The following is a 72089-nucleotide window of genomic DNA, read 5'->3' on the forward strand; positions in this document are numbered from 1 at the left end:
ACCCCAAAGTTTGCCTAAAATTTTTATTTATGATGTGGAAATGAAAAGACACAACGTAACAAAGTTCTTAGGTGTTTTTTTTTGATAAAAAATCACATGAAAAACGCATATCAACTATTTTAGTACAAAAATTTCTAAAAATATTGGAATTTTATATAAAACCAGAACATATTTATGTAAAAAAAGTCTGATTCAACTTTACTACTCTTTAATTCATAGTTATCTAAATTATGTTAATGTTGCATGGGGAAGTACTGAAAAAAGTAAATTAAAATGCCTTTATCGTCGTCAGAAACATGCGTTCCGTTTAATAAACTTTGCGGATTGATATACTCATTCCAAACCACTTTTTATTGATATTAAAGTTCTTAATATTTATGAGTTTAATGTTTTTAATGTTTTGTGCTTTATCTATATCTGGAAAAATAATATATCTTTACCCGTTTTTATCTCTTTTGTTTGAAAACAATAAATTAATATACACTTAAAAACAATAACTTTATACCAAGTTTAATCAGTTTTGAATTGCATATCGTGCACCGTATCTTTGGAATAAAATTGTTTTGTCCAATTTCAACATGCATCTTACTTTTCCAATTTAAAAATATAAACTAAAAAATTTAATTATCTTAATGGATGATGTAGTCAGGTTTTTTTAATTGTAATTTCATATTTTCTTTATAACTTTTATTGTTAATTACGTTTTATTTTTCGTTGATTATGTTGATGTAGTTTATATACACATGCTTATAAAAGGTTCTGATGATAAGATCAGTACGATCTTCCTTCAGAAACCTTGTTTGTGTTTGTGAAAGTAATTTATTTACTACGACAACAAATAAAAACTAAACAAATCTGAAAAAAAAAAAAAAAAAAAAAAAATTTTGATAATTTAAAATTATGACGGAATAATCTAACTCAAGATTTTAAAATAATTAGTTTTACGGAAACCTGGTTGAAAAGCATGGAACTTAATTCTAATTATGAGCAAAGTAATTATGTGTCAACTCACCAACCGCGTAAAACTCATTTTGGCGGTGGTGTAAGTATCTTTGTTCACTAATCAATAAACTTTGTTTTGCGTAATGATCTCAATGTTAACGAAATAGTTTGCGAGTCGTTAAGCAGTGAAATAAATAATAAAGCGACCAAAAATATTATTATCAACTCTATTTATAGAAAACCAGCTGGTAATTTAATAATATTTCAAACTCATTTGAAAATTTTTTCAAGCAAAATTAACATTTCAAAGAAACAGGTGATTATAACTTAAACTTGTTAAATCATGCTTCAAATGTAAATGTTCAATTTTTTTTTTAGATAGACTTATTCAGCACGATATAATTCCCGCAATAATTAAGTTAACGAGAATAACTAAGACCTCGTCGACGTTAGTAGATAATATATTTACTAATAATTTTCATAATTGCTTCTTAAAAACGGGTATAATTCCAACCGACATAACTGATCAATAACCAATATTCTTAATTACAGATAATATCAACCGTTCTGTCTCTAAATCTACAATTTTTCACAACAAATCAATAAAAACTCTATATTTTCGAAATCTTTTATTTAAACAAACTGATTGCAATCTTATATTACAATCTCAAGATGCGAATAATGCGTATGAATTATTTTTGGCACAGTTTTGTAAACTCTATGATTTGGCATTTCCAGTACAAAAAAAAATTATAAATTCTATTTCACTTTTAAACCCTTGGATGACCGAAGGTTTGTATAAACCATCAATGAGAAAACAAAAACTTCATGAAAAGTATTTAAAACATAAAACATATAGAAATGAATTAAAATACAAAAAATATAAAAACATGTTTGTAAAAACAAAGAAACACGCAAAAAAAAAAATTATTATGCAAGGTTGTAGGAAATAACACGCGGAAACACACAAAAAACGTGGAATGTGATTAAGCAGATAGTTGCTAAAAATGAATGTTTAAAAAACAATTTGCCACAAAAACTCTTAGTCGACGGGGAAATGATTTAAAATAAAGAAGCCATAATTAAAAAGCTCAAAAATTTTTTTTTTTTGATATCCCATCGTTAGCTGATAAAATTCCAAAAAACACCTCAAACTTTGAATCATATATGAAATCAACCAATACATCTAGGAAAGAAGTAAAATCAAACATAAGTGAGTTGCCTTCAACTGTTAAAAAAATAATAAATGCGCTGGCATAGATAAAATTATTGAAATGTTGTTTAAGGAGTGCTTGACGATTTTGAACCGTTACTGTTTTACATTTTTAACTTTTCACTAAAATCTGTCTTACTATGTTTCTCAAAACTGTTAGAACGAATTATGTATGATAGACTTAATAGTTATTAAACTGAGAACAATTTAATGTATAATAAACAATTTGAGTTCAAAAAGAATCACTCAACGGATCATGCGGTAGTCGAGCTAATAAATTTCGTATCCAATGGGTTCATTAATGATTGCTATACATTAGGAGTTTTTATTGATTTGTCAAAAGTATTTAACATTGTTAACCATGATAATCTTATTAAAAAAACTAAAACTTAAAGGGTAAACAGATTCTATCTGTTGACCAGCCTCACACCCCTTCTTCATCTATTAGGCTGGCGCAGTTGCATTTTTAATACATTGTTTCCAGTTTAGGATGTTGAATGCTGGATCTTCTTGACTCAATGCATGGGTTTTGCTTGTGTCTCTGTTTTTATGACAAGGCAACTTATTCAATTATCTCCTTATGAGGGTACAGCTTTAAAACTCAGTTTTATGGTTCTGAGGCTGGCTGGTAGTCAGGTTTCCCGAACTCTGTGAAGCTCTCAGAGAGGTTGATTCCATCAACAGCTGAAAAATATCAAAGTATTAACAGTGCTATGTTGCGCATGAATGGTGTCCCTGTTTGTACTTTTGGTGGGCATTGCGAAGGCGACATTTGAAGCCCTTTGTTACGGCTAAGGGTTTATTAATAGTAATGTGGCAATTGCTTAGACTATTAAGCAGTGTTCTGAGCACTATCTATGCTTTGAGTCAAGTTCTTCAACAAAATTAAAAATAAAAAAGGTACCAAAAATCTATAAAACACAAAAAACCATCATCATCACCAAGTTCTCTAAACCTATCATTCACAAATATTCGCGTTCTCCGATGTAGCTTTTCTTCTGTTGAGTCTTACCTCTTACAAAGTTCATCTGACCTACTTGCTCTTTGTGAGACTAATTTGAGTTCAGCTGTCTCATCTTGCGATCTTAGTGTTGGTGGTTATCTTCTTTTAATTCGTAAAGACTACAATAATCACATTCTTGGCCTGGGCATTTACATTCCTAAGAATTCCCCCGTTTGTCGTGAAACTAGGTTTGAATCCACAGACTATTCTTTTATGTGCTTTTGTTTAGCACCGCTTCACTCTTGCCTTTCCTCTTTGTTCTATATCTCTCTCGTTTATTTCAAGATTGCACTCTCTTTGATGTTATTTCTGATCATATACACCAAGCCCTCTCTTTTTATCTATCAGCTAATATAGTAGTTGTAGGTGACTTTAATGCTCACCACTCTGAATGGCTTGCCTCTAGTGTCAGTATTTCTGCAGGCATTAAAGCCCACAACTTTCTTAATCCCTAACTCAAATAGTCAACTTTCCAACTCGCTATCCAGACAACCCGAATCATTTACCTTCTCTACTCGACTTATGTCTTGTTTCTGATCCTAGTCAGTGCTCAGTTTCTCCACATTCACCCTTAGGTGCTTCTGATCACAGTTTGATCTCTCTAAAACTAATATCTCATTCTTCTTCATCACCTGAATCCCTCTATCATCATACCTCTTACAGCTACCTTAAAGCTGACTGGGATTCTTTTCGTGACTATCTTCGTGATGGCCCTTTGGGTAGAAATCTGTTGTCTTCCTGTCAATAAATGTGCTTCTTACATAACTTCGTAGATACAGGCTGGCATGGAATCTTTTGTTACTCTCAACAATTCCAGCTTAAGCCTCACTTTCCTCCAAGGTTTTCCTCAGACTGTGCTGTTGCAATTGCCAATCAAAACCGTTACTTCCATATCTATTAGCATAACAATTCTCCTGAAAACAGACGTCTGTTAATCACTGCTGGAATTCATTGTAAAAAGGTTTTGTCCAACGCCCAAGCTAGCTATTCTCAGGTCATGAAATCTCGTTTCTCATCTAAAAAATTAGGCTCTCGTGGCTCCTGAAGAATCTATAATCCCAGTGAAAAATAAAACCGCGTCCCACATGGGTTCCGCGTGGGTTCCGTGTGGGATTGATGGGATTTACGTGGGACGGATTTTCCCATGTGGTATCCGTATGGAAATTTGTCACCTTGAACCCATGTGGGTAATCCCACATGGGTTACATGTGGGAACCATATGGTATTTACACACATGGGAAATCCCACGTGGGTTTCGTGTGGGATTTGCATGGGAATAATTTGAAAGTTGGAAACTAAAAAAAAAACTTTTAAATAAAAACTAAAAAAAGAATTTTTAAATCGACATTGCATTGCGTTACGTTTATATTGTGTGAAAATAATTTATATTAATATAGAGAATGGCAAGCAAGTATGTAAGTACCACGAATAATGTTTATCTTTCTTTTTAGAAATAAGATTAAGATTTGTGCAAATAGACGTATTATTAGGATAATATAATAGTTATTTGAATTTAGATTTTGAGTAAATTATTTGCAAACAATTAACTGATGCAAGTTGAAATGTTGTCAAAAACCAATCTTGTATGCATGGGACACTGCAGTGTCCCACAAAGAAATGCAGGTTTGAAAGTCAAAGAATTCCCAATTTTCTTTATTAAAAAAAGAAAAAAATAGGATCGAGTTGGGTTTCTGTAACTTTTTTTATGCTCCAAAACTTTTAACTTTAGATATAATAAGGTCCTTAAGACTTAAGGCACTTACGAACTACATTGAGGAACAAAAACAGGATATTTACAGAAACTTTTCAATTTTTAATTTGGAGTACCACAGTGTTATTGGGAATAAAGCCTCTGGGTCCAGTTTTCAGAGTAATATGATCTAAAGTAATGTTTAAATAAAATAATATGCTTTAAAATGCATATAGTTATACATATAACTCCTGATAGTTAACTATATGTATAACTAGTTATACATATAATTTGTTATAAAAACTTATTTTTAAAGGTTATGCTTGAACAAATTAGTACCAATTAACTCAAATTCAAAATTTAGTTAAAGTTCAAGTTAAAGTTCTTATTTATTCATTGTTTTTGTTAATTTTATATTTATTTGTTCAAATTTATCAGTTAGTACTATTTTTTACTACAGTAAGAATGTTTATCATTGTTGAATGTGATTTTATTAGTAACTCAATTTTATTTTCAACATATTTTGACACCCTTTATATTTTAAATGATGACAGCTTTACTTTTCTATTGATGTTAAATTTATTACGTTTCAATAACTCAGATTGAATCTTAACTGAATTATTGTAAGCTTTGTAGGGGTTTGTTGTATATCAAATGGTGTTGTTAATAAAGTAAAAATTATATATGTATATATATATATATATATATATATATTTTTATATATATATATATATATATATATATATATATATACATATATATATATATATATATATATATATATATATATATATATATATATATATATATATATATATATATATATATATATATATATATATATATATATATATATATATATATATATATATATATATATATATATACATATATATATATATATATATATATATATATATATATATATATATATATATATATATATATATATATATATATATATATATATATATATATATATATATATATATATATATATATATATTTTAAATGAGAAATAATGCAAATTGATTACTTATTTTACCTAAATCATAGGGTCATCTATGCATAATGATGTTAGATGATGACCCGTTTATTGAACAACTTCACCCTTTATCAAACTCAGTCAATTTTTTGCCATCTCCCATTGAAAATGTTGTCAGTTTTTGTTATCATATTATGATGGTATATCTGAATTGTTAATATAATATAAAAAAAATGCATATACCATCAATTTTTTTCTGGTTCAATTATACATTTAATCTCAACAGTACTAAAAGTAAAAAAAAACAAACATAAATTGTTCTTTAGATAAGCAAGCTAATTTCTGAATTTAGATTGTTTTTCCTATGATCCTCTACAGTTTTAAGCAACAAAAGTAAGAAGTTTTTAGACCACATTGTTGGTGTAAATACCTCTAATTTTATGTATAAAATTTTATGTATAACTAGTTATACCTATAGTTAACTATCAGGAGTTATATGTATAACTGCATGCATTTTAAAGCATTTAATTTAATTTATATATTACTTAAGATCATATTACTTTGAATACTGGACCCAGAGACCTTATTCCCAATAACACTGTGGTACTCCAGATTAAAAATTGAAAAGTTTCTGTAATTATTCTGTTTTTGTTCCTCAATGTACTTCGTAGGTCCCTTAAGTTTTATGAACCTTATTATATCTAAAGTTAAAAGTTTTGGAGCCTAAAAAAAGTTACAGAAACCTCCCTGTCTTCCCCCTATTTTAATAATTATTTTTAATAAAGAAAATTTGACTTTCAAACCAGCATTTCTTTGTGGGACACTGCAGTGTCCCATGCATGCATGCTTGGTTTTTGACAACATTAGAACTTGCATCAGTCAATTGTTTGCAGATAATATACTCAAGAACTATATTCAAATATCATATGAACATGTTAGAGAATGTTCATATGATATTTGAACATCACAAATTTAATAATATTGTTGTGATATGTTATATAAATAATACCATAATAGATTATGATTTGAAAATAAGATAGGATATGAAGGCAATGATCAAAGAATAAATTTATATAGAAATTTAGATGTTTGTTTATTAGTTTCAGAATATTATATTATGTGTAACCACGGCCTTCTATAATAACAGGCCTTGACATGGCGCAATAAAGTTGATAAACTGAAGGCCAATTCCTAATACTGTGTTTACATTTTCATCTTTTAACATTAGACGAAAGTTTGTGTTCACACTTTTTTAATAAATCTTTAAAATTTGATTGGTTTATAAATTAGATAGCGCAACTTCAAGACGATAACTTTGTAAGGTTCAAGGCGTTACATTGTAAGGTAATAATATTGTCAAACTAACGGTTAGCTTTTTTAATAATTAAAATACCTTTAAAATGCTGTGTATCTCTTTGCAAGTCGAACTATCTCAACTACAACAAAAATATCAATTTATACAACAACAACTACAATATCAATTACAACTTCAACAAAAGTATCAATACTCAACTACAACAAAAATATCAATTTATAAATTCCCGAAGAATCTAGAGGAGAGAAAAAGATGTAGTGAAGCTATCCCAAGAACTGGTTTTATTGCTACAGACTATACAGCAGTATTTCAACTTCATTGGCCAAATGAAGCACCTTTTGAAAGCAAATATGGGAAGCAACGACCTTTAAACCCACCATCTGTTTTTAAAAATATTCCGCCTAGTTGTTTAGCCACACCAGCAAGTAAAGTTAGAAAAACTGTAACTTCAAGCGGTTTTCGAAGCATTTTACCAGATGAGTTAAATGATTTTCTAAATGAGGATGAACTTATATTTGACGATATTCAATCTTTGTTAAGTGATAATAACGATGTTATTGTTTTCCAGCTTAATAAAAAAAGTTTACACATACAATCAAAAATGTACAAACTTGGTGTTCCATTATTTATTTTAGTAATTTTCAATGATTATTCACTTTTAGCTAACCATAATGGCACAACTTCTAATATTTCATCTTTAGCTGTAAACAAATTAAAGTTAATAAAAACAAAATCAGCTTTATTTGAAGCAGTTAGATTTTTAAAAAATAAAGAAAGTTCGCTTTCTGTTAAATATTCTATTCAAACACCTTAATGCTATGAGAAAAGTTAATGTTGGTGAAGTTTTATATACTTCAGATATTATATGTAGAGCATATGAGTATTTTGCTATGTGACGAAGTTTATATGACTGTTTGTGTATTGACTACAAGTTGCCAAGTATAAGGACATGATTGACTTCAAAAATAAGCTCAATGGAGGACCTAAGTTTCATAAATAGTATTTTTATGAATTTAAATCCATTGAAAAGAACTTCCATACTACTTATTGATGAGGTCTATGTCAAAGCTTCATTACTTTACCAAAGAGGTGCTTTGTTTGGTCAAGCAGTAAACTACCCTGAAAAGTTAGCTAAAACAATTTTATCATTTATGATTAAATGTCTTTTTGGAGGTCCAGAATTTATATGTAGAGCTCAACCTGTTGCAAATTGTTCTTCTGAATTTCGGTTTGCTCAATGTCAACAAATTGTTGATACGATAAATAATATTGAAAATAGTAAGACACTGGTAATAATTACTGATGGTAACCGTGTAAATCAAAGATTTTTTGGAATGTTTAAAACAGTTGATAGTAAAGCATGGTTAACAACATCAGGTATATATTTATTGTATGATTATGTGCATCTCTTAAAATCTATATGAAACAATTGGTTGACAGAAAAGACTGGCGAACTTCAATTTTTGAACAATAAAGAACTGGCTTTGGCTAAGTGGAGTGATTTAGAAACTTTATATAAAACTGAATGCAATAGTCTTTTTAAACTCTCTAAACTTACAGCTAAATCAGTTTATCCAAAACCAATAGAGAGACAATCTGTAAAGTTTTGTTTGTCTGTTTTTTGCGAAGAAACAGTAGCTACATTAAGAACGCATCCAGAGATTGAAAATAAAGCATTTGAATGTACTGCTGTATTTATTGAAAAAATATATTTTTTCCGAATGTTGTTAATGTCAAAGCACCTGGTGCTGGCATTTGGTTTAGAAATGAATTATGCGGAGAAATCCACTCAGTTGGTGATCAACAGTTACAACTGCTAAGAGATATTGCTGAACTGTCAAATTTTATGAAACCTACAGGTAAGCGTGTAAAACAGCTTACGCTAGATACTAGCAATGCAATAGCGCATTCGTGTTATGGCTTCATTGATCTCGTAGAAACTTTGTTGAGTAATGGAGCAAAGTATGTCTTATTAGGTTGGTTTTCAACAGATCCACTTGAAAAAGCTTTTTCTAAGCTTCGACAGGGATCTGGAGGTACTTACTTTATAAACGCTAAATCTGTAATTGAAAAAATTAATATTCAACATACTAAATTGATATTACAACTTGACATTCCTGTTGATGGTATCAATGGTCATACTTGTGACATATGTTTTAGAGATATTTCTACTGATGAAAAAGAACTTCTGTATAATATACATGATCTTGAAAGCTCAGTTAATAAATCTACATTAGTGGCTATAGTTTACATAGCTAGCTATGTGCAAAAAAGCGAAATAAAAATTTATGATGATTCTACCAATTATTATTATAAATATGGAAGTTATCTGTATAGCTTAAACAGAGGCGGACTTGAAATTCTTTCTGATACTCTAGTCTAATGGTCAATATTTTGCTTTTTTTTTTCAAGGTGCTACTGACCCTTTATGCAGAACATTTTGTGTTACTCAGTTTCAGATCATTGCTGCTAAATATAAATTTAAAATCACAAAAAAACAATGCAGAGTATATTCTAATATTCTGCTAAAGAATTACTCTCTAATTACCACTCCCAAAATACTAAAGCTATCATAATTTATGTGAAAATTAGTTTTGTAATTTATTATGCTATTTACTTGTTATGTTTTTTATTTTCTCATTAGCCTATATGTCTCAATATGTTTGGATTTGTAAATATTTACCCTGTTGAGATATATTGATAAAACTTTTTTTTTGCTTGAATCAACTTTTGTTGGTGTTTTTTATTGTTGGTGATTTTTATTTTTACCATTTTTAGCAAGGAAAAATTAAAAATACAGTTATCTTTCTAATATATAGATATATACTTTGTTATAGTTCTGCTTGTTATTGATACTATTTAATATTACATAAATATTCTTAATGAAATTTGAAATACGAAAAATATGATTATCTTTTAACAACTTTTTGGCTTTCTTTTTATATTTCCGTCTTTACTAGAGATTATTATTAGAAAACATAGACTGCCATTACACCCTACCTAATATAAAAATATATCAATATAAGTAAAAGTGAAAGTTTAATCGGCTTTCAGTTTTTACGGCATTTTGCGCGATGTCAAGGCCTGTTATTATAGAAGGCCGTGTGTGTGACGAAAAAGTAAAGATACTTTTGTATTCAGTGGCTATTGCACCTAAGGTTTATATCATTGAAAAAGTAGGTTTTTACATTTTTGTTTTTGTTTTTTTGTTTAACTAATTATCCTAATTGATCACTTTTTTTCAGGATTCTCCTCATGGGTTCAAGCTCATTACGCATAATATGTGTTCAATTACCCATGATACGTTAGTCATTGTAAGTAATAAATTAGAAAATAATTATTTGTGAAATATTGTAGTCATTAATGACTTCAACCTGGCTAATAATTAAAATTGCTCTCTTTCTCTCTCTCTCTCTCTCTCTCTCTCTCTCTCTCTCTCTCTCTCTCTCTCTCTCTCTGTCTCTGTCTCTCTGTCTCTGTCTCTCTCTCTCTCTCTCTCTCTCTCTCTATATATATATATATATATATATATATATATATATATATATATATATATATATATATATATATATATATATATATATATATATATTTATATTTATATATATTTATATTTATATATATTTGTATTTTTTTTTTTTTTTTTTTAGAAAATGTTTGAAGAAAGTTAGAAGATACTAAAAACCTTGGTATTATGCAAGCCGAAGCGATTTAATTAATTCAATCGACAAAAAACGACGTGTAAATCGCAAAAGAAAAAATAATATTTTTAATATTCATTTTGGATGTATTGATTAATAGCATTTATTTTAAAATAAATTCATTTTGCAACACGTTTTTTAATTTTATAAAATTTCGTCATAATAGTTTAAGGTAAATCCCACAGGTTATAAGTGGAAAACATCACATGTAAAAGATCAAAAATGCTGCACATTTTGAATACCAAATGGGATAAAGTAGCAAATACCAGATTAAGTTAAGCCTCTCTGAAAGCTTTGATGATTTATTTTAAATAACTATTCAAGTAATTTTTAAATTAAAAGAATTTTAAAAATTATCATAAAAGCATTCGGACTTTCATTTGTCTAGTATTGACTACTTTTATACCATTTGGATTAAAATATGTGTCATTTAAGATCTATAACATGTAGTATTTTCCGCCTATATCCCATGTAGGATTTACCACATAAAACCCATGTGGGATTTACCATATGAAACCCACATGGGACAAAATAATAATCCCCATATGGGTTACATATGGTAAAAACCCACGCGTATCCCATATGGGATTTACCATATGGAATCCATGTGGGATTTACCATATGAAACCCACATGGGACAAAATAATAATCCCCACATGGGTTACATATGGAAAAAATCCACGCGTATCCCATGTGCGCTTTTTCACTGGGATACCATTAATAATAAGGGTAAAACTTTAATACCACCTCTCTTGTATGGTTCAGACTTTGTCACCTCACCTAAAGACATAGCTGAATTGTTTGCTAAAAACTTTTCATCAATATCATCTCTGGATTCCACTAGTTGTGTTCTACCTGATATTGCCAACAAACAAGTTGATGCATTGCTTGACATTTGTATTACTCCAGCTTCTGTAAATAAAGTGAATTCCTGCCTAGACTCTTCTACAGCTTGTGGCCAGGACAACATACCTGTTATTGTCTTGCAGAAGTGTTCTCCGGAGCTGTCGTCTATACTCTCAAAACTATTTAACAAGTGCTTATTAAAGTTTTGTTTTCCAGCCTGCTGGAAAGCGGTATCTGTCATCCATATATTCAAATATTCTAGAAAGCAATCTGATTCGTCTAACTACTGTCTCATTAGTCTTCTTTGCATCATAAGCAAGGTTTTTGAATCTCTAATTAATAAACACTTAATTTCTCATTTTGTATCTAATAACTTTTGAATTCCATATTGACAGTCAATATGGAATTCGATCTTCTTGTTCTACAGATAATTTGCCAACAGTAAAAATTGATAGGTTTTATTGTGCATTCAATAAAGGTCGAAAAGTTAAGGCCATTGCTCTTGACATTTCAAAAGCTTTCGATGAAGTTTGGTATGCTGGTCTTCTCCATAAGCTTTCTTCTTATGGTTTATCTGGCAACATCTTTAAGATTATTGGATGCTTCCTTTCCAATCATAGCATAAAAGTTGTCCTCGATGGATGGCACTCTTCTTCTAACTCTGTTACTTCAGAGGTTGCTCAAGGTTCTATCCTTGGCCCTTTACTCTTTTTAATTTAAATTAACGATCTTCAAGATATTTTCACATCTAAGGTGGCACTGTTTGCTGATGATACTACCATTTATTCTTGCCATGATAAAAAACCAACATTCACTGATTGCTTGGAGGAGGCATTTGGGCTTGAAAAGGATCTCAGTTCTGCTAAAGCTTGGGGCTCACATTGTTATTTTAATAATTTAGATCTTCCAATATTTATGAACGGTGATGCTCTCAATGTGTCATTTACACTTCATCTCCTAGGATTAACTGATAACAGATTTTATTCTCTATCTCTATAGATCTCAATTTTGGTCTTGCTTGGAATACTGTTGCCATATCTGGGGTGGATCTTCTAATAATGCCGTTTCTACTTTAGACAAGGTGTAAAAACGCATTGTAAGCATAGTTAGACCTGCTCTTGCAGCCAACCTCCAATCATTATCACATCGTCGTAGTGTTGCTTCTCTTTCTCTTTTCTACAAATATTGTTATGGGCACTGCTCTTTAGAGCTAGCGTCTCTTGTGCCATCTTCTAAAGTTCTTTCTCGTGTTACTCGTCATTCAATCAAGTCTCATATTTTTTCTGTGACTCCGAAAAACTCTTATTCGTCTAGTTTTTTTCCTCGAACATCAGTTCTCTCGAATTCGCTTCCTTCATCTTGCTTTCCTGATTCAAATAGTTTGCAATCCTTTAAGTTGTCCGTCATTAGTTATCTTGGTTTGCAATCTTCATCTTTTTTCTTCCCGTAACTTCCAACTTTAATTAATGGTTGCTTGCAGCCTTGTTGGAAGCAAAGATGTTTGAGAAAAAAAAAAACAGAAAAGAAACTGTATGGAATACGAAACAATAACTTATTATGATTTAAAAATTACCTGTCAAACAAAAAACAATAAATAATATATACAGCAAATGAAAGAGAAAAACATATTATAACTTGCGGTGTTCCCCAAGGATCAATCCAAGACCCGCTACTATTCCTACTCTATATAAATGATTTATATTTAATATCTAAAATTTTTAATTTTATTTTATTGGCTTATTATTCCAATTTTTTTTATTCAAACAGTAATATAAAATATCTGTTTAGAATATCTAAGGAAGAATTGTTAAAAATAAGTGACTGGATTACAAATAATAAACTTTCAATAAATGTTAGAAAAACTTCAGGAAAAATTTATTTTATTGCACAAACCTAGAATGGGAGACCGCTCTTTGAAATTACCTAATCTATTCATGAACAAAACAGTTATTAAAAGAAAGCCAACGGTTAACTTTCTTGGAGAGAATATATATGAAAATATAGCATGGAAATATCATATTAAATTTATTGAAAACAAAATCTCCAAAAATTAGTCAATGTTATATAAAGTTAAACTATTTCTTAATATTGAGTCTTTAAAAATAATATTTTTTTCATTTAATCACAGTTATCTTTTCTATTGCAATATTACATCGGGAAGTATCAATTATGGAAAACTTAAAAAAATCAATAGCAAATATAATCATGGAAGTAGAGTTGTTTTTGGTCTCAACAGAACTGGTAATGGTGAATCTCTTGTAATGGAACTTAATGCACTCAATGTTTATAAACTTAACTTATACCAAGTTATGCTACAAATGTTTAATTCAAAACATGGTTTATCTCCTAATATTTTTCGCTCTTACCTCTTACCGAAATACTCCTAATATTTTTCGTTCTTACCTCTTACCTCTTACCAAAATTACTCAAAAATACCCCACAAAATTTTCAACAAATAACTTTGTTGCTCCAAGATCTTATTTAAAACTCAGTTCATTACCGTGGACCATTTATATGGAAAAGTTTTTTAAAAAATATTGTTAGAGGTAAACTCTTCTAAATTTCCCCCTAGAACAATTCAATAGAGTATCTAAACAATTTTTATTAGAAATTAACTTCGATCTTTTTTTTAATTAGTATCTAAACTAACAAAACTGAAAAAAAACATCATTAATCACTAATTTTTGTTTTGATTTGTTTGTTATTTTCTTGTTACAAAAATGAAAAATAAATAACTAAAAGTAAATATATACATCTAATTATACGATGTACTAATTGTAATATATTGTGTTTTACTATATGATTTTCAACCTGTAAATTTTTAACTTTTAATTTTTGATTTGTTTCATAAACTTAAGGCGAAAATGTAAACGGGGCTCGGCGATAAGACAATATGCGTCATGTTCTTGTTCCAGCCATTTATTATATATTTACAATCTTATTTATTGTAAATTTTAATAAACGACAAAGTAAAATTAAATAAATAAAATTATTTAGTTTTGAAGTAAAAAAACGCTTTAATGTGTGTTAAATGCGCAATCTTAACTAATTATATATGCACATTAATAGCTTAAGCGTCTTTCGGCCGGGTGAATAAAAAAAGCAATTGCTTTTACTCAGCGTTTTTGGAGGATTGCTCAGCTTTACGTGATTAAATATTTGATCAAAATTGCTCAAATTTTTATCCACATAAAGTAAAGCAATTTACTCCGAGTAGTTGCTCAGCTATTCGTGAATAAAAATTTGAGCAATATTGCTGAAGTTTTTCTCCATGTTAAGCTGACCATTCACCGAACGTAAGCAGTTGCTTCTAATTATTAATTCGTGTCGTATGAGCTAAACATTTCTACAGCTGTTTTGATATTTACTGAAGTTTTGAGCTTTTTTAATAACTCTCCCCCCTTTGTTGTTATAGTATATAATATCTTTATATATTTTATATATCAATAGAACTTTAAGGTTTCATTTTTTATTTTCAAAAATTGGAAAAGAATTAAAAACAAATATATAAATGTGCAAGCAAGAGGAATTGAACCCTAACTTTGTACTACGGAGACGGAGCGAGCAAACCACCACGGCCACAAAGGCACATTAATCTGAAACTTCAACACTAATTAATAAAACAATAAAAAGGAATCACTTTATAAATTGACAAGTATTTGCTTTAAATCAAAATTAAGGAGATTTTGCCGCAATGCAATTTTTAAATAAAAGTAAAAACTTTATAAAAGTAAAAATTTCTATAGAAGATTTTATTTTTATTTTAAAAAATCTAAAAAAATTAAAAAAGAAATGTGCGAGAGCATGGATTTGAACCGCAGTTCTTCAGTTCGGAAACGCTGCAAGCAAACCACTTCGGCCGTTAAAGCGTATTGTTCGATAAATTTTTTAACTAAGGACCGTTGAAATTGACTTTTCAAGACCCAAACTTAACTGATAGACCAATTTAGATCATATGCATGCATATATAACTTAACTGAATGACAACTTTAAGCCATATATGTATCCCGAATTTAACTGAAAGACGAATTTGGACTTTTAAACCGAATTTAACTGTAAGCCGAGTTTGTATTTTAAAAACGTTTTTAATAGAAAGTGAGTTTTTAAAAAAACCACAAAAGTATTAATATTAGATTAATTTTTCAAACTTAAAATTACGGTTTTTTTTTTTTTTTTGTGCCCCAATTGGGGCACGGTACTCTGTTACAAGGTCTTCTTAAAAAAACATAGGTCTAAACAGGTCTTCTTAAAAAAACCTTTTGGTCTTGTCACAGAGTGCCGTGGAAAAGCATTGAACTAGGAAACTCACGCATCCTTTTTTACCGAGTGCGCAAAATATCCCCAAAGCTCACTTTGAAATTCCTCAGATCTCTTGCTTCTAAATTACAAGCTAAAAAGATAATAAATTTAGTTTAAAATATATGAACAAATGTTAATGCTTGTAATTAACCATATTTCAAAACTTGACAAAACCCAAGTGACACAAAGTAATCTCAAATTTAATAAGTGATGAATAGATTTAGTGCTTAAAGAAGACTTTTTGGTCATTGACTCTGTAAGACATTTTTTTTAACAACTATTTCGTTCTTTTACAATTCATGTTCGTAGTATAAAAAACTTAAATACATTAAAAAATAAACAAATTATATATATGCGTGCAAAAAGAAATTTAAGGTATAAAGGTTTAACATTACAAATTTTCATAAAACAACAATGTTATAGTAAAAAAACGCGGGAAACTCACAGAAGACCAGATGGTCGTATCATCAAGAACCGCTGTGTAGCATTCATGTTTTTACTATATTAAGTTTTTGACAACGGTGTTAAAACAAAAGTTAAAAATATTAAAAATTGAGAGTAATATAAAATATATAGTATTAAGAACAAAAATAATCTCAAAGTTAAAATTAAAATAAAAATACAAAAATTAATTTAAAAGAACTCATCATTAAGACTTGTGTATGGGAGAGTGGGGAGAAGTGGGACACGTTTCATTAGGGTAAAATGGGACAAGTGTGAATAGAAGTAGGACAAATAAATTTAAAAGAACATTTTAACGCATGTTATTAAATAGAAACTGATAAAATCATAAAATCACCTTATCGACATAAAAATGTTCAAGAACTTTCACCAATTGAAATAATCAAATGGCGTTGGGAAGAATTGGGGGATAAATATTTCTTTTTTCTGTCCCACTTCACCCCAATGTAAACTCTTTTTAAGGTACATTTCAAAATTAGGCCTTCTAGCGCACGCAGAGAAACAAAACAATTTCTGCTAAATAGAAGGGAAGAAACTTAGTTGTTTACATTAAATAAAAACAGTATTTAGACACTGGTCTTAATTAGAAATTTCAGGCTGTCCCACTTCTCCCGCGATCCACTTCTCTCCTCTCTCCCCTACTCTAAAATATTCTTTTTATTTAAATTTTGAAAGCAATTTATATTTTTAACACGCATTATAATATTATATTTTGCGAAGATTTTATTCCAAATATGTGGAGCACAATATGTAATTATAAATTGTTGCTGCTTAGTTTTGCATAAAGGTTCAATTATGGTGATTTTTGTGCGCAAAGAGTGTTAAAAGTTAAGTTTTATTTCTTAGAGATCGTTAAAGTTGAAGTATATTGTTGAAATTTCCTTTTGTACATGAGACATAAAATTTTAAAAATGTTTAGCTCATACATTGTATAAATATTCATATTTTTAAAGTATGTTTCTGCTTTTTATAAAATGTTTCAAGTTTGCCTTTAGAAGTATTACTCTATGCGATAGTTGCGTATTTTAAGTAACTATGTATAAAACTGAAATATATTTGTTTCAAATGGTGTTTATTTATTATATCTCTTGATCGGTAAAGAATTCCAATACTTTTTAGTGTTTCATTGCCAATAAAGGCAACATGTTTATTCCAGGTAATTTATTACATGTTTATTTCAGGAAATTGTGTTACTTTTTCGCAACTAACTTTGGTGTATTCAAAAACCAGTGTAGGAAAAGAAATAGGAATTCTTTTTGTCTTATTTAAAAGATGGAGTTAGAAAAACTTTTATTTTTTAGAAATAATAGAAAGTTTGATTGCTTTAAACCATATTAATATTATTTCTAACACATCATTCATTTAAACAATGAGTTGAGGTATTCACTTTGGAACTGTTCAAACTGTGTTTTCAATCTTGTTTGATAGAAAGTATTGCAAAAGAAACGCTGGAAAATAGTGCGAAAGAGGCTCCTTGTTGTGTATTTGAATGGGTAATCTGCAGTACGATAGACTTGAAGACTTGATAGTATTGGCTCTTCTCTAATCATATCATCAAATGTATGGAAGAGGTTCAGAGCGTGAATCTCTTGTCTAAAACAAAACTGAGATTAGAGCCTCAATTATTTTTACCTCAGAATCAATATTTGTCTTTCTTGCCTGAATGACCTGGCTGCAGCAATCAATCAATGTGAAGATTGTTATCCGAATTCCAGACACATTTGAAGGAGCTCATATAGTTAAGAACACCTCTAATCTCAGTTTTTGTTTTAGGCGTGAGGTTAAAGCTCTGAACCTCCTCCATAGATTTAATGATTTGATTAGAGAAAAAGCAAATACTATCAAGTCTCTCGGTCTATCGTGCTCTAGATTGCCCGTGCAAATACACACTATAGAGCATCTTTTGCAATATTTCCCAGCGCTTCTCAATACTTTCGCAATACTTCTCTGCAGAGAAGATTGTATACACGGTTTGAAGAGTTCTGAAAAAAGTTTCAGCATCTGTAAAACATGAGGCAGCATTCTGTTCACACAAATTTAATGAACGATAACCACAGGGTGGTTAGATTAGACAATGGGTTCTTCTTTTGTAGGATTGCTTGAATCGCCTTGTATTATGCTGGCATGTTGGTTCCATTGTCATAGCTTTGACCAAGGCTCTTCTTTAAACAAGTTCTGTGTTGATTTAATCAGAAATTGTTGATATCAGTTTGGTAAATTTAAGATTTTTTCAGCATAAATGTATTATCACTGTCTACATATCGTACCAAAACGTGAAGCTTATATTGAGAATAAATTAATTAGACTTAATTATAACTATAATTAGTAGTGCTAATTAGAATTAATTAATCTTAATTAGCTATAATTAACAATTTATTGTAACTTTTTGAGTTTTATTGTGTTTCTAAGCATTTGTTGTTGTTAAATAATGGTTGAAATCATGTTTTCTTTTATTAAACAAACATTTTATTATTTTTGTATTATAATTTTGCATAACAATGTGCATGCCATGTATCAGAAGCTATCAACTGAGCAACGACTGAAGATCATTGTTATGATTAAAAAAGGCATTTCTTACGGAGATATTGCTGAGCATATAAAAATTAAACTGTCAACTGTTACCAGAACAGGCAGAAAATAGAAAGACACCGGTACAGTGGCAGACTTAGAGCGTGTTGGACGACCTCGTAAAACTACCGCAAAGCAGGATCGGCTTTTGGTTCGGGCGAGTTTGTCCAATTGTTTCGCTACGGCTTCAGATCTTGCAAGCTTCATGGAGAAAAATCTTGAAGTTCATCTGGCAGGAAGGACAGTTAGAAAACGCCTTCAGCAAGTTGGTTTGAACGGGAGAGTTGTTTCAAAAAAGCCTTTATTGCAACCTGATAACATCGCGAAAAGAAGAGCATTTGCGAAGATGCACAAAACCTGGACAGTCGCACAATGGAATAAAGTATTATGGAGTGATGAAAGTACATTTATTGTTTTCTGTGGAGCTAAAAGAGCTTATGTGAGAAGAAGAGTTGATGAACAATTTAGTCCTCTGTGTGTAGCTCCTACAGTAAAGCATGGAGGAGGCTCTCTTATGGTATGGGGTTAAATGTCAGGATCAGGTGTACGTCATTTATATCGGTGTACGGGCACGGTAAACCAGAATTAATATTTGTAAATATTAAAAACACAAATGAAACCATCAGCAAACAAACTATTTGGTAAAAACAAACCATTTTTCTTTCAACAGGACAATGCTCCTTGCCACAAAGCTAAGAAAGTAATGGAATATCTCAAACGTGCTCGTACCAATGTTATTGAATGGCCTCCACAAAGTCCTGACCTGAACCTCATTAAAAATTTGTGGGAGGAGCTCTTCAGAAATGTACAGAAAACCAAACCCAGCAATCTTTATGATTTGTGTCAACATTTTCAAGCTGCATGGCTAGCAATCCCTGTTGACACCATCCAAAAGCTGGTACAGTCTATGCCAAGACGTGTACAGACCGTGCTCGATGCGCATGGGGGGCATAAAAAATACTAGTCTTTTAGTCAGAATTTCTTATGTTTCATTAGTGGCGCTTATTACTGATAATGCAGAGTCATTTTTATTTCAATGTGGTGCTGTTATATATATATATATATATATATATATATATATATATATATATATATATATATATATATATATATATATATATATATATATATATATATATATATATATATATATATATATATATATATATATATATATATATATATATATATAAATCAAGTTAATGAATAATTAATGAGATATTTGCGCAGTGCAACTTTTAAGTAAAAGTAAAACTTTAAAAATTGATATATGTTTTAAAATTATATAATTTGAAATTTGCATCAGTTAGATATTTGCATACACTTTCTTTCATATTTTCTTAAACAAAAAGTGCAGCGCCTGTTTCTCGACATTTACTCGGGTGTGATGGCTGCCGCGGGTTCTGTGAAACCCACACTAATGAGTAACGGGAGCAGCGGCAGAAGCAGCACTACAAGCAGCAGCATTAAATTCAATATTAAAATATAACAGGATAGGATAAAATAAATTTTAAATAATTTTAAATAATATATATATTTTAAATAGAAAATCTGTATAAATATATTATCTGTTTAAATGCTAAATTAATTAAATTGACCTACATAAAAATTTTTTAATTGAATCAATCATAAAAAAAAAGAGCCAGATAAGTTTATGTTTGTTAACAAAATAACTTCGTGCAAGTATAGAAGGCTTTTGAACATTTTAAAAAACAAAACATTGTTAGTTTCCAAATTATTATTTTTTTTTGTGGGAGGAGGGGGGCTTTTTACGAGCTAGTTATTCGAACGCATTTTTTGTTATGCTTAGTTATGAATTAACATAAACTTTGTATTTATTATACTTATTGCTTATATACTTTCCGAGGTAATTGCGGTACATACAGGGGACAAAAATATGGTTGGATCATTTGTCACGCGACATTGACACCGTTTGGAATATTGATAGCAAGTCGCTAGCCAACTTCTTACTGGGAAACCAGACTTGAATCAAAAAATAAATTTTACCAACAAATAAATAACAATAATGGACACAGTTCTATAGCTTTGTTTTTCATATTTTGTATTTTGAAATCATTTTTTTTTTAATGCTTTTAATTATGCTTTAATTAAATGCTAGTGAGTAAGTTGATTAACATGATTAACATTGTTATATATCTTTTAAATCAAACATTAAACTTGATATCATAATGCAGATAATCATAATAACTCTACTATTATCACATGATATAACAATTAACTTGTCTATAGTATGAAACATTGAATAAAAAACAAATAATAAAACAAAGAAAGCATCTTACTTTGTACTAGTTCTTTCTTAAATCGTGAGTGTCTTGAGGAACTTTTAAACAAACATGACAATTTTAATATAAATTAGTCAGTTAAAAGTAGAAAATAGTTCTTAATAGAAAAACATTATTATATGTCAATCAATAAATAAATTAGAAATATTTTATATATATATATATATATATATATATATATATATATATATATATATATATATATATATATATATATATATATATAATATATATAATAAAATAGTTCATAGTTCAAAAACACTTACAAAATGAATCCACAAAATCTCTTTGGTTACTGGATCATATTTTAATCAACAAACTTTTACAAATATAAATAATAGATTTTGGGAGCCCAAAGAATTTTTCAATTTGAGGGCCCAATTCCCCCCCCTCCCTCTCCTCCTTAAAAAAAATTCTCTTTAAAATTTCTATTATATTTCTCATATATAAATGTGATTAAGTAGTCCAGCATTTGTTTCTTTCAATTTTTTTTGTCTTTTATTTTGCAAAGTCTTCAATCACATCATGGAAATCAAGATTATGTGTTGATAGACACTCAAAATGGCAGGGTTACATAGTTGACCATAAAAAAATTGGAATTCTAGCAAAAGTACGCAGTATCACTAAATTTTTGAATCACTAAATTTTTGAAGAGTTCCCCTCATTTCTGAAATTTTGTGTAACAAGTCGAATAGGGAAAGTGGTTTTTTTGCAAAGTTTGCAGAATGATATTGTTTTATGTGAAGCAATTTTTTTGTCAGTTTATTTTCAGTCACGTCACTCTTTAAAATTGCTTCGCACAGTTTTGATATTCCCACAAAAAAGATAATAAAGTAAAGATTTCTTGAATCGAGCAGTGAGTCTATCAATTACAGAGTCAAGAATGTAATAAAAAACCGCTCCGAAATGATGCTTCCTCTCCTGATTCTGTTTCGGTTGATTCCGTGATACGGTCATCACTTTCAATTTGCTCCCAAGCAAAACCGTTGCACTTCACTTTTTGATGGATTGGAAGTTTAAAAATGAGTTCTGAATCATCTGCAGCTAATTTAGTTTTTTTCAAAACTTTTGGCCATTTCTTCCAAAACAGATTTAAGGTGACTGTTCAATGCTTTAAAATTTTTCACCTTATATGAATAGTTGCCTTTTTTGCCTGAATGACCTAGTTTTAGCCATTATTCAATGTGAGGATTTTCATTAAAACTTCAGACATGAGAACACATTTGAAAGAGCTCAAACATTTCAGGGCACCTCTAATCTAGTTTTTGTTTTAGATGAATAAATACAAGCTCTGAACTTTTTCTAATTTATTAGAGAAAGGGCGAATTACTTCAAGTCTTTTAGTCCATCATGTTCCAGATTGCCGGTAAAAAATACACCATGGAGACTCATTCCATTTTTTCCCTGCGTTGTGGACTAGCGAAGAAGATTTTATACACGTTTTGAACAGTTCCAAAGAAAGTTTCAGCATCTGTACAGCTTGAGGCAGCATTCTGTTCAAACAAATTCAACTAATTACAACCACAGGTTGAGAATATAGACAATTGGTCCTTTATTTGTATGATTGCTTGAACACCCTTGTCATGTTGGCTCCATTGTCTTGGCCACGGTAGTTTTCAAAATAAATTTCTAAAGTTTCTTAAACTTCCAGAAATAATCCAGCAAAACAGATCCATTCTTTTTTGGACAATCTACAAAGACAGGGGCCCAAAGCATTTTTTGGTCTTTGAGATAGCTAACTTCCAGACATGGAGCAAACTCCAAACATTTATATGTTTATACTCATGCCAAATAAAGATGCTTTGCAAAAAATTGAGATGATTGGAGCTTGGGAACAAAAAAGCCCCAAAAATATAACCTGCCCCAAACGTGAGAGCAACAAGTTGATGAAATATTTTTTGCATTATTTTCAACTAGACTTATAATCATCAATTTTATATTTCATAATGAAATATTTTAGCGTTCAAAAACTATGACCATATAAAGTTTAAACTCCCCTTAATTTGAGGGGGTTACAAATTTTATATTGTCATAATTTTTGAACTCTGGGAGATAATACAATGAAACCTAAAATTTATCAATGAATATAAGTTTAGTTGAAAATAATACAAAAAATATTTCATCAACTTGTTGCTCTCACGTTTGAGGCAGGTTATATTTTGGGGGCTTTTTTGTTCCCAAGCTCCAATCATCGCATATTTTGCAAAGCATACTTATTTGACATAAGTATAAACATATAAATGTTTGAAGTTTGCTCCATGTCTAAAAGTTAGCTATTTCAAAGACCAAAAAATGCTTTGGGCGCCCCTGTACAAAGATAAAAACCGTTCTTCAATTGAAAATTTTCCAGGTTCTTCTTCATGTACACATCGAATGATAAACGTAGTATGTTCAGTAAGGCTTACATCAGGAGTGGCAATAACCATTAAGATTTTTTATCTCGTAACACAATTAATTTTAAGTAGAGTTAGACGTGGCCAATTGAACAATTTTTACTTAATCTAACAGAAGAACGGTGGTTTTGAACGGTGAGTCGGATCGTCTAAATTTTTCCAAATGATAGTTTTTTCTGGTAAAAGTCGGTTAAAAAAGTAATGTCAGTGGCGTCCCGAAGAGAATGGCATGGGGGAGGGGGTAAAATATGACTTTTTGCCGACTAGATTTACATTTTATTTGAAAAAAGACAATAAAAAATTAAAAAATTTAATAATGTTCTTGTTTTTAAATATTTGCCGACTGAAAGTCTACATTTGCCGAAAAGTTAGATATAGCCTGATATTTGTCGACCCTCCTACGCCCCCTCCTAAGGACGGCCCTGAGTAATATTTTTAGATTTTTTTGAGAAGATACTACCTGAAGTTTATCAGGCTGCTCATCCTGCCCTAGTGGGGTAAGTTGGATAGTTGTGTGGAGTAAGTTGAGCAATAAATAAGTTATTGCATTACAGTGACGACTATGAACTCTGCTATACAACCTGCATACGTCTTTGTTTTAAATTAAAAACAAATTTTAAATTTTTATAAAATAATTAAAATAAGTTTATAAAAATTAATAATTTTAATGCAAAAATTAACTAAAAAAAGGAAAATCAATACTTTTCTTAAAACACAGTTTTCCTTTTAATTTTTTTTAGAAAACGATACTTCATGAACAACTAAAATATGAAATATTTTTAGATAAAAAAATATTAGTCTTCGATGTTTATTTTACAAATAATGTATATATAGTTTTAACCAGGGTGTGAATCACGTTTTGAGTGACCGTTTTTTACACTTTGACACTGGATCCAGTTTTCTTCAGGTAGACTTTCAGAATAAGTTTTCCAACATGCAAGACAAGCTTTTTCAAGTTTTTTGTTTGTTGCTATATCAATATATTTTTTCCTGGGTTATCTGTTAAAGTAGCGTCTATCCTTTTTCTTTTTCCAAATAATTTTATTTTTCTTGGGACTGCTTTGGGGTAAGGTTACACAGTTTCTAGAGAAAAAGCATCTGGAGTTTTAGTAATAAGTAACATTGTTTGTTTGTTATTATTATCTTTAACAGATTGACAAGATGGTGTTAAATGTGTTTGAGAATTGCCTTCAAATAAAAAGTCTGATACAAAATTTGTTGGTTCTTTACGGTCTGTGCTAAATGATGGTAAAAAAGTGACATCAGTGAAGATGTATGCATTCTACGAGTAGATAGTAAAACTTTTCTAATGTCTGTGCAAGTCATAGTCGATGACAACGAACCTAAGATAACTTTTGGTATATCATAACTTTTCATGGTCTTTCTAGGGCTGTTCCGTAACCATGCACTTTGCGCACCTGATAAGAACTTCTAAAAAGATTCAAATAAGGATGTCAAGTGGCTGTAGTTTAAGGCTACAGTTTGGTAGGAAAGACATCATAACTATTCCATTCTCATTTGCTAAATTTACTGTTTCAAAATATAAATGGGAAAAGTGATTGCCCGAGATCAACAGAGTTTATACTTTTTTTAAAGTTTCATATGCCTAATAAAATGTTGCACAAATATTTTGAATTCAATATCTGTGACCCAGCCACATCCAATACCTACCCCAATACATTTGGGTGGACCATTGGTAATAAAATAATTTTTGTAATTTCAACGAGGCAGCAAAAACATCAGGGGCACTTTATTTCTTTTGGTAGGTACACAACACCTACCAAAAGAAATAAGTAAGGTATGAAAGCTTGGAATTTTTTTTGCGCATGCGTCTTTTACAAATATTCAAATATCCAAATTTGTATTTACCGTGTTAATATACCATATTATACATTTTATATTATATATATATTATTATATATTTAACCTATTATACAATTTTTATGAGGCTGTTAGTACTTAAAATAGTAATAATAACAAATAGTAATAATAACAAATAAAATAGTAACTTATATAGTTGAGCTGTTTTATGAAAAAAATCCAAGTGAAGTTTAAGTTTAGGTATTTACTACAATAGTTAGTAAAGAGAATTTTATTAGAGAGAATATTTTATTACATAAGTATTTAATAAAATACTTTTGTCTCTCCTTAATTATTGATTTCTAGAATCTGTCATTTTTTTATGATGTGCAATTTCATTACTTAGAAAAATTTTTCAAAAACTTTTTTTAAAAGATGACTAAAAAACTTCAACAAAAATTATTAGGAATCTGCAGAGTTTGTAGAAATTTGACAGCAAAAGACTATTTTACAACTTCCTGCCTAATAGAGTATTTGGTATTTTAAACTTGTTCTTTGAATCCTTCAAACAAAGAGCACGTTGCTGATTTCAATATTTAGCTAAACTCAAATTATGAATTTGTAATGATTGTAGAAGAATTATGCATCAACCATTCATGATCTAAGATTGTCAGCATTCGTTTCTCAGTTTATCTATTACATCAATTATTAAAGATATGCTAGAAATTTCTGATTTCTTCTGAATTCTTTTTAAGCAATCAAGTTGTTAAAATTACCAGACCCCCTACATTCCCCGTTCAGAACAAAATGTTTGTATATATTCATATTATGTGTTAAAGTTTTTCCTTTACATTTTAAGGTACTAACAAGAAATGCAATCTGCAGCATAATGTGTGAGTGTGTGTGTGTGTGTGTGTGTGTGTGTGTGTGTGTGTGTGTGTGTGTGTGTGTGTGTGTGTGTGTGTGTGTGTGTATGTTGTTATAATTACAGCTCTGTGTAAAAATAATTTAGTGTTTACACAAATACACGCACATCGCAGTTATATATCAATAGTGAATAAATAAATTATTAAAATCCACCCATATATAAAGTATACATAAATAAATAGTATTGAATGCAAAATGTACAATATTATCATTTTAAAATTAAACAAACAAATAACGCGTAAAACCAATTTTAAATTTTTAATATTTTTGATTTATATATTTTAATGACTACGTAATAGTTAAATAAAATTGTTTTAAAATAAAATTTTAAAAGCAAATATTAAAATGTTTTCAATTATATAAACAAATTTCACACCCTGTAAAAATCATTTGTAACATAACCAAAAAAAGTCTGTTGTTGCCCTTTTGAGGGGACAAAGTATATACCCTTGGGTACCTAAAACATTAAAAAGTTAAGTCTACTGACACCCAAGCTTAAAATTTCCCTTTGAATTTAATAAATAGAATTACTGCTTTCTTAAATATTTTACGATTGCATATGTTTCTCTCTCAAGTATATCAGTGAGCAATATTTTATTAAAACCTTGAAAAAAATACATGTTTGCTGAAATTCAATTTTCTAAAAGGATTTTAATAATTTCAACAAAATAAATTACAAAAGAAACACAAGGTACATAAACAATTTCACTCGGAGACAAAATTTTCCAAAGCTTTTCAACATAATACTTTTTTCTTTCAAATATTCTTCTTTGGTATTTTAATGACTTCTTGATGGCGGAAAGCCATCAATAAGTCATTAAAAAATGTCGATCATTTGATTTTTTGGATTTTTGTCTATATATCATTTAATATTGTTAACTTTTGTAATAGAATTTTCTTTAAATTTTTGAGCATTAGTTATTAATAAATCTATTAAGTCCCAGACGGCACAACTCGTTTAAAAGTTACGCGTGGTTTCTGTATTAAGTATATATTATATTAAGTTTTTAGTGATGGTTTTTCAGTTACAAAAATGGAGTATTAAATTATCAAAAGTTTTCGCAACTAATGTAAAACCATTACTAAAAGCACGCGATTTTTCAAATTTATTGCATTTTTATTATTCGAAAGGTTTTAGAGTGTGTAACAAGAACTTTCAGGAAAACATTAGTCGAGAAAACTTATATGTTAAATAAATTCAGTTTTTGTTAAGTATTTGCATGTATATATATATATATATATATATATATATATATATATATATATATATATATATATATATATATATATATACATATATATATATATATATATATATATATATATATATATATATGTATATATATATATATACATATATATATATATATATATATATATATATATATATATATATATATATATATATGTATATATATATATATATATATATATATATATACACACACACACACACATATATAAATATACACGTGTGTATATATATGTGTATATATATATATATATATATATATATATATATATATATATATACACACACATATATATACACATGTGTATCTATATACATACACACTTGTGTATCTATATAATTTATACAATGTATATTTTATATATGTATGTATAATACATATATAAATATGTATGTGTTTATTTATGTATTCATATGTATATATGTATGTATGTATAAGTCTATATAATATGTATGTATGTATATATATATATATATATATATATATATATATATATATATATATATATATATATAAATATATATATACACATATATACATACATACATACACTTATAAATAAATGTATATGTTATGTATACGTAATATGTACTCATATACACACATATGTGTGTGTATTTCGGCAAATGTATATTTGTGTGTATTTGTATCTGTATATGTGTGTGTATTTCTGCGATGAATATATAATACATTTTTTGTGTTAATAGTATTATTGTTTTTACTATTAGTATTGTTATTATTTATATATGTTTGAAAAATACTAGTGTTGTTCCTATATAAAGGTGTGTGTACTAAATGCTAAAGAATATCCTATTAATGATAATTATTTAACAAAAATGAAAAGAACAAGTTCAGCATAGTGGAAAGAATATATGAAAAAATATCGATCAGTTTTAGCTGGAAATTTATTTCCTGTATGTTTAAATTTGTCTTCGAGCTACGAGGCTGCACCAATATACTACCTTTGCTTCATCAAATAAACTTTCTATACCAATATTGACAGCAAATCTAGTAATACTTTGTTGCAAAATACTGTCCGTAAGTAACTTTACTTATCTGTAAATCAATTGTTTATATTTGAAAATTATTATGTAAATGTTAAATTAATTTTTAATTGTTTGAGAAGATACAAAAATGAGTCAGCAGTATTAAAAATATGGCATGAGCCGAAGCCAGCAAGAAAATTTCTTGCATAGTCTATCTGATTGCAGAAATGATATTTTTTTTCCTGATAAAAGTAAGGGTCTATTATCAAGCAGACTATGGCTAGTGATATGCATTAGCACATATTGAACTTTTTTTGTTTTGTTTGTGTGTATATATATATATATATATATATATATATGTATATATATATATATATATATATATATATATATATATATATATATATATATATATATATATATATATATATATATATATATATAAAACATTTTTAAACCAGAATATGTGGGTTTTAATAAGCAAAAAAACATAAATTGAAAAGATTCTACTATAAGTCTTCTACTTACTTATAATCTACTAAAAGAATCTTACTAATTCTACTAAAAGTCAACTACTAAGTTTTTCACATGTTCAACGAAAAAGCCGATGAGAAAAAATATTAATCGTGGTACAACTGTTAATGAAAATACTTGTATGAAAACTCTAGTTATTTATCTTTAACTTCAAAAAATTTAAAATGACACTAATATTTCTGGTAAATTTTGATTTTGCAAATTTTATCTTTTAGGAGTTTTACCGTTATCACATAATCTAGATGAAGAAAATATATTATAGAAGACTTCAGAAACTTAATGAAGATAATAATATTAATGTTGATTAAGGTAGGTGACTAATAATGAACAGGGGGCATGTGTGCATTTGGTTTTTTTAAATTTTATGTATAACTTATATTTATATTTATTACCTATATTTGAGTGTATATTAGTCTAATTTATCTTAAAACAGGATATTTGCACTTTAACAAGTAACAAAACCCAAATGAGATGGTTTCGAATCAACCTTTAAAGATTTCTATATTTATAAGCAAAAATCAATTAAGAGAGGATTTACATCCTGGTACAAATGCTAATGAAAATACTTGTGAATACTCGGGCTTCTGGGTCTTTCCAAAGTAATAACTTATTTGCATTTAATTTAAAAGTTTATAATATTTAAAAAGTACAATAGTATATTTGATGAATTATGTTTCTTAATGGGTTTCATAAATTCTTAAAGGGCGTCTCTTATTTAGGTTGAAGTTGGTGGCTCTAAAAAACAATTTAAAAAGAAGAATGAAGGGTCGATTCCATTTAAATGTACAGACACAAACAAGCGTGATTAATAAGGAAAAAATCAATTTTACTATTCCATCGAATCATTACTCTGGTTTTTTCAAACAGCATTTTTTATAGTGCATTTATTTAGGTACAATACAAAACAATAGACTAAGATAATCATTTATTTTGTTATTTATTATAATACTTGTTTTTTTTTTAAACAGATTAAGGCGAATCATCAAAAACTATTACCAAAACGGATCGACCAAAAAATCAGACAAACGAAACTTCTCCCATGGATGATGCCATGTTTTAGCGTAAAATGATTGTGTCACACCATTACATAAAAAGAAATTTGGGCTACTGCAATAGTTTTTAGATAAAGATTTGAATGAAATTAAATTTGAACAGGTTACCTCAATTGAGGAATTAGTAAAGTTCGAGACTCGATTTTTAAGAAAAATTAAAAAGAACATTTGATGCTACTGGAATTGTTTGTAAAAATGCAAAAGCGTATTGTTATACGATTTTAGATTTTATAATGACGTAAGAGGCGATCAATCGAAATTAAATATTATGTATGGTAACCATGTGCCAAACGTCTTTTATTAGCTTATTTTTAATGATTTGGTTTTTTATTTCTTTGTTTATTTTTTCTTTGTAGTATTATTGTAAAATAATTTACCTTAAAAAACAAAAATAAAACAACAAAATTGTCGTAAATATAATGTAGTATATATAAAAAAAGGTTTAAACGGTTTAAAGCTATAAACGTGTCTAACAAAACCTACGTATTTTTGGTTTATCATTAAACCGTGCTGAACAGCTGTTAGTTCAGGCATAAATTTGGAAAACTTATGCCTGAACTAACTTATGGCATTAAATAAAGTTTCCGTTTGGAAACTTTATTAAATGCCATAAGTCCGTTTTAGACTATAGAAAACACGAATTTAAAACCTTATAAAACACGAGTTTAAAACCTCAAAAACACGTATTTAAAACATAAAAAAACTCGTGTTTGAAACCATAGAAAACACGTGTAAAACTCCAGTTAAACTTCCCGTGAAATTTTTGGTTTACGCCTGGATCGTAACAAACACGTGTTTATACGGGTTTTAATTCCGAGATTAAAACCAGATGTGCCGTCTGGGAGTTGTATTGCATCACCTCTTGATCTTTTAATATTTTCAATGTGGAGAGAAGATTTACATAACATGTAGACTTTCTCGTAAACCTTTCTCTTCACATTGAAAAATAAATATCAAATCATAATAAACCTTTTAAATTATGAAAGCAAATTGCTTTATGCTGAACTTGTTTAATCATAAAACATGTTTTCATCTATGTGGATTCCTCGGTGGGTCTCCATATTTAAAGTGAGGTCTAACTAATCATGTTCATAGTATTCTTAAGTCTCGTTCAATTTGATATTTAAAAACTTTGATTTTGCCTAATGTCAAACTTTTAAGGTTGTTTTTTCTCTTCAATTTCTTTTTTTTAAAGTTTATAATAATTATTAAGATTTTTGTTTTATTGCGTAGCTTATTCCTAACTTACTACAACTGTGTTTATAACTATTTTATCCATTTCATAGATTTGATACCTTTTTCTATTTTGTATCTCATATGATTTTATATGTAAAAAAATAAGAAAAAATTTTTTTACTTTTTAAATCTAACAGTATTGATAATTTGTTTTTAGAATTTGTTGGTGATGATTAATGTGCCATAAAAGAAAGTATTCATTAATGTAGCAAATATTAATAAAGCTATAACAATAAACATAATGTTAACACAAAAAAATGTCAAATGTCAAGTTAAATGGTTTATCAAAATCTGTTAAGTTTATAACTAATCCAATAAGTGTATATCATATTTCTGTTTTCAGAGTCTAAGTGCAGAAATTACTTTATTTTTAACATTACTTATGATAAAAATAGAATTGCCCAGTGCATGCGACGTAACAAAGACGTCTTTCGAACGTTTTTGGATGTCTTTTAAACGTTCAAAAGACGTCTCTTATTGGTACTCCACAGGGTAGTTACCAATGGGTAATTGTCTTTCTGTCAGTTTTTATCCTGTTGTGGCAAACCGCTGTTTTTCCATCACTGGCAAAACAGTAATAACAAAAAAATTTTAATGCTTCAACACAAACAGCGAGGATAATAGGGCTCGTCCATAAACAACGTCATGTTAAACTTAAAAGCTCTAAGATTGCTCTCACTAAGTATTTCATTGAATATAAGGCCCCGCAACACTTTGAAGTCCTCTGCAACAGAGCCAATGATTACTTTTATTTAAATATAAATTTGGGGTGACGTCGTTTATGGACAAGCCCTAATACCTTTGCTTTCTGTGTTGAAGCATTATAAAATGTAAACAAGGAATTAAAGCAAACGGATGTAAATAAAACTCTGTACTTTTTTTGATTTATATGTGATTTTAGTTTTGAAATTTTGAAAGTGAGTGAGAACATGCACTATTTATTAATCAGTTCATAGTGGGCCAGCCTTGGACAAAAGTCAAAATTTTAATATAATTCAATCTTTATAAAAAATCATTTATAAAATACATATTATATAATATAATTCAAGTTATAGAGTTGTTTTAAAATATTTGTTGCTAAATAACTCCTAATCATCTTTCATGAACGGCTCTATTATAATTTGTTGAAAAGTTTACATTATTTTCATAATTTTGTTTATATTGTTACACAATTTTTCAAATTATTAATGCATAACACCAGTATTGATTGCTATTTTATTACATTCAAACATTTAAAAGGTAATACTTAGCCATAATTATGTATGCTAATGTCATTATAAGCTGTATTAAATTAATATTAAAATAGGCATAACACAAAAGTTTGTGTATTGGGATTATGTCTGCGTATGGGTGGTGACAAGCTGATGTGGTCCAGAGGGAATCGAGTTGATGTGATTCTAAAAAGCTTAAACAGAAGAGTAGTGCTTTCTTTTTTTGGCAGTTAGTAGGTCATTTGCTAGTCTGTGGTTGGTTACGAGTAGTTTGCAGTATTTCTAAAATAAGAACCTCAAGTTTGACGAAAGGTTGCGACGATAAGGTTTCCGATGAAAATTTAAAGTCTTTACTTTAAGCAGTATATGCTGGAGTAAAAAAGTGCAATGCCAGCTAATGGTAATTGGGCTGTTCATGGTGACGAGGGTAACATGTTAATTGACGCCATACTTTGGCGATTGGCGTTCTTATTCAAATTGGTAAAGCTAATGTAGAGAATGCAATATGGCTGCGAAAAGAAATATCTTATATTAACATATATATGACAAAACTAGATGCTGTAATGTAAATAATAAACATGACTTTGGCGTGAAAACTAAAGAAAGTGACTATTTTTACAGTATCAAGACAATGCTTCACTGAGTCTTCGACATTTTTACTGGTAAATTGAAATAAAAAGCGACAGGTGAAATGTTGATTCAAAGAAGAAAAAGCGTTATTCAACAAATTATTAAAGATTATGGTCTTAATGTTAATGTAAAACTTATTCCTTCGTAAAATAATTTAGCTAACACATTGATAAAAGTTCGAAGCAGATGGTTGAATAATGACAAAGGCTGATCATTTGAACAATCCCGTCAGAGTAGAAGTTGCAGAGGTTTAATTGCTTTCTAACATACGCAAGAGAACCGGACACTTTAGAGTAAATTAAATTTTAAACTTTGTTTGTAAAGTAATTCCGGCCGCTACCGAAAACGACATTCAAGCTGTAACTAAAAATTGCGAAACATATCAAAGAAAAATTGAGAGCGAGTGGCTATGGATGTCACTCATTTTAGCACAGAAAAATTTCTTACTCTTATTGATTGCAGACCTTCAAGATACGCACTGTATCGAAATTTTTCAAGTTCACACGAAAGTGTTGCCATTATTTGAATACATTTGTGAACGTGGAGCGCCACCTGAAATTTTGACAGATAATAAAACAACTTTTAAAACTGAGGAGTAAAAAAGTTTTCTTGATGGTTTCGTAGTGCGCGTTAGGTTTCGAGCTGCTTACTACCTCGAAGAAAATAGAATCGTGGAAAGAACGAACAATTAAAAAAATTGCAGAAAGATCAAAAATGTCAATTCCGGAAGCAGCATATTGGTACAATGTTTCAGCCAATAAAAACAATATAAGCCCGTCGGAGAAACTATCCAATTATCAAATTGACGTGAAAAAATTGACAAATGATAACCTAACGGCAAAAACATGCGTAAACGAAACGTTTAAAAATGGCGATGAGTTATGGTTAAAACCACCGAATTCGAAATACGACAATTGCTATTTATATGATCCTAAGGGTTCAAGAAGGATTGTAATTTTGGTGTTAAAAGTTCCAGATTATTCTTTGATAATTACGTAGTTTCTATTTATTAATATTCCTTAATTATTTTTATTGTACCTATGAATTAGGCGTTTTTTTCTGTAATAATGCCAATTTTTGTGGTTAGTTATTTTTTATAAATTTATGTAAAACTTTTGTAAAGAAGAAAAAATAAATAATTTAGAAAGAAAAGAAGTATTGTTTCGAGCGAGAAAATTACAGTCCAGACTCTTAAATCATCGCATACTTTAAAATTTTTTAATTTAGAAATCAGAATGTTATGATCAAAAGCTTTTTTCAAAATTTAAAAACTCTAAACTAAATGACAAGTATCATGAGCTTTTCTTTTTTTTTTTAATTATTCTTACCACTTGTGGAAACGTGGAATGTTTTAATTGAATAAAAGACTGAGATTTTTTAAAAACCAAACTTCTCTTTTGTTGGCCTAATAAATGCAAAATCAAATAAAAAAAACAAGAAACAAGCTTTCTTTTTTTCGCAAAATTTGTTGTTAGAAAAAATAGTATAACCTATATTAGGAAATATTCACAAACTTTGGTAAATACCTCTATCAAAAAATAACTGTTATTACATCATTATGTTACAAAACACCACTCAATAAGCTTAATGCATGCTAAAAAAATACTAATTTAGTAAATAAAACTATGTTTACATTTGATTTAATAAAAATAAACTTACTTGGAGTAACTTGGTTGTTCACTGAAAAAGAAAAAGAAAATGGTGCTAGTTAAAATGTTTTAAAAATATAAGCAATAAAAAGTAACTTTATTTTTAAATTATGAAAAAGTATATAGAGATATATACTGAGTACTCGCCAATATATTAGTGCCCGGGTAGCATTTTCAAATGAATGGTAATTGTCGCTTTATATCGGGACGTGATAAGGCAAATATTACCTTCTTTTAGCCCCGGTCATGTAAATTTTATTTATATAAAACGGCATTGTATTCTTTTTTTAATGACGAAATAAAATAAAATTAAAAAATATATATATATTGTTTTTACATTGAAATATAGGGATGAAAATTTCCCGGAATTTTCAACTCGGGAAAACTTTCGGAAATTTTAAAAATTTCCAATAAAAGATAAGTTGTTTTATAATTTATGAATAAAATTTAATGCTTTGTTTAGGCAGTTGTTATGAAATATTCTATGGTTAAATATTGTGAAGCAGATTATAAAAATTTTAAAAAGTTCCATTCGAAAAGCACTTTTTTTGGTATTTTGTTGAGTTTTTTTATTGTAACTTAAAGTAGTAACTATGATAATTTGTTTTCAAAATTTTCTAAAAATGTTTTATCCTGTTATTCACTAAGCATATTGATGTTAATTACTAAGCAGCCTTTGTTTAAGGCAAGCTTTGTTTAAGGCAAGCTTTGTTTAAGGCAAGCTTTGTTTACAGTTAAACATAGTTTGCACCCCCATCCCTAAAGGGGAAGGGACATTTTATAGTGTCTATTAAAATTAGCCTAAAAGTTACTGAAAACTGTAAGACTGTATATAAAAAGACTTGATTGAATGCTTACAGTACTTTACAGTTTTTTCTTGATATAACGGCGTTATTGATTAATGAACGGCAAAAAGTAAAAAAAATATTTTTACTGAATTTAAACTATTTAAAAATATAGTTAGCAATAAAAATAAAGAAGTAATGATTTCGAGGTCATAAATTCCGCTGTTATGTTTAAATATATATGTGTGTATGTGTGTGTGTGTGTGTGTGTGTGTGTTTGTGTGTGTGTGTGTGTGTGTTTTATAAGTATAATACCGAACAAATTAGTTTATTATTATTTTACTCAACATTCAAATCGAATGTGTTCTCTTATACCATTTTTTGATTAATTATTGTAATCTTATACAGCTAGTGCATAACATAAATGCACAAGCTAATTCGGAAAACATCAATTTTTCGAGCTCCACAAAAGTAATATACGTAAAAGTAACCTCAGAACTCACAATATAACCTATTGCGAGTTAAAACCTTGCTGTAGGACAAGAAAAAATTTTTAAAAGTGTCTTGTTAAAAATCTCTTATAACTTCAAATGATTTAGGTGCAGTTTATAGATAAATATCATCCGCAATAAATATTTGTTGGTTTCTAGTGTTTAAAAAGCGGATTCAAACTCTTCAAAAATTAGTCCAAATGAGTTAAATTGTGACATTTAAGGATTTATTACATTATTTATTGAATTAATCGCTTAAGGAATTTGTGGGGATAAACTAGGTCAAACAGAAACAAAATGTTTATTCAGTTCATATGCTGAATAAATAACTTCTCTTTATAATGTAAAAGATTATCATTAATTTTATCGATTTCAGGAAATGTGAATGCGTGGCGTGTGATTTCCTCTATAAATTCTCATTTGTAATGGAAATCTGTGGTTTCTATTACAATTTTTTAACTTATTAATGATTAGAAAATTAACACCATATATATCAAGAAAAGCTGTTAAATTGTGCCATTAGCCAATAAAGTACATATAATATTCAACCTGAGAGCGGACCTGGTCAATGAAGATCTCTAAGGAACAAAAAGATTTTTTATTTCAGAGTTAACGACACGGGTCATAAAGTTATACACAATCATCAATTTATAAAAAAAGTCATCCATATCTTCATTTTTCTTTAACAATAAAAAAAAGGTCCTTTAGAAAAAAATGGAGAGGGGGAGGGGTCACTGGTGTCGTCGGCTCTGTTTTAATATATTGGTAATGTTGAACTCTTTAACTGTAATCGAGTTTAAATTAAAATAAATAAATATAGCACATTCTGGTTATAAAATGCGTATGAAGTTATATAAACATGAAAGTAACAAAAAATGTAAATGAAACATTAAACTTTTTTAATTAACTTTTTTTTACTCTTCCATCATACATAATTGTCTTTGATATATCAATATTGTACCGTTCATGACAACTTTCAGCTAACAATTTTTTATATACATAATATAATCTAAATCATCAAGTTGTATGAATGAAAAGTTGTTTAATAAACTTCTTATTTCGACCATAGTTAGCATAAACAGCCTTTTCCTTAACTTTCTTTTTGCTTTTTTATCAAATTTTTGCTGTTATAAAGTTTGTTTATAAAAAATCTTAGCTCTAATTTGAGCATGCTGTTAGCAATTTTTATTACTTTTTTTTTTTAAGTGCTTCCTGAATAAACCACTTAACTACCTCTTCTCCTAATAATTCATCATGACTACCTAATCATCAGCTTCTTTTTAGACCTTATTTATATCATATTATGTAAAAATCATGACTTACTGAACTAATGATAATTTCCAACAGCATGTGCTAATACTTTGTGAATGGAAGCTGGGACTTTAAACTAATCATGTGTCTCTAACAATTTTTTATGTTATATATCTCATTGCAGTATTTATCAATTTTTCTGGATCAATTGGGTCTTTGCAATTGATTGCAATTAGAATGTTATGTAGTCTGATAATAATTTCATAATATGATTTCGTAAGTCATGCCCTATTCTTTCTAGACCTTATTTAGTAAGGTATTGCTTAATAAGGAAACCTTTTGCGCCACTTAAAATAAAAACACAGTGCTTAAAAGGTCTGCAATTTACCTCATGTAATATGCAAATTTCATTACGCACAGATTTGTATTCTTTATTACGCCATACAAACTCAAAGATTTTTTAAAATTTTGATAGTTATGTAGACATTATTAAAGATGTATTTCTTTATTGGGATTTCGGGTTATCATTTGACAAGTAAACCAGGTATGGTTTATTGACGTTTAGTACAAACTTAGGAAACAGTTAATTGCACAAGTTGCCCTACAAATAAGTTTTAACATATTTAATAAAGGTTATAAATTTTAATAAAGCTACCCAATGTTATTTTTAATACAAAATAAAGATTATAAGTATTTAGCATATAAATTTATAACTATTTCTAAATATGTTTTCTTCGAAAAATAATTCTCCTTTATTCTAATGTACTTCATTTCTTCCCTTACGCGTTCACTGTTCGTGTGTGACCATTCGGCGAATTTTATATACCAAAGTTTTTAAATAAATATTGTAAAGGAAAATTGTATTGTTTTCAAAATTAAAAACTAATATGTTAAAATAATTTTTCTTTTTGAATAATTTTTGTAATTCAAAAATCTAGCATAAAATGAGGCAGTTTCTGCTGTTTTCAAGGTGGGTTATTTAGTGTGTTAAGAAAAGTTCATTTAGTATTTAGTAATTAGCTTTTAAATGGAGTGTAAACAGGATTTGATAATTGATGTTATCAATTTGTTCGGACAAATATCATAGCTTTAAGATAAAGTTATTTTGCAACTTTGTTGTTAAGTTATTTCGCAATTAATTTATTAGCCTGCAGACAGAGAAAAACATTACTAAAGACAATATGTGAATGTTCCAGATAACGATTCATATTTTTTCAACTAGTGAACTTAATGAGAGTAGTGCAAAAAAATGTGTGACAAATGTATTTAACAAGTATGTTATCAACAGTATATATTTGCATAAAAAAAATCGCTAAAGGAGAAATAAATCAATAATAGTTAGTTATTTGATGATTTATTTATAATGGTATCACTCATACAGAAATCTGATCCATGGAGTGACACCAATTTTTAAACATAGAACATACACTAAAACAAACATGTAGAAATCATAATTTGCAGGTTTTAATAATAAAAAAAAGAAAAAATAAACAAAATAACTGATGATAATTGTAGTAATTACGAAAAGAAAATTAAAAGATTATTTCAATCGTAAGGATAATATGTCTAAAAGTTAGTCAGAACTTTTTTAAATTGATATTGTTTAAGACGGAGTAATGGTATTTTAGGATATAGTTTTTCGGACTCATTCAAAGTACACAAAAGGCTCCTTTTCCATTCACAGACGCACTGATAAATAATAGAATTTTTACCATACTTCTGGATTTTCAAAGATGGTACATTTAGTTTTCCATTGTTTTTAGTTCTAGTAGAGTAAGAATGTAGTAGTCTACTTTCTGTGAACAAGTTTGTGATAGAAGATGGTAAGTTTTTATTTAAGGAGTTAAAACAAAAGTTTAATAGCGCTGTAAATGTTGGAATAAAAAGTTTTTTGAAGGACTTCGATGTATCTAATTTAATTGGTTGGAAGTTTAATATTTTAATGGATTGACGCTGAGACGATACCAACTTGTTAATGCGATAGTTTCCAACTTGACCCCAAACTTGACAACAATATCTAAGATGAAGTAAGAATAATGCATAGTAAATATTTTTAGTGTAACTTTATCGACATAATGACAAATTATCCAAAGCATACCGTTAGCTCGAGTTTCTTGCTTAGTTCATTTATATGAGAGTTCAATGAAAGATTGCAATCAGTTAATACACCAAGATATTTAATAACTCTTGAAGGATATAGCCGTTTATTATTAATTTTGATTTTGATTTCAACATTTTTAAAGAAATAATTTATCCTCGGAGATAAAAAAAAATTAGTTTAGTTTTTTCTATGTTGAGACGCACAGCAAAATCCAAGATTCTAGGTCAAGAACTTTTGTTCTTATTTTAAGAATTTTTGTTCTTATTTTAAGAACTTGATTTTTGTTTAAAGAATTTGATTCTTGTTTCAAGAGTTTGATTCTTGTTTTAAGAATTTGATTCTTGTTTTAAGAACTTGATTCTTATTTTAAGAACTTCATTCTTATTTAAGAATATTTCAATAAAAAACACTACTCCTAATTTTATAATATCATAGTAATATTATAAAATTAGGAATAATAATAAGTCAAGCGCGATGGGGTAAGGGAGGAAGGTGAATGGGGGTAAGGGGGTGAATGGGGTAAGGGATGTGACACCCCTCCATCAATGTTTTTTTCGTTCATTTAGTCGGTGAACTTGACCATTTTTGATAAGTCAGTCGGCAAATGCAGATCTTTCAGACAAGTTAGTCGGTAAATTTAGACAGTCAGTCGTCAAGTGTCGATAAGGCAGTGGGCAAATTCAAAAAACGAGGGCATTATTTATTTATTTTTTTCAGTCAGCAAAAGCTGTAAAGGACCCTCCCCCCCTCCACCTGATACCTACTCGCGCCAGCCCTATACATATATATATATCAAAGACCCTTCCTTTTCACAGGCATGCCTAAAAAATCATCAAATTTTGAATGGGACCCCTAAATTCAGTGAAATTAAAGCCACTAAATTTCTCCTCCTGTTCCCCCTCCTCCACTATCTGATAGGCCCTGCGTTCATGATTTTATGTAATCAAATAGTCTAATCCATTTGATCGCCATTAAGACTAAAATAACAATCAGAAGAAGTCATGTAATACAAGAATTCTATAGAATTCGCATTTAATAAGTGCGATTTTTATATCTGTGAATCTGCATAAATCTAATCTTGTATAAATGTGAATCTTTTGTAAGGGCGAAGTAGTTGCAAAATAATATAAGTGTTAAGTGCAAATAAGCATAAGTGCGATTTGGTTTGAAGAGCTCCAAAGCTGTGAATTTTTTTATAATAAATGAATAAAGCAAAAATGAATATACTGCCTAGTGACGTATCAAGGAATTTTTGTAGGTCAGTGCGTGGCTTGAAGGTCTGCCCCCCCCCCAACCTAAAAGGGCCCAAAAATCTCAAAAACCTTTAATTAGGCACGGTTGATTACGGTGCGCATATGCCAGAAGTTTTTAGAAATATCAGAGATTTTAAAATGGCTGCGACTCATATCTACATAGTCTTTTTAAATATAAGGAAATATATTGCTTTTGGATGTTGATGTTGTTATTGTAATATTGAGTGATTTTTTTTTTTTTGAAATAAACTTTGAGAATTTCTAACTGCACAAATTAAAAGTTTTTTTTTTCATTATTATTATTATTTTCTTTATACTTGACTAATGTTTAATTGTTGCTTAAATTTAATTTTGCTATAAAAATGTATTTTAAAATTAGGGGTATAAAAATGTAATAAAAATCAATAGAGCTTTCTGTTTATATGGTTAGTTTTTGATGACTATTGTTATTTTTTTGATTTAGGAATACTTTTTTTTTGGAGAAAGAATATGGTAAATAATTTATTAAACTCATTATGAATAAATTCGCCTCTTTGTTTGTAATATGCCTTGTTGCTTGTACCTTGTTGGTATTTATATATATATATATTTATATATATATATATATATATATATACTTATAATTTCAGTGAAATACCCTATAAACTACTTATCAACCCATAATTTTTTAAGAATATCTTATCTAAAAACAAGACATTTAAAATAATATACCTTCAAGAATATCGTAAAGAATTCTAATATCCTTTACTTTCTATCCAAAATTGTCAAATTGCGCGCTTTTGTACATATTTTAAATTGTCTATTTGTCTGGAATCATATGCAGGTTACCATACCTCTCTCAATCTGTAATTTCTTTACTTCTATAAAAATTTCTCGTTATTATCTTCCATCTTTTAGTAACCTTAAATTATATATCCTTAATCATTGTTCAGTTAGTGCAACCATAAATCACAAACTAATGCATAAAATCGTGGAATAATTTACTATATTTTATTCATGGAATAACTTTTTTTTATATTCAATTTAAATCACTAAACTATATCAAAACTTGTCTTTATGCCTTTTTTTGGAGAGATACTGTTTGTAAAATGTTGGGCTCATTGTGGGTTATTATTATTAAAATGAAAAGATTGCTGCCCCATGCCAAACCCTCAGTCGATGTAGCAGCATTCCACTGCTAGTCAGGCTAATTGTCAGTCGATGTATATACTGAAGCCCCCAGCAGCAGGCTATTTGGGTATGATGTCACACTGCTCAGCTAAATCAGCATGTATATATATATATATATATATATATATATATATATATATATATATATATATATATATATATATATAACAAAGTAAGGATTTCTAAAATTTTAACATATGAAAAGATGTTAATGTTAAATTTTAGTTTTGAGTTTGTTAAATTTATTTTCAGATAAAATAAATCCTTATCATAACAGACGATGGAGACGAGGCAATCGTTATGCATGGCAAAAAAATTATTTTACGAAGTATTTCTTTTTCTGACGCGGTGATTGGACTTATTGGAATACACTATGTAATAGACATGGATTATGACGCCCATGTCATGACGGCATACGTAATTTACATTATATTTTACACTTACATTATGTTTTATTTAAAGATAAAAGCTCAACAGAAACTCGTTTGAGTCAGATGAGTAGCCTATGGGAGGAGTATTGCCGCTACAAGCATTACCAATAACTGGACATTCCAAAGAAAAACAAGTTTTATTTCAACGATGAGATTTGTTTAAATGTATAAATACTTTTTGAATATTCTTATTTTATATCATCCTAATTTCAAAATGTTTCATTTTTTCCATTGAAAAAATACTCTTGTAATATTGTTTTACCGTTCAAGGAAAATATTATTGAAACAAGATAATAGAATCTTGTTTCAATAATATTTTAACAAGAAAAAAGTTCTTATTCTGAGCAAAAATATACTTGAAACAAGAAAAAAAATTCTTGTTTTAAGAATAAAAATTCTTGAAACAAGAAAAAAAAGATATTTAAGAAAAAAAATTATTATTTTAAGAACAAAAATTCTTAAAGGGCGGACAAGTCTTTTTTTCCTTGTTTTAAGACTTTTTTTGCTTAAAACAAGAATCGTGGATTTTGCTGTGCGAATTAGGGTAGCATTTTACCAGTGAACTATACTTTTTAGATCCGAATTAACATTTTTGTATAAAGAATGATACGATTTGTTGATGTGCAAGAGATTTGTATTATCAGCAAACAGATGAACTGAAGAGAAGTAAACAGAGTTGATTAGGTCGTTAAGGTAGATTAAAAATAAAAGAGGACCTTGAACAGAACCTCGAGGAACACCACACCAAACTGATTTATTACTAGAATTGAAACAATTAATACTTACAAATTATTTTCAATCTGAAAGATAACATCGAAACCAGTCATTTACAATACCGCGAATTCCATAATGATTTAATTTAGATATCAAAATCAATGGTCAACGGTATCGAAAGCTTTTGTAAATCGATAAAACACCACTAACAAAATCACTAGTATTAAGAGCTTATTAATGCATGGCAAGTAGAATGTTTTGATCGAAAACCAAACTTAAGCAAATCATTTAAACAAATAAATGAGTTTAGAAAAGAGTACTCTCTTGAATACATAAGTTTCTCAAGAAACTTACTATTGTTAGATAAAAGAGAAATAGTGCACAAAAATTTAAAGCCATTTTAAAAAAAAGTGTTAAATGATAAAAGTGTTAAAAATGTTAAACTTTAGATCCGCCTCTGTATAATAATAATAATATGGTTGATGGTTGCCTAATGGCATGAAACTTTAAGTTCCATTACAAAGTTGTATTTTTTCATTTAAATTATATATATATATATATATATATATATATATATATATATATATATATATATATATATATATATATATATATATATATATATATATATATATATATATATATATATAAGAGCATATATGTTTATAAGAGTACATGTTATATTAGTAAAAAAGCATCAATTAATACGAATCCTCTTAATACAACTAATAATTCATTATTAGAATTTTTTGCTGGATTATGGTTACCAGCATCATCAGATCGTAAAAGTTATACGAAAAAAATTTTTTGTAACGTAAACAACAGTTTAAAATTAACTGACGTCAGCAGTAAATTGGCTTCTTTCCAGCTTATGTAAAAATTTAAAAACGGAGTCCAAAATTTAGTTTTCACTAACTGGCCGTTATCTTAATTAATTCCGCCATGTAAAGGTGAACATTGGAACCTCTCTATTATAAGAGCTTCGCGCAGTTTAACTCCAACTCCGACTCCGCCAAAAATGTCGCGACTCCAACTCCACAGCTCTGGTTTCAACTCGAACTGTTTTTACGTACAATGAGAAGTAAATCAATATTTGTAAAATGTACGAATGTACATTTCTTTAAAGGTATTTTTATTTAGATGCAGTTACCCGTTGAGCTAAAATATTAAGACACAATGCACAAAGATATATTTTTGACTTTTTAAAGTTTGAATTGGTCAGTTTTCTAAATGCGCAGCTCTATGCAAAACCATATAAATCTAATTGCCTCGGAAATATATTAAACTGCCGCCTATTGTTTATGGTGAAAACCTTCTAACCCACAGACACATAATTGTTTTACTCATAACCTCTAAAATATATGTCAAAATCATAGGTCAGAAATTTAGCTCCTACAAATTTATTGTATTTTGAGTGTGCTGGCTGTGATTTGAAAGTGCAAAATGGATAACTCTTCCAAAATGGAGGTAAGTAATGTATTTTTATTGAATTTTTAAACTAGTTATAGTTACTAATTGCAATTTTAATCTTAATATAACTTAAATGAGATATAGAAGCTTTTGAGTATTAATTTGTTTATTTTAAAAGAGACATAAAAGTTTTGATCAGAATTATTTTTTGAATTACTTGAAGTACTAAATTAGTTTAATAATTTATTTTGTATTAAAAAATTGCTTACACATTCCCTTTTTATTTTCAGTTTATCTATCCCAACTCCAGATCTCGTCATATTTTGTCGATGATTGATATTAATAACAACAAATCGTAACTGATAGACTGAATAATGCGACTGACTGTATAGAAAACCTTAAAAACGAAGTAGAATTAGCTGTTATTACTTTGAGAAATTCTGAAAACTGAGATATAAATGACGATGATAATTTTTTCCGTTCCGCAACTGTGCAGAAAATATTTTTTCGAACACTGAAGATTTTAGTGTAAATGAATCTCTATCACAGTACTTTCAAGACAAGGAAATTTGGATAAGGACAACTGTAGTTCCTTTGTACTTTCAGAAAGTCTTGATTTTTTTGAAGAAATTAAGGCGGTTTCATGCGCTGAAATTACCACTGAAATTTGTTTAAATAAAGCAAATATTGTAGGCACAGAAAATTTTGTTGATAACGGATATTATGGACCAGATAATGAAAATCGCTTGCCGAGTAGTAGTGTAATTCCTAGTGATACTAACAAGGAGTATACTGAAGAAAAAGAAGAAGGACAAATTGAGAAAGAAAGACTAAATAACGCAAGGAAAAGAAAACGTAGGGTAGATAAGAAAGATTGTGAAAGAGAAAAAAATAAAGTAAAAGAGAAAAGGGACAGGAATATTATGGATTAAAAAAAAAACGCAGAAGGAAATTGGGTAATTGATCAGAAAAGAGAAGCAAGAATGTTAAAACCCTTTTGCAACTGTAAGCAAAAAAACTAAATACAGTGCAGAAAATTTAAAGACGATAGATTGAAAATATTTAACCATTTCTGGAAAGGATTTAACTGGTCTCAGAGAAGAACTTTTGTAGCTAATTTAGTCAATAGTGTTGCCCCAAAAAACAAAAAAAAATCAAGTTAATGAAACATCACGCCTTTCAAACACGTTCTTTTGTTTCCTTAAAAGAGACGGCGTTCGAGTTCAAGTGTGTCCGAAAATGTTTCTAAATACGCTATGTATAGGTACATGGACCTTACATAACTGGACTATGCATAAAGCAGACCTAAGACTAACAAAGCCAGACCAAAAAAGTATTAATAAGAAAGATGCAATGAAAAAAAAAGATTAACAACAATTTTTTTTCCTTTTTCCAAAAATGGAGTCATCTTTAACTAAATTATATCTAGAGCCTATCTGGCAATCTAAATCGGCATTATACAGAGAATATGCCAAGTATTCCAAGGAGAGTGACCTACAAATTTTATCTGTCAAAGTGTTTTATGAAGAATTTGATAAAAACCATTTGAGTCTTTTTCACCCTAAGAAAGATCAGTGTGATTTGCGTATACGATATAAGTGTGGCAATACTTCTGAGGAAGTGTATACTTCTCACATTCAATGCAAAATAAGAGCACGAGAAGAAAAACAGGTCGACAAGGATCACGCTGAACATGTATATACCGTAGATCTGGAAGCGATATTGCTTAGTCCAATTCTGAAAGCATTGACTCCTTTTTTAAGAAAAAGCTAATAGTTCACAATTACACTATCTTCGATTTAAAAACCAAAAATGGCTATTGTTATTTGTGACACGAAGGAGAAGGTGAAGTTACACCCAATGAATTTGCTCCTATTTTGTACAATTTCCTTGAAACCAAAGCGAACATGTTCCCTGGTGAAGAAGTAATTTTATAATATCAAAATTGTTATTCACTGCTTGAAAATTCTCTATTACATCTATCCCAGATAAAAAACATTACTATCACCAAAAAAATTTTGGTATCTGGACACACACAAATGCGACTGCATGCATTCGGCTATTGAAAGAAGCATTCGAAATAGAGACATGTACACACCTGCTTGTTATTTGTCTGCATTAAAAGTGCGAGAACAAAACCTAAACCTTTTGAAGTTGAATAACTGGGATATATTTTCTTTAAATACTTTTTTAAATTTTCAGGCTAAAAAGAATTTAAATTTCCAGGCTATAAAGTTGGTGATCCAACTGTAACGGATTTACGCGCCATTCAGTATAGATCAGATGGCCAAATCTATTATAAATTAGATTTTGATGATGAATGGAAGTAACCATGAGCGAGACTAGGTTTTTTCAAACCGAGACGAGACCGATACGAGAAGTTAGTACTTCTCGTGAGACCGAGAACGAGACGAGAAATTTAACAATTTTTGAAAACAATTTTATTAAAATCCAAGTAAAAAAAAAAAAAAATGTAAACATGGTTTTGACAAATAGACACAAATGACATTTGTCAAATGTAAACAACTTTTTCAAATATTAATTCAGAATTTTTTTTGCCAAACTTTTCCAACAAGACAATGTTTTCTCTGATAAAGATGATTTGTTCTACTTTTTCTGGGTGTAAGTTGTGTCTGGGTGATCGGACGACATTCCACCTGAGCTAAAAACTCTCTCTGATTTAGTTGAACTTGCTGGAATAGCTAAAATTTGTCTAGCTAATGAAGAGAGTTCTAGCAATGTATTTGAATGCAATTTCCACCAATCAAGAATCGGAAAGTCTTATTTGGCATCAGGGAGATATTCATACTGGCACATTTTGCTCAAAATAGGATTCAGTTCAGATGTTGGCTCTTGTGTTTTAAGTCTGACGTTTAACTTGCGCTTCAGTTTTGAATTAGGGGACAAATCTGCTGAAAGGACTCTGGCAACAGGTTGGCACTCAACATTATCCTTAACCTGTGAGGCTAACCATTCTTTTGTTGTTTGAATTTTTTTGAAGAGCTTCAAGTGAAGTCCCTTTAAAGCAGGATTTAAGTAGTTTCTGCAGTTCTGCAGTACTCAATAAGTTTCCAGTGTGATAAAGAGGAAATCTTTTCTCAATGCAGCTTTTCAAGTTTTTTGCATACAAGACATCATAGCCATTTTTTCCATCCGTCTCAATAATAATAATAATTTCTGTAGCTTCTTTAAGTGGTGCCAAAATTTCTACTGCTCCCTCGATTGATTTCTACTGTGATGCACTGATGGTCTTTGAAGAAAAAATATCTTCATTTGCACATGAGCTGATAATTGCACTCTTTAGATGTAGGACAGAAGCCATACAATCCAGTTCACTATTCCATCTTGTGTCAACAGATTGGCGTAACTGTCTAAAATTGATTCCTTGAGCGTCTGATTCTGATTCAAGCAACTCAGCTGAAACTGTTGACTGGTGAGTTAAAGAAGCCAAATCTTTGTATGTTTGCAACGCATAATCCATTCCAGCGGTCATTCCAAATTAGTCTCGAACTGCACATTGCAAAATATGATTGTTGCACAAGTATTGGTCAACGCGCTTTGACAATTTGACTGCAAGTTTCATGTTTTTTGCCTGGTCGTTCACGCAGTACATTGGCAAATCAGCAGTCAAATTTAGTTCTTCTAAGAAAGAACCCAGCTTTCCTTCAATTAAGATACATGTGTGTCTACCTGGGAACTTTTGGACATATGGTGTTCAGTGATGTAGTCTCCAATTTTCGTCAATAGCATAAAAAGTCCAAGAGATGTAGCTGTCCTGAGCTCGAGAAGTCAAAAGGTCAGAAGTAAATGCAGCACTTTTTAGATTTGGCGTAATCTCCGTTATTATGCTCTTCATTCGAGCTTGAACTTCTCTTGACCGAACTGAAAGCTTTCTTGAATATGTTGTTCTGTGATGAAGGCTCAGTTTAGGGTTTATAAAGTCAAACAATTTCTTGAAACCTCTTCCTTCGACTTATGAAAAGGATGCCAGATCAGTGCAAAAGTAATCCAGCATTACAGAGTCAAACTGTTTTTGAATGGAATTGTCTTTATCATATTTGGACTTTGTTTCAAGCATTTCGACCATGGTTCGCTGTTTCTTCTTAGGAGGAGGTAGAAGAGAGTCGTCAGTTTTTTCAGAATACTCAACGTAATCTTGGCTGTGTTTTTTTTCGAGGGGACGATGAAGTCCGCTTGTGTTTCCATCTTTTGTTTTCAAAGACTTTTTGCACGCCTTGCATTCAGCACCGTCACTTGTTTTTTGAAAATATCTCCAGATTTTGTTTTTTCTTGATGACATTTTTGATCGTTGAAATGAGGCAAGAATATTTCTTTTCGATATGAATAATATGTGTCAAGTTGATTTCCACTGGTAAACTAATGAAATTAAGTCGAAAGTGCACCATTTTATACAAAAAAATTTTGTATTTAAAATCTAATTAAAAATATTTAAAATCTAATTAAAATTTTTTATTTATATTTTTTTTAAAAATCTTATTAAAAAATCTAATTAAATATCTAATCAAAAATCTAATTAAAATCACGGAGTCAAAATATTAATTAATTAAAAAATCAAATAATTAGCATTTTGTAAATTATAATAATTTTTAATTTTGAAAATAATATAATATTTAAGTCTCGTTCTACTTCTCGCGAGAATTTTCTATTTCTCGTTTCTCACGAGAAGTCCTATTTCTCACGAGAAACGAGTACGAGACGAGATCTCGCTCATGGTTAACTGGAAGCGTTTAGAAAAGCGCAGTACAAGAAACAAAACTGTTGTAAATGCTACAATAACGCCTTTAAAAAAGTTACCTAGGCCCATTAAAAAAGCAAATATGACCATTTGCAGGAAATAAAAAGTTTAATTCCTGTAGATTATCATACATTCTATGATAACTTACGATTTGAAGATTAATAAATTTTTACATTAAAAAAAAGTGCAATTAATTTTAACCAAATATTTACGTACAACGTTATTCTTTATTTAGTGAAACTTTTTAGTTATGTATTTTTTGTGTATTAGTAACTTAATCTTGTAAAATTTAATTTAATATGTTGAATTTTGTAAATTAACAAAATATTACAAAACCTACTATGTCTTAATAATTGCACAAAATGTCTGTGTAAAACCTTTTAAGTCTTTTTTTAGGCTATTTAATCCATTAAATTGCAAGAAAAAATTGGTATTTGTGTATTAATTATTAGTAATTACACTTATTAATGAAACTCGAGTTAAAAAAATTATTTTGGTGGGTCTATTGTATTTATTATTAGTTTTTTGTGTCTCCTGTAAATTTTGTAAAAAAGGACATAGAAAGTATTGACAGTAAGCCGATGAATTGCTTTTTAATTTCTATAAATTAGTTACCTGCGTTAAAAAAATGGTAAAGGGCAAATTATTAGTACTATAATATAAAATTTATAATAATCTTATATAATAGTACAGTTATTACTATAATATAAAATTAACTTTTAATAATAATAATATGTGAAAGCTGTAACAGAGAATAAGATGTGGAGTACAATATAATAAGATATTGTACTATGATATCTATTATAAGTTTATGAAGAATTATTGTTTCTTTTCTTACTCACAGCAATACAATATTGTGCAAAAAATAAATTTTTTGCGTATTTAAAGAGTCACAACGCAAAAAGCAGCTGTATTTTCAAGGTTTACAAACTCGTATAAAAGTCGTTGAATCAACGCTAAATCAACGTTAATCAAACATTGATTTTTGGTTACTTTACAACGTTGATCTAATGTTTGGTTTCAACGTAGATTTGCGATTCCATTCTAATCAAAAATCAACCATTTTTAAATCTGAAATTTCAACGGTTTTTCAACGTTGTTTTAACGTTGATTGTGCGTTCCGGGTAACTTACGTTCGGAAACTTGCGTGGGTCAATTGATCAAGCAAGACTCAACCGACAAAAATATTGTTGTTGCAACAGAAATGAATAGTTTCAATGTTAATATGGTTAGCAATAGCAAAAAGGAATCAACATTAGAAAAACCAGATAATTATGTTTGGCGAAACTACCTTGATATTAGTAATCCTGTCGTTGCCTCTGTCAGATCTGGCGTGTCATAGACTGTTACTGTTACTATCATAGACCATAGACGGTCTACTGAAAGATTTTATCATGGTAAGGAAACTTGTGGAAGATTAAAAAAATTTCTTTTGTGATATCATGGAGGTTTTTTGTGCCAATGAGCGTGCTAGAAGTATTTTAATGTAAAGGAAAATTTATATTTTATAAAAGAAATATAACTAATGAAATTTTTTTGATTGTAGAAAAGATGAAACTTCAATTCTAACGCATGATAAGACGGCAAGTATTTTTAGAGAAAAAAATTATTAAAGAAACCATAAAACTGTGATAAAAGAGAGATCGCTACACTACTAATTTTTCACTAGAGAATCAGATATAGAAAACCAGCCAATTAATTTCAATGAATTTTTTTTTCTAAAAGTTTGACGGCGCAGTAAAAAGAATATTTGCATAAGCATAAAAGATAGTGGCTGAACAATTTTCAAATCTTGATAAGGTGTCTGAATTTTCTAAAACCATTTTAAAACACTTTGCTTATAAATTACAAATCAATGAAGTTTAATCATTATTACATTTAAAGTTTATTATGAAAAGAACTTTAGGAGTAACAAGATGCTTTCACAATTTTACACCAATTTGTTTATAATAGAATTTTACAATATCTTTTAAAGGATGAGCAAACAAATCGATACTCAGATATTCAAATTTGTGTGGATATCAAATAAGATAGTTGTGCACCAGATTGTTTATAATTATATGGATTAATAGCTTACAAGCATAATTACTTTTTTTCTCAAGAATAGTGAGTTGTGCATTTTTTGAGTATATTTCTTTAAATTTTATTGTTTTAATTAAGTTGTATGCTTCAATTTACGAGTAAAAAACGTTGACATCAAATTTAATAAACGTTCATTAAGTTTTATTACTAGTTTTAAAAAATCAATACAAAGTATTAATTGTGTTACCATAGAATTAATTTTTTTTTTGTAGTAATATTTTTCTTTTGACTAATTTGATTTTAATTACCTGTCTGTTGTTGGGAAAACTGATACCTACTAGATGATTTTGAAAGTTTGGTTTATGGTTTCTAAGTTTAATAAAGCCTTGTTTCAAGGTCGTTACTAATAAATAAATAAATAACTTTATGAATATTTTTCTTTTGCCATGCATTGCTACCAGTTGTTTTTTGGTGCTTTATAATAATATTTGAGAAATGGTATTCCGCCGGACTTTTTGATGGTGGTGTAAATCTTTTTTTTTTTTTTCGCAATACAGATAAAATATATGCTGATATGAATAATATATTAGAGAAAGCAAATGATTGATTTAGTTTGAAGTAAAAAGTAAACGATTGGTTAAGGTCAAAACTTTCTCCTAACGTTGAAAAAATACAATATTTATATATTGTTTCATAAAAAAGCGTGGGTAAAAAAACCCTCCTCTAGGGTTGCCAAAACTTCTTATAAATTATAAACAAACTAAAAAACAAGATAGCATAAGTTTGTTAGGAGTAATTGTGGATGAGCATCTATGATTCCAACATACAAAATACAAATAAAAATTAGAAAAGCCAAAAACTAAAAATTAATATTATATATCGAATTCGTCCATGCATAATTCACGGGACGGAGACCACACTAAACCTCCAATGATAGCCCAGTGAAAAATAAAACCGCGTCCCACATGGGTTCCGCGTGGGTTCCGTGTGGGATTGATGGGATTTATGTGGGACGGATTTTCCCATGTGGTATCCGTATGGAAATTTGTCACCTTAAACCCATGTGGGTAATCCCACATGGGTTACATGTGGGAACCATATGGTGTTTACACACATGGGAAATCCCATGTGGGTTTCCTGTGGGATTTGCATGGGAATTAATTTAAAAGCTGGAAACTAAAAAAAAAATTTTAAATCAACATTGCATAGCGTTACGTTTATATTGTGTGAAAATATTTTATATTAATAAAGAGAATGGCAAGCAAGTATGTAAGTACCACGAATAATTTTTATCTTTCTTTATAGAAATAAGATTAAGATTTGTGCAAATAGACGTATTATTAGGATAATATAATAGTTATTTGAATATAGATCTTGAGTAAATTATTTGCAAACAATTAACTAATGCAAGTTGAAATGTAGTCAAAAACCAATCTTGCATGTATGGGACACTGCAGTGTCCCACAGAACCACAGAAAACTGAACCCAGAGGCTTTATTCTCAATAACACTGGAGTACCACAGTGTTATTGAGAATAAAGCCTCTGGGTTCAGTTTTCAAAGTAATATGATCTAAGTAATGTTTAAATAAAATAATATGCTTTAAAATGCATATAGTTATACATATAACTCCTGATAGTTAACTATATGTATAACAAGTTATACATAAAATTTGCTTTAAAAACTTATTTTTTAAGGTTATGCTTGAACAAATTAGTACCAATTAATTCAAATTCAAGATTTAGTTAAAGTTCAAGTTAATGTTCTTATTTATTCATTGTTTTTGTTAATTTTATATTTATTTGTTCAAATTTATCAGTTAGTACTATATTTTACTACAGTAAGAATGTTTATCATTGTTGAACGTGATTTTATTAGTAACTTAATTTTACTATCAACATATTTTGACAACACCCTTTATACTTTAAATAATGACTTTATACTTTAAATGATGACAGCTTTACTTTTCTATTGATGTTAAATTTATTACGTTTCAATAACTCAGATTGAATTTTAACTGAATTATTGCAAGCTTTGTAGGGGTTTGTTGTATATCAAATGTTGTTGTAAATAAAGTAAAAATAATATATATATATATATATATATATATATATATATATATATATATATATATATACATATTTATATATATATATATATATATATTATATATATATATATACATATATATATATATATATATATATATATATATATATATATATATATATATATATATATATATATATATATATATATATATATATATATATATATACATATATATATATATATATATATATATATATATATATATGTATATATATATATATATATATATATATATATATATATATATATATATATATATATATATATATATATATATATATAAATATAACATTAAAACAATAAAATTGATACAAAATTTCACTTTAAAACGAATACCATTAACATTGTGATGATAATAGCATTAGGAAACTAGTATTTATGTATTATTATTGTACTATAAATAAATAGTTTTTTAATTCATTTTATAAAATGGCGACTGAAAACTAATAATTAGTGGAAATAAATACAAATTATAAAAATCATGTAAACTTCATTTATTATTACTAAATACTATATTAATGTTAGTCTACAAAGTTAAAATCAATTTAGAGCATTGTTATTAGTTCTTTTGCGATTCGCACTTCCACTTCTGTCTCTCAAATTTATAAAATAGGTGGTCAAAGCTTGCTCAATAGGTAGGTTCTTAGCATAACAATGCTTTTTTCTTACACTTTCAAAGAGAAATATGGCAAATTGATTACTTATTTTACCTAAATCGTAGGGTCATCAATGCATAATGATGTCAGATGATGACCCGGTTTATTGAACACCTTCACCCTTTATCAAACTCAGTCAATTTTTGCCATCTCCCATCGAAAATGATGTCAGTTTTTGTTATCGTATTATGATGGTATATCTGAATTGTTAATATAATATAAAAAATGCATATACCATCAATTTTTTTCGGGTTCAATTATACATTTATTCTCAACAGTACTAAAAGTAAAAAAAACAAACATAAGTTGTTCTTTCAGATAAGCAAGCTAATTTCTGAATTTAAATTGTTTTTCCTATGATCCTCTACAGTTTTAAGCAACAAAAGCAAGAAGTTTTTAGACCACATTGTTGGTGTAAATACCTCTAAAACCTGCTCATAGCTCATACATTTTTACTTTATTTACAACACTATTTAATATACAACAAACCCTTACAAAGCTTACAATAATTCAGTTAAAATTCAATTCAATTAAAAATAACTATCATAAATTGTTTTACTTTTTTTTAAAATAAAATATTTTACTTTTTTTTTTTAATTCGATTTTTTAATTGAGATTATTTTGGTCTCAACATCCCCTCCCCATTGTCAATTATTGTTAAACTCACACTGCCCCTCTATCTACTGGCATCATTTATGGATGATCCCATAGCCTAAATACTATATATATATATATATATATATATATATATATATATATATATATATATATATATATATATATATATATATATATATATATATATATATATTATTTTTACTTTATTTACAACACCATTTGAGATACAACAAACCCTTACAAAGCTTACAATAATTCAGTTAAAATTCAATCTGAGTTATTGAAACGTAATAAATTTAACATCAATAGAAAAGTAAAGCTGTCATCATTTAAAATATAAAAGGTGTTGTCAAAATATGTTGATAGTAAAATTAAGTTACTAATAAAATCTTGTTCAACAATGATAAATATTCTTACTGTAGTAAGAATTAGTACTAGTTAACAAATTTGAACAAATAAATATAAAATAGTGAAAAAACAATGAACATATAACTTGAACTTGAACTAAACCTTGAATTTGAATTAATTGGTTCTAATTTGTTCAAGCATAACCTTAAAAAAAAAGTTTATATTATAAATTTTATGTATAACTAGTTACATATAGTTAACTATCAGGAGTTATATGTATAACTGCATGCATTTTAAAGCATTTTATTTAATTTATATATTACTTTAGATTGTATTACTTTGAATACTGGACCCAGAGACTTTATTCCCAATTACACTGTGGTACTCCAGATTAAAAATTTAAAAGTTTCTGTAAATATCCTGTTTTTGTTCCTCAATGTACTTCGTAAGTCCCTTAAGTTTTATGAATCTTATTATATATAAAGTTAAAAGTTTTGGAGCCTAAAAAAAAGTTACAGAAACCTCCCTATCTCCCCCCTATTTTAATTTTTTTTTTTAATAAAACAAAATTTGACTTTCAAACCTGCATTTCTTTGTGGGACACTACAGTGTCCCATGCATGCATGCTTGGTTTTTGACAACATTAGAACTTGCATCAGTCAATTGTTTGCAGATAATATACTCAAGAACTATATTCAAATATCATATGAACATGTTAGAGAATGTTCATATGATATTTGAACATCACAAATTTAATAATATTGTTGTGATATGTTATATAAATAATTGCATAATAGATTATGATATGAAAATAAGATAGGATATGAAGGCAATGATCAAAGAATAAATTTACTTATAGAAATTTAGATGTTTGTTTATTATTTGTTTTTTATGTTTATTATTTGTTTATTATGTTTGTTTATTATGTGTTTATTATGTGTGACCGCGGCCTTCTATAATAAAAGGCCTTGACATAGCGCAACAAAGTTGTTAAACTGAAGGCCAATTCCTAATACTTTGTTTACATTTTCATCTTTTAACATTAGACGAAAGTTTGTGTTCGCGCTTTTTTAATAAATCTTTAAAATGTGATTGGTTTATAAATTAGATAGCCCAACATCAAGACGATAGCATTGTAAGGTTCAAGGCGTTAACATTGTAAGGTAATAGTATTGTCAAACTAAGGATAAGTTTTTTTAATAATTAAAATGCCTTAAAAATGCCTTTAAAATACTGTGTATCTCTTTGCAAGTCGAACTATCTCAACTACAACAAAAATATCAAATTGTACAACTACAACTGCAATATCAATTACAACTACAACAAAAATATCAATACTCAACTACGACAAAAACATTAATTTATAAATTCCCGAAGAATCTAGAGGAGAGAAAAAGATGTAGTGAAGCTATCCCAAGAACTGGTTTTATTGTTATAGACTATACAGCAGTATGTCAACTGCATTGGCCAAATGAAACACCTTTTGAAAGCAAATATGGGAAGCAATGACCTTTAAACCCACCATCTGTTTTTAAAAATATTCCGCCTAGTTGTTTAGCCACACCAGCATGTAAAGTTAGAAAAACTTCAAGCGGTTTTCACACCAGCATGTAAAGTTAGAAAAACTTCAAGCGGTTTTCGAAGCATTTTACCAGATGAGTTAAATGATTTTCTAAAAGAGGATGAACTTATATTTGACGATATTCAATCTTTGTTAAGTGATAATAACGATGTTATTGTTTTCCAGCTTAATAAAAAAAGTGTACACATACAATCAAAAATGTACAAACTTGGTGTTCTATTATTTATTTTAGTAATTTTCAATGATTATTCATTTGCAGCTAACCATAATGGCACAACTTGTAATATTTCATCTTTAGCTTTAAACAAATTAAAGTTAATAAAAACAAAATCAGCTTTATTTGAAGCAGTTAGATTTTTAAAAAATAAAGAAAGTTCGCTTCAGTCAAATATTCTATTCGAATACCTTAATGCTATGAGAAAAGTTAATGTTGGTGAAGTTTTATATACATCAGATATTATATGTAGAGCATATGAGTATTTTGCTATGCGACGAAGTTTATATGATTGTTTGTGTATTGACTACAAGTTGCCAAGTATAAGGACTTTAACCCTGTTGAGATATATTGATAAAACTTTTTTTTTGCTTGAATCAACTTTTGTTGGTGTTTTTTATTGTTGGTGATTTTTATTGTTACCATTTTTAGCAAAAAAAAATTAAAAATACAGTCATCTTTCTAATATATAGATATATACTTTGTTATGGTTCTGCTTGTTATTGATACTATTTAATATTACATAAATATTCTTAATGAAATTTGAAATACGAAAAGCATGATTATCTTTTAACAATTTTTTGGTTTTCTTTTTATATTTCCGTTTTTACTAGAGATTATTATTAGAAAACATAGACTGCCATTACACCCTACCTAATATAAAAATATATCAATATAAGTAAAAGTGAAAGTTTAATCGGCCTTCAGTTTTTACGGCATTTTGCGCGATGTCAAGGCCTGTTATTATAGAAGGCTGTGTGTGTGACGAAAAAGTAAAGATACTTTTGCATCCAGTGGCTATTGCACCCAACGTCTACATCATTGAAAAAGTAGGTTTTCACATTTTTGATTTTGTTTTTTTGTTTAACTACTTATCCTAATTGATCACTTTTTTTCAGGATTCTCCTCATGGGTTCAAGCTCATTACGCATAATATGTGTTCAATTACGCATAATACGTTAGTCATTGTAAGTAATAAATAAGGAAATAATTATTTGTGAAATATTGTAGTCATTATTGACTTCAAACTGGCTAATAATTAAAATTGCTCGACTAATAAGTTTCCTTATTAAAATTGCTCTCTCTCTCTGTCTCTCTGTCTCTCTGTCTCTCTGTCTCTCTGTCTCTCTGTCTCTCTGTCTCTCTGTCTCTCTGTCTCTCTGTCTCTCTGTCTCTCTGTCTCTCTGTCTCTCTGTCTCTCTGTCTCTCTGTCTCTCTGTCTATATATATATATATATATATATATATATATATATATATATATATATATATATATATTTGTATTTATATTTTTTTTTTTAGAAAATGTTTGAAGAAAGTTAGAAGATACTAAAAACCTTGGTATTATGCAAGCCGAAGCGATTTAATTAATTCAATTGACAAAAAACGGCGTGTAAAACGGCGCAAAAGAAAAAATAATATTTTTAATATTCGTTTTGGATGTATTGATTAATAGCATTTATTTTAAAATAAATTCATTTTGCAACACGTTTTTTAATTTTATAAAATTTCGTCATAATAGTTTAAGGTAAATCCCACATAGGTTATAGGTGGAAAACATCACATGTAAAAGATCAAAAATGCTACACGTTAAGCCTCTCTGAAAGCTTCGATGATTAATTTTAAATTACTATTTAAGTAATTTTTAAATTAAAAGAATTTTAAAAATTATCATAGAAGCATTCGGACTTTCATTTGTCTAGTATTGACTACTTTTATACCATTTGGATTAAAATATGTGGCATTTAAGATCTATAACATGTAGTATTTTCCACCTAAATCCCATGTAGGATTTACCACATAAAACCCATGTGGGATTTACCATATGAAACCCACATGGGACAAAATAATAATCCCCATATGGGTTACATATGGTAAAAACCCACGCGTATCCCATGTGGGATTTACCATATGAAACCCACATGGGACAAAATAATAATCCCCACATGGGTTACATGTGGAAAAAATCCACGCGTATCCCATGTGCGCTTTTTCACTGGGAGATATGAAAATAATGAACTTATATCAAAAAAATAATTGGAAAAAGCCATTGCAAAAGTTAAAGCTGGCGAACTAATTTGCAAGCAAGCTGCAGAATTATACTGTATATTATACTCGAAGGACACTAGGAGAAAGAATTCAATATCTAGAAAGGACAGCTAGGGCTGGTACATTAGCAAGTCTCCTTAAGGTGGTACATCTCTAAATAATTTTCATATTTTTGATTTTTCACAAACATAGTTTTTAAATAGTTTAAATATTAAAGAATTCTAAAAAGAGATTTGTTTTTGTAAAAAAAAGTTATAAATACCTAAAATGACACTTTATTTTAAGGTAGTAAAATTTCAGTGCCTAGCAACGCTCATAGCAAACATTTAAGACTCTTTGATAGGTGAATTACTCTTAGATTAGGTAAATATTTTCTAGATAAGGACACAGAGGATGTTTATACAAACTGCTACCCACTTTGTTTTTGCTCTAAAATCCATAACTTTAAACGGTTTTAAACATAGTAGAGCGGAAAGCATTTTAATGATCAAGATAGGTGTGTGTTTTTTTGGTGGATTTTTCTAAGCATTTATTTATATTACGACTTTAATATAGGATCATCTGATAAAAGAAAAAAGTCAAGAGCAAAGAGATGTCCAGTTATCTTAATTACAGTACAAACTTCTAGTGAAAGCAAATATACAGATATAGATAAAGTCACAACATCCACTTCTCAAAACAAATCAGCTTCTGCGAAAAAAATTAAAATGGACTCTAGCTTTCCATAATATAATTAAAATGACTCTTAATGCTATGTTTTTATGAATACTGATATACTTAGAAATATTATCGATTTTATTGGGACTTGTCTATGTTGTCAATGCAAAAAATTACAAATAAAGCATGACATATCTGCAAAGAAATGATTAGCTCATATGTTTTTTATTTACTGTCGATACCCAAACACTGTCCAAAAACTGTAAAGGTTGCAAATACTGGGAGTTAAAAAAAGAATCATCTGCCTATAATATATGGCATGTTTCACATAACTGTAGCATTAACCATAAAGGAAGTGCTGGAGCAATGGAGTCAGCTGGTGCCCTTTTAATGTTTAAACGTTCTGTCCGATTAAACAGTTTACGATATACAAAATACAGAGGTGATGGTGATAGTAAATCATTTAAAGATATATTTGATGCAGACCCATATCGGGGATATAAAATTGTAAAAATTGAATGTGTTGGGCATGTTTAGAAAAGGGTTGGATCACGATTAAGGGCAAACTATTAAGTTATGGTAAGCGACTGACTGGCAAGGGAAGAATGACTGATAAAGTTATTAATACGCTTCAGAATTATTATGGCATGGCCATACGTCAAAATAAAGGTGATATATATGGCATAAGAAAAAATATTGCTGCACTCATATATCATTGTTCAGCAAACAATGATCCTGAAGACCGTCATAAATTTTGCCCTCGAACTATTGAATCCTGGTGTAAGTGCCAATTGGATAAGCTAAACAATACTTCTAAATACAAGGACAGTATATCTCTACCAAATGCTATAAGTGATATAATCAAACCAATTTTATCTTGGAAAGATCTTGGTTCAGACAACCTTTTAAAAAGATGTTTAGATGGGAAGACTCAAAATGTTAATGAGGCATTGAACAATATTATATGGACGCGTGCTCCAAAAACTGTTTATGTTGGTAGAAGTATAATTGAGATTGCTGTAGCATCAGCAGTTTTATTATTTAACAATGGATCAAATGGTATTTTGGAAGTTTTTAAAAATTTGAATATTCAAACTAATAAAGTTCAATTACAAAGTTTAACAGAAAAAGACAAATTGCGTATTTATCAAGTAAACAAAAAGTCAACTGATTCAGGAAAAAGGCAACAAAAAAGTTAAGAGTCAATAGAAGAGGTTTTGATGGTAAGAATAATGAAGAAGAGGGTGAAATTTATGGGAAAAAAGAGTTTTGAATCATTTTTATACGTTTTTAATAACATATTTTTAGTTATTTTTCTTTATTTACTGTTTTTACAAATTATCTTTTTCAATTTTCTGTCAAAGATTGTAAATTATGTATTCTACCAATTGTTTTGAAATTTGGCACAGTTTTTCCTAAGATGATTGTTTACGCTCTGACAATTTTGAAAATTTAAAAAAAAACTTATTATATGAGTTATTTTGAAAAAGAACCCCTTTTTTTCTATAAAATTGAAAATAAAAAATGTCTTGAAGCATTATGGGTAAAATATTTATAAAATGAAATTTTTGAAATTGCCAGAACGTGCAACTCAATTTCAACATTTCATGTAACAATTTTGAGCTTTTAAATGTTATTTGTTCAAAAGTTATTTTTGACAGAAGATTACCCCTTTTTTTTACCAAAAAAGGGCTAATTATGCAAATAACTTATTTTTTTAATATTTAAAAAAAAAAAAAAAAAACTTTTTTTCTTTTTCTTTTTCAATACTACACCAGAAAAATATAACTTTATATCAGTTTAATGAAATTTATTTATTTAGAGATGTACCAACTTAAATATACTACTTTTCTAAGAAAAAAATAGGTAAAAAAGGTGGAGGGGACATGCCCCAATAACTCTCGGTATCAATGCCCGTGCCCCTCACTTAATGAATATTGTTAGATTTCTTTTATTTAACTAATTGTAAATGTGTTTTTAAGATTTATAATTTAAAACAAAAAATTTATGTTGTAAATAACATAGGTGGCGAAATTCCCCTACATTAGATTTTGTAAGGGTAATTTTGCCACCCCATTCTTTCTGTTCAAATCATTTAAAAAAAAAATATTAAAGTATGTAAAGTTTAGAAGAATATTAAAAAAAAAATTATATATATATATATATATATATATATATATATATATATATATATAGAGAGAGAGAGAGAGAGAGAGAGAGAGAGAGAGAGAGAGAGAGAGAGGAAAGGCGCCTATGATGGCATTGCGCCAATGATGGCATACCGGTCATATTTTCATAAACACTGGTTATGGCATAAAAGTGATTGGACCAACATTTATATACTGACTTTGCAGAAATGAAATTTTCATGCATTTTATTTCCAAGTTTTGTGCATTTAGTAGGTTACTTATTTTAATTTTATCTTTTGAACAAGGCAGACATAGCTTGTTTAAATGAAAATGATGACTTCTTCCTATGATGGCATACTGACGAGTTAGGTGTGTTGCAATATTGACGAGTTGAGGAAACCTTTTTTCTTTCATAAAAACAACATATTTGCTAGCGAAGTAAAAAGGAATTTTTGTTTCGCTAAAAAAGTTTTGATATGGATACATTCATATCAAAGCTTTTTTAGTGAAGCAAAATGAATTTCATCAAAAAACACATAAAACGCAATATTTCTTGTGCGCATGCGCGAAATTATACACTGCTGCTCTGTAGCACGAAAGGTTTAATTAGGATGATTACACGTAATTTCTGGCATTTCTGAAGGAAGACTCTAAGGTTAAATAAATTTGTCAAGTTACCCTTGATGTTAACTAGCCCCATTCTCCCCTATGCCATCATAGGAGCAATAGTTACTATTTTGTAGCTGTAATTTCTACTTAATTTATTTTCCATATTTTGATATAATTGTTATTTTAATATTATTGAGCTCCTATTATTGTTAAAATCAGGTGATCTATAAAAAGATTAGGTTGGTATTTTGCTGTCCATATCTTCTTTCTGTTTATTATGTGTATATGTGTTATTAAATTTTATTTTTAGTAAAAAAGAGTCGTAGTTTATATAAAAAGCAAAAAAAAATTAAAATTATAAAAAAAAAAAGAAAGAAGAATTTAACAAATATTTTTTTACGTATGACGTTGCTAGTGACGTTGTAGAAGCTGCTAAATCCGATAGATGTTAAAAGAATATAAATTCAATGCATAAGTAAACTAGTAATATTAAACTCACCAGGAAAAAGATCGGCTAGGTCCTTTCTTCCAATTTTATTAAGTACATCGACGAAAGCCTTATATTTATTTTCGCTAAGATACATATGACGTTCCAAAGTTTGGATCAATTGAAAAGGAGTTTTAATCTTTTCTAAAACTCCATCGCCAATATTTGAATAACAAAATTTTATTGCTTCAATATCTTTCTCCATCAATCTGTTTGAAATTTCTAACAAAATATCTCTATATTTATAGCTCATTTCTTCGAAACACTAAATGCGAACATTTTATAGAACAATTTAAATATTTAAACATTTAAAAGTTGGATAATAACTCATTACTAAATGTTAATTCTCTAGTTAAGCTTATAAATTATCTTTAATCGTATTTAATAAAACTATCTTCCTTAGAAACAAATTATTTTCTTTTTTTATAAAACAAATATGAATATTTCGTCATTCTAGAAACTTTTTTCAAGCAAACATGCGTATTGTCTAAATTTTACAATTTAGAATATAATACAAAGAGTATTATTTAGTAAATATTTACTTTATATTTAGTTGTTAGTTGTTTAGTTTACAGAACGTAGTATCTTATGATATCTATTACTTTTTTAAATTAACTACTTTAAGTATAAATGCTTTAAGATGACTTTTAGAAATAATTATAAATTAGTAATTAAAGTAAGTATTTTATTAACTATTTGTTATGATGAGGGCAGTAATTTTTTTTCAAACATATTTTTTAATTTAATTTTGAATATGATATAAAATATTTATCTTTATAATTACAATATTTTTTTTTAATTTAGGCATCAACTGAAGTGGTTGCAACTTTTCTACTTTTTTACTTTGTGCAAATTTTTCTCCTGCAAATTTTGCAATTTCTTTGTTAAATCAAAGGATTAGACAATTGTAATTATAAATAACATCATTTATTTTTATGAATAAAAGAACTTACTTTAGTATTTCTTTTTTTTACATTTAACATCTATTCTTTTAGAACCCACATAAAATCAGTGGTTGAAAATGAAAGTTTTCAAGCGAAAAGCAAAAATAAGTTAAAAAATTAACTGTATATTAATCAAACTTTCTATCCATAACAGAGTATTTAAAGTGAATTGTTTTCCTATTGATTCATATGCTAAATTTAGACATGAACCATTAAAGTTAATTTCTGATTGAGAACTTTGTTCGCTAAATTTTTTATAGATTTTTTTTTATGTTCAATAAAATATATGTTTTATGTTTGACTTTATCCGTCAAAATTAAAATCATATAAAATGTCTGCTACTAGAATTTGATTTTTTAGACAAAAGCAGTATTTAAATCTGACTTAAAATGCCCCTTATAATAACTTGGTTGGGTAAAGACAATAATCATAAGACTTCAATAGTCACATGATTTATTGGTCCTCAAACTTTAGTCATAAACTCCAGTTACAAACTCCAGTCATAAACTTCAATAATCTTGTTGGCCTGGCGAACTACTTCGTTTGGTCAGGTTAACTACATACTTACATATCAACTTAACTATTTTTCGTAAAACCAGGCTCGAATTCTTTAACTAGTATTTTAAAGATCATGTTTTCTACTAAACAAAATATGTTTATTTTATCTTATGTCTACGAATCCATTAAAAATAGAGTCTGTACTTTTTTAAAAGTTTTTAATTAATTTCTTGTCTCAAAGTATATACGAAGGCTCTTTCAGCTAATGTTTTGTTTTTAAAAAAAAAATTATTTTTTTCAGTAAATCATTTCTTTGTGCGTTATCCTCATAGTGTAGTGAATTCAGAACAGGCTTTAGACCAAAAGCTTTCTTTAGCTCTATTTTTTAATCATACATCTGTATAATCGAGTCTTGACAAAAAATCAATTTCTTTTCGTTTAACAAAAGTAGCAAATGTGCTCATATTACCCAGACCACTTGGTATTATGAGCACTTAGCTCAAAAATAAAATTAATTAAGTGAAGAAAAAACAGCCTGACAACTAGAACAAATTTATGGAATATAAGGATAAATTATGGAATAAAAGTTACTAACAATAAGTTACTAAGGATTAGTTACTAACAAAACTAATCATTAAAAATTAAATTTTAATGAAAAAAGTAAAATATTAAAATCTTATAAAATAAATTAAATTTTTTTTATTTATAAAATTAATAAAATTAAATTGTTATAAGAATATTAAATAATGAAATAAATTAAAATCTTAAATTTAAAAAGATACTAAATTAAATAAAAAAAAAAAAAAATTGGCATCTTCAAATAAAATCAGACTTTTCAAAAAAATCAAATATATCAATGCATTTCTGGCGAACATATTTTTTTATATAAAAAAATTAAATTTCATTATTTTAGAATAAAAACTTCGCGCCACAAATAATTTCATGCGTGATGATTATATTTTAACAACGAAAAAAAGTTATTAGCGTTTTTATTAGATCAGAGCCGCTAATAACTCCATATAAATTTACATATAAATATCCTGGTTTTTGTTAGCACCACCAAAAGTCGATTCAAAAAATGCAAAGCAACTTTAACTTCACTGCTTTCATCTTGGAAATCTTTAGTTTACTCATATTACCAAGGTGCTCATATAAGTCTAATCTACCCTAAATATTCATTTCTATTTCCGTTAATCCCTAAGACATCCTAAAGTCCACTCTTCATTCTTACCTTTAAGTTGAATTTCTTATTGCTGATGACACAGTTATAAAACTGTTTGATTGCGTAGGCAGCTTATATTATATTAAAGGTAGGCTGTAAAAATTGACAACTTTCTTTTGAATTATCGTTGCAATATAATGATATTGATTATTGAATAATGAAAAGATGAATGACAATACGTTTACTGTGTTATCTTCTTTTTACTCTTCTAGTATATAATTTATGCAACTATGACTTCAATTTATGTTACTATGACTTCAATTTATGCTACTATGACTTCAATTTATTGAAAAAACTTGTTACCTGTTTGCCTTTCTTTATTGTGCTTTTTGTTTTCTTATATCTAATTACAATTTTTCTCTTTAAAATTCTCTTTTTTCTCCTTATACAGAATATAGTTATCAAATTTAAACTTAGATTTCTAATTACGTTATTCTTCTTTCAAAAATGGTTTGAAAAAACATTTGAAATGCAGGTGCATTAAAGGTTGAGCCTTAGCCACATCTTAATTTACACTCTAATTATCTTCTCACCTAGTACCTACCAATTTAATTATAATTATCTTCTATTCTGGTAACTTCCAATTTAATTAGCGGTTTCTAGCAACCGAATCAGATGTAAATTTGTTTAAATAAAAAAAAACAATTAAAAAAAACATTTAAAAGTTTAAACAAATTTTAAATAAACTTGAGTTTAATTAATTTGAATTTTAAAATTTGAATTTTTTTCTTTTAATTATTTTTTAATTTGTATGAAAAATAAAAATTAGACAAAAAATAACTCGTATATATATATAGATAAATTTAGTTAATTTATAAATTTTAAAATCTTATTTGAATCACCAAAATTCATCTATTGAAAAAATATTGAAAAATAATGTAAAATATTATGAAACTAAAATTTGAAATAATGAAATTTAATTTGAATTGATTAAATAAATTAATTTGAATTTGATGAAAATAATATGAAAAAATATTGAAAAATAATTTAATTTAAATCATCATAATTGTAAACTATAAACAAACTACATAATCATGAATTACACATTTCATAAAACTTAAAAATGTATAAAATCATAATAGCCAAAGAAGAAGTGAATTAGACTGACAGAACCCACTAAATTGACTGACTGAACCCACTGAATTAGACTTGATTTTTTTATGTTTAAGTGTTTTTCAAACCAAAAGTATTTCATTTTAACTCTTATTAAAATATGTTTTTTCTCAGAATGACTCCAAACTTTAGGCCTTTTCAAAAGTAAACAAATTATAAAAAAGAAACAAATCTAAATTTATTTTGCATTTCTTTTTTATACTTTAATATTCCTCTGGAAATTAATTACTTTTTATTTCATTACTTTTTATTTTCACACAACAAGATAAGTCAGTTAGCAAGAGGAAAAAAAAAAAAGATATAAACACACACAAGACAATAAAATGGGACTTGCAAACAATAAGACAGCGTTTTACTCAAACTGAGGTTTGCTACAAAGTCGGATAAAATAAAATTAAAGAAATATAAATTCTTTTATAAGTTTGAAGCTATTTGAGTCAAATTTTAAAACTGCGTCAAGTAAATTTTAAATTTACGTGACACAGCAAAAAAAATAACAACATTCATATCATTCGTATTACGTTGATGTGATATAGTATATCTCACCTTTTTTGTGTTTACACTTCCCTTTTAAAGTAATTTATACTTTTAATTAAAAAAATATACTTCTCAAAAAAAAAAGGGACAGGGCAAGTGGCTTTATCAACAAGTTCACTTGTGCGATACTTTTTTTTTGAAAAAATAGTTTAGCAAAAATGGTTGGAACATAAATATAAGAAAATAATGATCAAACAATAGTTATAAACTTAAACATTTAAATAATTAAAATAACAAACTTATCAGTTCTGTTTTTGATGCAAAAATTATAAAAAATTAATTTCCACATTAAACCAATGGCTTCTTATAAGAACAAACTTTACGACTACAAGTTTAGCCACATAAAAGTTTCTCTTAATCCTATCATAAAACATTTAAGTAAGTTCTTAGAAAAGAAAATAATATAATCTTAGCGCCAAAAATCATATTGTTAGGCTGTCATGTCACATGCATGGCATTGACAAATCGTTGCATGAGAATTCAAAGTTTTATTTGACATTTTTAAAGTTTTAAGAACTTAACTTTCGATCTTTAATTGCTAAAATAAATATTATTTCATATTGCTTATTTGAATAAACTATACGTAACTTATTTTATTTATCTTAAAAAATTTAGTTTATTAAATTGTTAAAACAAAACCTGTTTTAATTTATATTGTTAATATTGTTTTTGTTAAAACAAAACTTTATTAAGATAAAATTCTGAGTAACTTTTTTTTTCCTAATAAAATTCTTATTAAATAAATTCTGATAACGAAATATTTACTTTTATTTAGCAATCTTGATATTTTTGAGTGCATTGCGCGTTAAATGGTAGCAATTTAATATGAAAGTATTTTACATTGTTACATATGCCAACCTTAATTTAAAAACTAACCTTTAAAAAACTAACAAATTTTAGGTATTTAAATATCAAAAACTTGTTTATCTTAAAAACCGCTATGAAAAGGGTGTCTCAATTTTTTTATGGCGATAGGTGGAATGAAAAGGGTGTCTCAATTTTTTTTATGGGGATAGGTGGAATGAAAAGGGTGTCTCAATTTTTTTTATGGGGATAGGTGGAATGAAAAGAGTGTCTCAATTTTTTTATGGGGATAGGTGGAATGAAAAGGATGTCTCAATTTTTTTTATGGGGATAGGTGGAATGAAAAGGGTGTCTCAATTTTTTTTATAAGGATAGGTGGAATAGTATATGCACACACGAAATTTCTTTTATTTCTGTTGTTTCCAAAGTAATAAACCATTTTAACTAAACTAAATTAATAATATCAAAATAACACGGATTTGTTAAATCAAAAAATTGTTAGGCAAACCTTCTTGAGACATTGGATATGAAAACAGAAGAAAAAATACTGGATAATGTAGTGATGTTTCATTTTTACATTTTTCAAACGTATTTAATTTAGTTGTGCATTATAGGCTTTTGAAACTAATGTTATTCGATGTTGTTGGTTCTTGAAACTAAAATCTTTTGGTGTTGTTGGGAAATTGTTGCCATGGTGCAAAGCTTTTTGAGCAAGTTAGAACCAGAAAGTTATTTTGGCACTACATAATAAATAGGAAATTCATCAGATTGGTAAACTGTTTTAGTGGGGTAGAATAAGAATCTGAATATTATTATTATAAGGATTATAAGGAAAATTGCTATTGATAAATTATATATGCAATGTAACAAAATACTTAAATAATTTACCAAAGTTTTGTGCTGATGATTTAAAAGCAATTGCAGTTACGGTTAAAAATAAAATAAATCTTGTTCTTCAACTTGATCATGACATTTTATTTAACTGAAAAAAAATCGCTGCATAGTTTCAATTAAAATAAATTTAAAGCATTTTGGTTGTGATTATCCGAAAAAACAATATACTTTAAAATATAATGCAACAAAAACAGTGCTCATTCAATATGAACAGGTAGTAACGTTATTAGAAAGAGGTCAAGGTGTTTCTATAGCAAATAATTTAAAATGGAGAAACCGGATTTTAAAAATAGTGAGCGAGGCAAATCAAAAATTAGGTATGTTAAAACACACACAGTTCTCTATCTTGACGTAGCATCAAATATGTTATTCATACATGTTTGCACTTAGAATATGCTTTTCAAATATGGAACCCATACTTTATTAAATGTTCAAACAAAAAAAACTACATAGCTTGGTTTTAAAAATAAAAGAAGCCTAATTTTAGCAAAAACCAAAAAAGATGAGCTTACAAAATATACCCAAAAGAAGAGAAAAGGGTTATCTTATTCATATGTAAAATTTAATAAACAAACATGACATTATTAATTGGCATCGTGTACCAGAAATACAATACAGATATCAAAATCAAAAATTGAGGCACTTTTTTTCTACGAAACGTTGAAAGTTGGAATTGTTTAGATAACTGAAGCATTTTTTTAAGTATTTTTTTACAAATTTTTTTACAAAAAGCAGCTTCTAAAATCTAACATCGACAGTTTTTAGTAGGGGTGTACCGCAATGGAAATTTAAATTCCATCCGGAATTAGATTTTTCGGAATTGTCAATAAATTTTCGGTTAAAACAAAAATTATATTTATGTTAATTTTTACCTTCAAATTAAAATGAAAGCCTGCACGTCACCATCGTGGTTATATAATTTTGTTTTTATTTGTTTTTATAATTTGATGTTTTGAAAGTTTTAACCTATAAAATATTTATATTTAAAATAATTTCTTTGTTTTCTATTTTTACATTTAAGTTAATATTGAAATATTTACTGTAATAGACATCCTATATTTTTTAGCTATTTAAAATTTAAATAACATTTTAAATGAGATTATTCTCATTTTTGATAAAAAAAAAGAGCCAGTTTGTTGCCCAAAACTGGATAGCAATTCTTAGTAAAACCATTGGTCTGATGTATTATCTATTAAATTTTATAATCCATTAAATAAAAGCGCAAAACCATTAAATTTCAACAACTTTTTTATTTATAAAAAGTTGTAAAAATTTATCTAACAATGTTCCCTTTTCGAATGAGTTACATTTTTTTCCTTCTTCTTATTAAAAAATATCATCTTCTTACTGATAAGTTTATACTTCTTAATAATAAAAAAAGAAAAAAGTGACAGCAACCGATATTTTAGGCGTTTTTATTGATGAAAAACATTCTTGAATAAATCGCATTAAAAACCTTTCCAGTAAAACTTTGAAAAGTGTAAGAATATTGTACAAAGCAAGAAGTGTTTTTACTAATAATTAAGTTCATATAGATTGCTATTTTATTCGATATCACACAAATTATGCAAAGTATTTTATAACATAATCCTTTTTGAGGATGAAATAAAGAAAGTTAATTAGTATTCTCGTCATGTATTAATGATGTTCATCAGTGTATTGGTAAAGCCCGTAAAATTTCAGAATAACCAGAAATGTTTTCATTGACTTTATACATCTCCATGGTAATGCTTTTTCGTTTTACTGGGCTAGCACCATTAAAGTTTGTTGGGTATTGGAGCGGCATAATATTGCAGTTATCTCAGTTCTAATTATTTATGCAACAGGCCGCTATTACATTTTATTATCAATTTTTGTTTAAGAAATTAATTTAAAATTCGAAGCTATATTTTAAATATAAATTTTAAATCTAATTTTTTGAATAAAGTATTTAAAATTTGTGTTGATTTTTTTCTTTTTAAGAAAATCTTTTACTTAAACATTAGATTTAATATATTAGAATGTATAGAATAATATATTTAGCGTACTATTTTTACTAACACCCTATAAATGTTAAGTAATGTAAAAATTTCAATATTCTATGGTGGAAATTATAGTCCAAAAATCATTTATCGAACAATTTTCCGCCTAAATGGTATAATTTTTTTAAAAGGTAGAAAACTATACCCTGCTAAGAGTATTTTACATACTCTACGTATGGTAGAAGTTTCTTTTTTTTTTTTAAAGTGCACATGTTTTAATATAAATAAAATAACTTGATGTTGTTTTCAAACAGCTTAATGCTTAAAAAAGCTGCATCTTTTGATAAAAACTAAAAAAAAAGATTTTAAGATAATTGAAGTATTTCATTCTTTACGAAATTGTTGTTTGAATATGAGTTGCAAATACAAATATATTTAGCACTTCATACCGAATTAAAAGTATTTAAGATAAGATAAAGAATCAAAGACTTTTGCAAAGTCTATATGTAAAAAACTAACTCATTTTATATTTTAACTGTTGTGGTGTTCAGCAAAGACGCCAAACATAACAAAATGAAAACAGTGCTGGAAGTCAACATAACTGCCAATAAGATAATTGCTACTCTAACAAATTTGATTATTGAAGAAGGAGGTAATCCAGATAATATTCTTTAATATTCTAGTGCATATAGAATATTAAATAAGATACTTGATGACGATAACTTTTATAACTTTTGACAAAAGGTTAAAAAAGTTATTGCAGCGCCACATTAACCACAAAGTTGCCAGCTTGAACTGGTTCGAATAGAAATCTGTTCTTAGAAATCAGAACTTGGCTGGAAGCTCAAGGCTTTGAAGCAAAAAACCAATTCATTGATGACAGTTAAAATTGAAGTTTTCAAAAATTTAAAAGTTATTTTAAAATAATTGTAAACAGATATTTACTAAATCACTGGTTAATTAATTTTAGTAGAATTTTTTTCATTACGATAAATTCATGAAATATTTAATATAAATCTAATAATATTTTAGACTAGTACGACTAATATTATCTTATACTGGTAAGAAGAGAGATGAATGCCTTGAGCTGGCAGAGCTATGTCTTTTTTACACTGACCCTAGCTTTATTTGCTGGTTCTATGCACCATGCCAGATTCATAGCCAAATATATTTATTACCTGAAGCTTATCGAAAGTTTTGTGCAGAAACACATAGATCTGGATTCAATCCCATCTCCACGATGGGCAAGTTTAACGCTATTTTCTATGCACATA

At 28.2% G+C, this 72089-nt stretch overlaps 3 long non-coding RNA genes across 3 annotated transcripts; all 3 read left to right on the plus strand.

Moving 5' to 3' along the window:
• The first annotated feature begins 4493 nt into the window (after positions 1-4493).
• On the plus strand, positions 4494-10979 carry LOC136090647 (uncharacterized). Its single transcript, XR_010643600.1, has 3 exons — positions 4494-4573; positions 10394-10462; positions 10799-10979. It is a non-coding gene; the product is annotated as an uncharacterized LOC136090647 (long non-coding RNA).
• Positions 10980-28479: 17500 nt separating this feature from the next.
• LOC136090646 (uncharacterized) lies at positions 28480-30652 on the plus strand. Its single transcript, XR_010643599.1, has 5 exons — positions 28480-28738; positions 29436-29529; positions 29654-29819; positions 29940-30112; positions 30189-30652. It is a non-coding gene; the product is annotated as an uncharacterized LOC136090646 (long non-coding RNA).
• A 21584-nt stretch (positions 30653-52236) lies between these two features.
• Positions 52237-58315, plus strand: LOC136091159 (uncharacterized). The gene is made up of 3 exons (XR_010643744.1): positions 52237-52651; positions 57811-57879; positions 58214-58315. It is a non-coding gene; the product is annotated as an uncharacterized LOC136091159 (long non-coding RNA).
• Positions 58316-72089: the final 13774 nt, after the last annotated feature.

Source organism: Hydra vulgaris, chromosome 14, assembly GCF_038396675.1.
Source record: "Hydra vulgaris chromosome 14, alternate assembly HydraT2T_AEP".
NCBI classification, from domain to species: Eukaryota; Metazoa; Cnidaria; class Hydrozoa; order Anthoathecata; family Hydridae; genus Hydra; species Hydra vulgaris.